This window comes from Mustela erminea, chromosome 18 (assembly GCF_009829155.1).
Source record: "Mustela erminea isolate mMusErm1 chromosome 18, mMusErm1.Pri, whole genome shotgun sequence".
NCBI classification, from domain to species: Eukaryota; Metazoa; Chordata; class Mammalia; order Carnivora; family Mustelidae; genus Mustela; species Mustela erminea.
Window position 1 is genome coordinate 8222887 of NC_045631.1, and position 72089 is coordinate 8294975.

General features: G+C 40.9%; 1 long non-coding RNA gene across 3 annotated transcripts; it reads left to right on the forward strand.

Annotated features, from left to right (window-relative positions):
- Positions 1 to 7625: 7625 nt before the first annotated feature.
- On the forward strand, positions 7626 to 36939 carry LOC116577976. Of its 3 annotated transcripts, none has more exons than XR_004280684.1 (3): positions 7626 to 7751; positions 36030 to 36342; positions 36771 to 36939. It is a non-coding gene; the product is annotated as an uncharacterized LOC116577976 (long non-coding RNA). The 3 variants fall into 3 exon arrangements; XR_004280683.1 differs by lacking the exon at positions 7626 to 7751 and adding an exon at positions 9155 to 9385; XR_004280685.1 differs by lacking the exon at positions 7626 to 7751 and adding an exon at positions 31903 to 31991.
- Positions 36940 to 72089: the final 35150 nt, after the last annotated feature.

Sequence of the window (72089 nt, forward strand, 5' to 3'; positions counted from 1 at the left end):
TATAAGAAAACCCAAAAGAATACACACATTTGAGTGCACACACACGCTATTTAAAATAACATACAACACAGCAGCTAAATCCTGTAGTTAAAACTCCAGGGCCTAATAAATAAATTTAGCAAAGTTTCAGGATACAAGATCAGGCACAAAAATGAATTTTGTTACAATATTGTAGAATGAGCAACATGAAAAAGAAATGTTGTTCAAAAAATAGAAAACAATCGTATTTACAATAACATGTAAAAGAATAAAATTTCTATGAATAAATTCACCCAAAGACTTATACACTGAGAACTACAAATGATGCTGAAAGAAATTTAAGAAGACCCAAATAAGTAGCAAAACATTTGTTTTCACAGATTGGAAGAGTGATTATTCTTAAAATGGCAATGTTATTCAAAACAATCTAAAGATTTAATCCAGTCTCTATCAAAATTATAGTGTTTTTTCTTTGTGTGAATGGAAAAGCCAATCCCCAAATTCATATGTAATTACAAAGGGCTCTGACCAGCTGAGCAATCTTGAAAATAAAAGAACAAAATTGGAAAACTCAACCCTTGTTGATTTTCAACTTAATACAAAGATACAGCAATTAAAACAATGTGGTAATGGAATAAGGATAGACATAGAGAGCAAAGGAATAAAATGAAGAGCCCAGAAATACACCCATACATTTATAGCCAATGAACTTTCAACAAAGATGCCAAGACAGAGCAACAGAAGAAAAAACAGATACACTGGACTTTATCAAAATTAAAAACTTCTGTGCATCAGAGGATTTTATTAAGAAAGTGAAAAGGTGGGCGCCTGGGTGGCTCAGTGGGTTGGGCCTCTGCCTTTGGCTCAGGTCATGATCTCAGGGTCCTGGGATCGAGCCCCGCATCGGGCTCCCTGCTCAGTGGGGAGCCTGCTTCCCTTTCCTCTCTCTCTGCTTGCCTCTCTGCCTACTTGTGATCTCTTGTCTGTCAAATAAATAAATAAAATCTTAAAAAAAAAAAAGAAAGTGAAAAGGCAACCTACAGAATGAGAGAAATATTTACAAATCAACTGTCTGAAAAGAGTGTCCAGAATATATAAGGAATTTACAACTCAACAACAAACAGACCAACAATTAAAAACTGGGCAAATGACTTGAATAGGCATTTATCTGAAGAGGAGATACAAATGGGCATCAAACACATGAAAAGATGCTATTCTGTCACTGGGGAGATGCAAATCAAAACCACCATGGGGTACCATTGCATCCACTACAATCCCTATAACAAGAAAAAAAGATGAAAAAATAACAGGTGTTGGTGAAGATATAGAAAAATATGAATTTTCCTACAGTTCTGGTGGGATGGTGAAATGGCTCAACCACTATGGAAAACAGTTTGGCAGTTCCTCAAAACATAGAACATGGAATTCCCATATGACCCAGCAATTCCTCTCCTAGGTATATACTCCAAAGAACTAAAAATAGGTATATAAACAAATACTTGTACAGAAACGTTCATAGCAACCCTCTGATGGTGGAAAATAATGAGCAAAAGGTAGAAACAATCCTAATGCCCACTCACAGGTGAATAGATACAAAATTCTAGAATATTCAGCCATAAAGAACAAATGAAATACTGACCTATTCTACACCATGGATTAATCTCAAAAATGTTATCCTAAATGGAAGAAGCCAGACACAAAAGGTCACATATTATGTGGATTCCTTTATATGAAATATCCAAAATAGATAAATCTACAGAAATATAAACTAGAGTGGTGATTGCTAGGATCTTGGGACAGGAGTAAGGGGAGGGATGGGGGCAGTGGGGATTTTGTTTGGAGGTGATAAGAAGATTTTGGAACTAGATAGGGGTTGTGGTTGCACAATATTGCAAAGGTACTGTATGTCAATGAATTATCCTCTTTAAAATAGTGAAATTTGTGTTATGTGAGTTTCCCCTTGATTAAACAAACAAATGCCCTGTATTAGTCAGGGAGTCTTTAATATATAATTCATATCTTCTAAGGATTCTCCAAGATATCACAAGACTTCACCATTGTTGCATATTTTCAAAGATGATTCCTAGCATCACCGGAGTGTAGGGCCTCCTGTATGATGGGAGATTCAAGCAAATCCACCAAGACTCACGTACGAATGCTAATGAGGTAAAAGCGTGTATTGAGCTAATTTTTTTTCCCCTCACCAAGACATGTGGAAAAACACAAATGTACCCTCCAAGTTCTTTATCTACTTGTCTTGTACCCAGGGGAATGTTCTCAATTACAGTGGGTTTAGAGAGATAAAACTAGTAACAGAAAGAAAAATAAGAGGCTGGCTCAGACTCTTTTTGGAAGTCAGTCAGTTCATCCCAAAGTCTTAGGCAATGTCCAACCCCGATGGGTGAGTGACAGAGAAGAATTTGATCACTTAAAAATGAGGAAATGCAAGAAATATATATATATTTTTTTTCCACAGCCCGTGATGATGTCATTCTTCCTTGAAACACTGCCTCCTCAGATCAAAGATAAACAAACAACATGGAGGCAGGGGGAGGGGGAGAGGCAGTGAAGAAAAGGCACTCTGGAAAGCCACAAGTATCCTTTTTCCCTCTTTCTGGGGGCCAGAGCCTTCCATTTGGAATAGAAATGTTTTTAAAACTTTTGATAATTGCTAATGTAAAGAAGAGAAAAGAGCTTTCTTCACAGCAGGGCTGCTTATCTGCAGACCTATCCGTGCCTTCAGATGGGGATGGCAGGGCCCCAATTCTCAGGATTTCAGAAAAGAATGTGTTAAAACGGGGAAGGGGGGGTTGTGTGGATGAGAGGAAGCTGAAATGAGCTCCGCTGGTTTAACATGCAAATGCCCCCCACTTTCTTTTAGGTGGAGGATCAAGTTTTGGCTATTTCCATCTTCTTTTCCATCCCAGTTTAGTTTCAAGAGGACTGGAGATGTGACAAGGGCTTTGTGTGGGGAATTCAGGGGAATGAAAGGGCCAAGGAGACCCAGTTGAGGGAACAAACTTTTGGGGGTCAGTGGGGTCAGCTTAGAATAAATGTGTGGCATTGTTGTTATTAAGGACATGGTCTCAGCGGGGTGTCCTGAGCCGGGCACACAACTCGAAGGCCTGTTTATTCAACACTGAAATACCTAGGACGGGTCTTGGGGAGAAAAGGAAAAACTTCAGCAGCAAAGGCCTGCACCTTTCAGTATCAGAACATTCTCCAGAGACACAAAGACCTGCTTTTTTCTAAGCGCAGAGACGCAAGTGCCTGTGCATAACCCAAAATTAATTGATTAATTAACCAATGCATTAAAAGAAGGGCTCCTCCTAGCATTTTCTTTCTTTCTTTCTTTCTTTTTTTTGTCTCTCTCTCTCTCTCACTTTTTTTTCCCCTCCACACATGGACAATCCAGGTCATTGAAAGCCCAAGATAGAAACAGTTTCTTAACAGTGTTTGAAAACAGCCTTTGTTTCCATGGAAGTGGCACAGGCCCTCTATGGTTTCCTTCCAGAAAACATTTACCTACCTCAGAGGGTTTTTTTTTTTCCCTTTTTTTTTCTTTTTTTTTTTTTTTTTTTTGTGAGGATTAAATGAGAGAAAGTGCTTAACACTGTCTGAGCACATAGTTAGAGCTAAATAAATATTAGTTGTTGTGAGTGTATACTGCTCTTATGTTGCTCAGTCACAAGGAGGTCAGGGAGAAAGATGGGCGGATACAAGCAGAGGCTGCCCCCGCCTAGCTGGAAATCCCATTAGAGAGGAAGGGGGTGGGGTTGAATGAGATCACTGGTGAGAAGATTAAACCTCTAGGCAACTGAGAGGTAAGAGAAGGGGCATTTCCAACACCAGAGTAGGAGAGTGGCTCCAAAGATTAAAATCAGGAACAAATTTACCTATAGGCTCTCCTGTTGTGAATTTTTTAAAAAGCCATATGAAGTTGCCCAGATCTGTCTTGAGGGCGACAAGACTAAGGTACATGAAATATTGAAGAACGTTGAGTGCTGAATTATGTCTTACAGACCGTCAGAATGTTCGAGTGTCAGAGGAAAGGGTGGACAAGGCTAATGCATGAAAACAAGTAAAAGACAAATAAAGACATGGTATCAATAGGAACTTAATGACAGGATAAATTAGCTTGGATGCTGTGTCAGGAAGTAGCCCCTGAGAGGAGGAGGCTTTTGACGTAGGCAATCAGGTGGGCAGGGAGGAGTAGGTGATGTTGAGGTAGAATTATGACATTGACTACGAGTTCCAGCAAACAAGGTTTCAGGAAGTTGAGTTGGGGGTAGGGTCTATAAAGGTTTAGCATGTGAGGAGTGTGCAGACATGAAGATTATCTAAACACTTATGGCCATAATTCATGTACAATGTGTTTGTGATGGTGTTGGTGGTGGCACAAAGCATGTGTACTTGCATTTATGGACTGGAGGGATTAAAGTTGCATTGGAGAGGGGATAAACCTAATGAAATTTCAAGAAAAAAAACACACAAGAAGGACAAGATGGCTGACTGGGAGATAAAGAAAAAGGGAAAGTCAAGATAACTCATTATTCTGTCATAGGAAACTAGAGAGTAGTGGCATCATTGGTGGAAAGGCAGAATTGGGGGAAAGTTCCTGTGTTGAGGGTGAAGACAATTTTGATTTAATACATGTGGAATTAGATCCCTCTGTTGGATAGATGGTAGTGTGCAGAAGGAGAATCTGTTATATGGAAGGAGGGAAAAATTAAGGTTTGGGAAATGGGAGTAAAATGAATTATTGGTACAACTAGGAGGAACAGTAGAGCTTCCTAATGAGACTTCTTGGAGAAGGTAAAATAAAGAGGAGGAAGCTAAAACACGTTTCTCTTCCTGTAACCTTAAGAGTGAGAATGCCCAAGACCAGGTTTGAAGGGCAAACACTTGATCTGGAAGGTTCTGCCAAGTGCCCCACTATGCATGCACTGTGGGCTACCCTCTCAACATGGCTCCCTCATGGTGATGACCAGAGAGCCACATGAAAATGTGCTAATGGGTAATAGAAGCAATAACAATCCAGTTTGTTTCACTCTGGGGAGAGATTTTCAGGGGATTAAGGAGAATTTTGTATACTAAAAAGGAGATTATGAGAATTTGAGTTCTGTGTATAGAAGGGGATAAATTAGTTCTGCTTGGTCAGATATATGATGGGCTGTTATTGACCTGTTATATTTCCTGTGGGATTTGGTTATGGTCTCTTAAATAGTAAACTCCTATACTTTTTTGCATCTATATTGCTTCATTTGATGTCATCACTAAATGAAAGATAATCCCCAGAAGGAGGTGAACAAGTTGACCCAAGGGGCCATGCTATGAATAGCAACAAGTACTACAAGGTTGCCTGAGTCAGAGACTAGGTTGGATGCCCCCAGAGGGTAGAATCTGAGTCTGAGCTATCATTAGATCTAGAGAGCCTAGCACAAGGCAGGGCATAGAGAAGGTGCTCAATAAGTGAGAGAATGGAGGTTTAAAACTGAGACATTGGCCCCCAGATGAGCAATATAAAAGGGGAAACATGTCACTAGGCTGCTGTTTCTAGGGCAACATGCACAGTTGCCCTGAGGGATGCTTTTAGGGTGTCCGTATGGCTAAATCAGAATGCAGATCACTTTCATAGACAGATCACTTTCAGTGCATAAGTAAATTGTGCAGTGGACCATTTTTCCCTTGGCAGGTGGGGATTGAGGTAGGGTGGGAGAGTGTGGTGGTATAAGACAGTGAGCTAGAATGCGATGTTGGGGATGTCCATTAGAGCCACCTCTGTCCAGTATGCTTGTCAAACAAACAGCTTACTGGTATCCATGAATCAATAAATCCCGTTATCACCTGTGATGCTTACCTTCAACTCCTCCCCTGCAATTCCCTTGCCTAGCCATCAATTGGTTTAGTTGTTAGACAAACATTAATTGTGCTCTGTGTGTCCCCAATGTGGAGTCAGTGGTGCAAATACAACTAATATGCAGAACTTCACCTCCTGAGAGGTACAAACAAACAGGAGGGCAGCAGGGTTAAGTGTTCTGACTTAAAGAATCATCGGATGCTAGAGGAGACCACAGAACAGGGAGCTAGGCCAGTCACCCCTTCTCACACCTTTCCTGTCATCATTTTTATCTCTGTATCTTGCAAGCATGTTGCTGTAGAGGTTGTGGTGACATCTCTTCTTCTGTCAACATGATCGGAGAGCCAGGGAGTGACAGATCTGGCATGTGTCCCCTTCAGAGGAAAGGTGAAGGCAAAAGACTGTGGAATGAAAAAACCCTTGCTCCGAACAATCTCTCTTTGCTGAAAACCCAGGAAGAAAAGCAGTATGACAGTTTGCAGGGTAACCTTCTGCTAACAATACAGCTGCTGGGGCTCAGCCAAGTCCCAGCATGGCTGCCTGGCCAAGGCCATGATGAATGATATCACTGCAAGCAAAATGAGACATCAACTGAATAAGCCTGAGCTTTTAACAAAAGCCTTGACTAAGCAGTAAACTGACCAGAAGGATGACCAACTGTGGAATGTCCCAAATATCTCTGACATTAAGTGTGAACAGTGAAGGAAAAAGGAACACCAATCCAGGGTGGTAAGCAGAAGCAGAATCTGATGAGAGAAAAATGGTACCATTGTTTGGAGATGCTGAAGGTCATTTCCTTCAATGTATTTGGAAAGTATGTAGCTGGAGGAATCTCATTTTTGGATGCAGAAACTAATGCCCAGAGGTTAAGAAACTCAGTCTTGAGCACAGGAACTTGGTGGTGGAACCAGAATCCAGTGTATGTTCTGCTATGCCCCTCAATTTTCATAAAACTTGGCAAGGTCTTGTTTCCAGGCAATAGCAACCATATCCCAAGTATGGAAATTCCCCAGAGATGTAGGCAACTTTCAGCTTCTCCAGTCATCATTGGTTGCTGAGTTTCACCAAGGATTAGTGTCCTTTTGTTTTCAAGGAGTCATGAGTACCTTACTTTCTAAATTTTTTCATGTTGGAGAAAGACGGCTTACCACCTTTATTCTTGAATGACTTAGCTGGGTATAATATTGTTGGATCATACTGTCTTCTCTTAGATTTATAAGATTTTCTTACAGTGTTAAATGTTTGTGGAGAAATCTGAGGTTAATATAATAACAATCTGCTTTACAGATGGCCTATTTTTTCCTAGACATGTTTTCTCTTAGATGGTTTTTTCCTTCTTGCGCAATATATCTAGTGTTGATTGCATTGCCAATTTTTTCCTTGAAGTGATTTCTTCAACTGCAGATTCAATTATTTATGTCAATGAAATGTCCATTTGTGTCGGTATCACATTTTCCATGCCATTACTTGGGTTCTTTATTTCAGAAACAGTAGCTCTCCCTTTTAACTCATGTAAGTAGGATAGGTTTTTCATAGTTTTCAAGTGTTTTCCCAGATATCCAGGAGATCACTCAAGGCAAGTCAGTAATAAGAACTCTCTAGAACCTTGCACAAAGTGCTGGGGATGATAAACTCTGCCAAGGGAGAGTCCATGAGGCAGACTTCTACTCCATATAAGGGAGCAATAAGCATTATTTAACAATGGAAGAGACTGCTTTATGAAGTACTAAACTCCTCATCCCTGGAAATACTCAAGAACAGACCAGTTGACCATCTGTTCATGATCTTAAAGTGGGAAGCTGAAGTAAATGATCACATTAATCTCTCATAGCTCTTTGGCCTTATGAAGAATAGAGCCAAGTGGAGTCCTGGCCATCAGAGTCTTTGGTAAAGGGTAGACTATAGGACTGTGGTAAGTTATCCATCCACATCTCTGTCCAAGGCTGCTCCACCATGGAATCTTTTGTTCTGAATCTGTGTCTGGTGATTGATACCAGCAACAAGTCAAGGAACAGAAGGGCCAGGGCTGGTGTGATAGCAGAAGCGATTTTTTTTTAGTTACTTCTGCTGAGGAGAGAGTGTTCTAACTAATCAAAAAAAATTAGACAGTGGAAGTTCTGAAATGTTTTTCTTTATATCTTATTCTCCAACAAGACTTCTAAACTGTAATTTTCCCTAAAAGCACAAAACAGTAGTGAGTTTCTCTACTATTCTATTACCAGTGGACAGCATTAGGCTTAATGCCCAGTCTAAACACCTAATATTCACTAAATAGATAAACAAATTAAAGAAGTAGTAAACTTGAACTCATAAGTTGAGTCCTCTCACCATGAAATCTGTACTGCAAGCAATTTAACCAGCATGCAGACTTGAATCTGGATAACTCATATATTTTTATTTGGCAGAATAAGTGATATAGCACTAGTAACCCCTTCAGATTCTTTGGCTTCACAGAAGTCCCTAAAGAGGCAGTGCTTGTAGAAAGGGACAATCTTGTGGCCCATGGCAGGGCTGCATGGCAGAAGAAGAGACAATATTAGAGTGCATGAACTCCAAATTTGAATTGTGACTGTACTATTAGGGTAGCATTGGATCATATCCCAAACTTCTCTGAGGCCTAGTGTCCTTACCTGCAAAATGGCAAAGCAACACTTCATAGGACTGTTGGTAGAATTAGGTAAAACCAGACCAACCAAGGATGGTCCATAGCACAGAATAGGTTATTGGTGATCTTGGCATATCCATTTCTGTTCCCTCTCTTTACCCAGAGCCTCCAGCTCCAATCTTCAAGGGCAGTGATCTTGATAGCTGGATGGGTATGTGCAATAGAATTTCTTCCTGTTTTCCCTCCTGAACTGCTCCCTGGTACCTAAATGAGCCACACCCATTAGACCACAAGTACCACATATAAAGCAGAGAGATTGCCCACTCTTCCAAATGATACAACATTAAGTTTTAAGAGAAATGAAGGGGATTTATTAAACTTGCCCTCCCAAAGGAGCTCATTTAGATCCTGATTGCACTGGCTTTAATGAGTGGGCAGACCTCATTACACAACTTGGGGTCCCAAGACCTTCCACAGTCCCATGAGACTAATCAATTACATTGCCTTTGCTCTTCCCCTTAGAGCCAGTTTCCAGATTCCAGCATCTCTGGAGTTTAATACCCTCAACACATCACCCATAACCTGTGATGCACTTGTTACAAATTTGCCCCATAAAGAGCTTTGTGACAGAATCAACCTTTGTGAGGAAATCATTAAGTCATGAGGGAGGGTCAGCCAAGGCAAGTGATTGGTGCTCACTGTCCCTGGTGTAGAGGAGGTCCTGGCATGGAAGATGAGGCTTGTCTAGTTCATGGCTATCCAGACCTTTGGGTTGGCACCAACTATAACCTAAAGTTTGTTAAACCTCCAAAAACCATGAAGATATTTAATCCTGTTTGAACAGAAAGAGGATGCTCTCTTACAGGCTGAAGGAGAGGTACCTGCCCACAACTCTGACTGGCTGTAGTTTCTCTGGAGTTTCTCTGGAGTGCCTGTCACAGGTCAGAGACTGCCCAAAGGATCGGGGGTAAAAATGTGAGTGAGTCAGACAAGGTCTCTGTGTTCATGGAACATATATTCTAGTAAGAAGAGTGGGCAAGGAGACAAAAAAAATAAATCTAAAACTGAGAACACTGCAAGGGGGTTAAGGGTAATACAAATAATTGACACAAATGATGGGATAGAGAGTGATGGAGTGACCGCTTAGATCCACATGGTCCAGGATGACTTCCTGGAGGCAGAGTGATATTTGGAGGAGAAAGTCCTCACCCTGTGACGATCAGAGGGATATGAGTTGCAGGCAAAGGGAATAACCCATGTGAAGTCCTTATGGTCCTACCCAAGGGCTAAAAAGTCAAGGAAGAAAGTGTCAGCAGATCATGTACGATTGGTGAACCTTGGGAAGAGGTGTGACTTTCTGGTTTAAAATCTCCTCTCCTAGAGGTGGCCTGGGTTAGAGAAATGTGAGAAATGATAACCCAGAAGGAGAACAAAGGCATACATGAGAAAGACACACCTACCCTAGAGCCAGTCTGGATCCCAGTTCTAAATTGAATCCAAGTATATGCCCTTGAGCCCTACCCCACCTTCTGAGAAAACCTCATAAGTTAATCTTGGTGTTCCAGAGGCTCCTACCTACTTGATGTTCTGGTTTCATTAAGGCACTGGTCACAGGTGATTTGCTGATCAGAAGCACTACACTGGGGGAGTTTGTGGGTATGGTCAGCAGCTGGATTTTGATACCCGTTCTTCTCTTGACTAATTAGTACACCTTGGCCAAGTCTTTGCCTCTTCAGGTATTGATCTTCTAATCAGTATACTGACCCACGTGTGCTAAATGATCCCCAGGGTCCCTGCTAACAGTAGAAGGGTTGTATGATTCTGTGACATTTGGCACAAGCTCAGGTAGACATGTTAAAGAAAATTAAAAACGTTTGATGTCCTCACGTCCAAGGCCTTATAAATAAAGGAGAAAGCCACATGCCGGTGACTGGATCATTAGAGTGGAACCAGGTAGAAACCATGCCAGGTTTAACAACATCCTGCATAGAATTCATTCCGATCCTCAGTGTGCCGGGAAAGCCTTGTTTTCCTCTCTAATAGGGCCCCTCAGATCCCCACCAAACCCTCTAAGCCTTGCAGGGAGACATTCTCATTTCCATAGCACAAGACAATTGTGAAATAATTGGCAGCTCAGTGTAAGAGGTATAATAAAATGCCTGAGCCCATTAGGCAAGTTTCTGAGATTATTGCTGATGGTTAGGCGCCCTCTACTGGTGGACTTGACAGCGACCCACCAAAAGCAGAGGTTTCTTTTATTCTGGGACGCCTGCTGCTTAGGGTGACCTAGAATGCAGGTGTTTGTCTTCAGGGATTTCCAAATGGAAAACAAGCTTAAACCAGGCCATACCTCATTCAAGAGAAATCCTTTCAAGCCTTTACAAATCCTGAAGGTTGTCTTAGAAACTTGGTAATCGAAGTGAACACAGAACAGCCTGGGTTGAGGCTGGAAAATACTGAATTTAGAAGCTTTTCAGAGGGAAGGAAAATACCTATTAAAAATGTAGTTTATGGGCATTAAAGAACATTTTTTAAAGTTATGGACTGTAGGACTGACTAGAAGAAAAGAAGGTTGGTGTTTCCATGACAGAGCTGGAAAACATTTTAGTGCCCCCCAGGAATGACTAGGTGATTAAGGGGAAGAAGCCAACCACCTGTTTTGTGACGTTGAACTGAGCCTGGGATGTGGTTTTGGGTGGGGGATAAGGGTATAGGATTTTACCAGACCTGGCTTTGAATCCTAGCTGCCACTTGTTGGAGAAGTGACTTAAGACCCCTGCTTTTCCTTTATATGACACTCTCCTAAATCTTTCAACACAATACATGAGAGCCACAGTGCTCACTCAGTAAGGACGTAGAAGAAATGTAAAACTACTACAGAGGGGCTTAGCTATTACTTATTCATTCCCTTATTTGTATCTATCAAGGAGTCTCTCATCAGGGCCCTGCACTGAGTATTAAGGACAGGAATTAGACCCTAAGGGAGCAAAAAGTCCAGGAAGAAAGATAAGATGCATGGACACATAACTGTGGTAAGGAAGAAAGGTGTCAGTGATGTGAGAGATACATATATGATCAATGAGATTTCTCAAAAAGTAAATTAGTTCCAGTTCAGAGGAATGAGGAAAGGGTTTTCTTACAGTATTATATCATTTCTAGGATTTCTGAGCTTGTTCAAGTACCACCCATCCTTGACCACATGGAAAAATAAGATTCAGAGTGTTTTTAATAATTCTGATGGAGAGCTTGGGAAATGTGTGTGTGTGTGTGTGTGCGTGCACTATTGTGATAATTATTTCACAATAAATGTAAATCAAACCATCATATTATATACCTTAAATTTATACAGTGATCTGGGATGTCTGGGTGACTCAGTTGGTTAAGCGTCTGCCTTCAGCTCAGGTCATGATCCCAGGTTCTTGGGATCGAGTCCCGCATCAGGCTCTCTGCTCAGCAAGGAGTCTGCTTCTCCCTCTGCCTGCCGCTTCCCTTGTTTATGAGCAATGAAAAAATAAGGCAAATTTTCCCCTGTGAACTCACAGGGGAAAAAAAGTCATTGTATAAGAAAGGAGATATATTCACAGTACACTATGTGACTCTGCAATAAATAATACATTGTTATAATTATGTAAATTCAAACTAATGAATTAACCAAACACTCTGATTGAACAGTATCTGGGGCAGAAAAAGGCAAAATATGTATGTAAATGCATAAGAGAATTGAAGGTGTAATTTCAGTCCTCAAAAAAGTTACTAGATAATGTCAACAATTATGATATTAAGAAATATAATGGTACAAATGTAATGTTTAGTGATATAGAGGTGTAGACTAGAGGAATCAGGTAAAAGTTGAAAGGGAGAGAAAAAGAGAGAGAAGCGAGAAACAACAAAATGTCTTGCAAAGACAGTGAAGAAAGAGCTACAGTGATGTTGAAGTCCCTGGTTCTGCTTATTTCTGAGGACCAACTTCATCTTTGCCTTTCAAGTAATTTGGTTGTACATCTTACCTCAGGTGGAAAATCTCCTACAACCTTTGTAGTTTTTTCACAGCAACTTTGATATTTTTTTCCTTTCCTGTAAAGGACAGGGCGCCTGGGTGGCTCAGTGGGTTAAGCCACTGCCTTCGGCTCAGGTCATGATCTCAGGGTCCTGGGATCGAGTCCCGCATGGGGCTCTCTGCTCGGCAGGGAGCCTGCTTCCTCCTCTCTCTCTCTGCCTGCCTCTCTGCCTACTTGTGATCTCTCTCTGTCAAGTAAATAAATAAAATCTTTAAAAAAAAAAAAAAAAAGGACAGTGACTGCTCTCCTTGTCTAAAATGTCATTTTAGCATCCATCCCTGGACAGTCTCAGGGATTCCCAGGAACCCACTGGGATGGTCCAGGGGGTGAAATGCAGTCTTTCCTGGGATTAGCAAGCAATCTCATGCTTGAGTCTGGGAGGTATCCTTGAATTGTAAGTCAGGTGAAGACGAGATGAGAAAAGGCTTAGTGTGAGAAGGAGACCCAGCAAAGGCTCCCAAAAGTAGGGAGAGAGAGGCCATCAGCAGACCCAAATCACTGCAAACTACAAGACTGGATGGCTGTGTGGATAAGGTTCTTCAAGATTACAGTTGTCCCCTTCTCTCCGTTTCTCCTCCTGTCTTCCTGAAACCTACTTGAGGGTTGAATCTCTGCAAGCACGGGACGTAAAGTGGAAGGGATGGTGGCTCCTCTGCAATGTGTGCTGAGAGGAAGAGCCTAATTGAGAAAATGATGGGAGGGGGACACAGATGGAATAAGCCCAGTGTGGAGTGGCTGCAGATTCTATTCCTTCATGAGGCTCAATCATCAAGATAGAGATGAAGGGAAGAGATGTCAGATTGCAGAATAGAGAGGTGCTAGATGAAAACCTGCTGGAAATTATACGTTGGGGATTAAAAAAAAAAAAAAGGAAGGAGACATAATTGATGCTGCAAAAGAAATTAAATCCATGCAGAGGAGGTAGAGGGAAAGGTCCAAAAGGAAGTGATGAGAGAAGAAATGACAGGTATGGAAGAGCACAAGTAAAGACCACAAGGAGAAAAGGCCAGAATCCATGACACATAAGGAATTATCAAAGGAAAAATACAGATCAATCTTCAGTTCTCTAAATTAAAAAAGAAATCTGTATACACATTGCCAAGTGCCCATGCAGGCCTAACTGAACCAGTGTAACTATGTTCATTGAATTCTAGAGCAAGGTTTGTTTGTTTGCTTTTAAAATAAGCCCCACACTCAGCGTGGAGCCCAACATGGGTCTTGAACTCACAACTTGGGAGACTGAGACCTGAATTGAGATCGCGAGTTGACTGCTCAACCAACTGAGCCACCCAGGTGCTCAAATTATAGAATAATTATTTAAGTTAAAAGAGTCAATGCCCTTTGAAAGCACTCCAGCAAAAGAAAAGGTTATATATGAAAGGAAAAAAAAAAAAGACAAAACAGGCTGGACCCTCAGTTCCCATCTGCAGTGTTAATGTCATAATTTATTTATTTAATAGCAATCATTAAATTATTACATAAATTATAATTTAAATCATTAAATTAAAATTTATTAATTAATTAAATAAATTATGGAGAAACCTCTGTAGAGTTTTGAGCAAAAACTATGGAGATACAAGTTGTCTTTTATAAACGGAGGCAATAAAAAAAAATTTTAATTAAATAAGAGCTTGAAAAAGATCAATAGACAACAATTCTTTGAAGATTATATCCAGCTAACTGGAGGATACTAAAAAATCACAATCTCAACAATGGTAGACTCGTCTCAACAAATGTGATGGGGTTCAGCACGAAAACTGGGGAAACGTGGCTCCTATTTACCAAGTTCTCTTCAAGGATGAATGTAAGTCTTGTTGTAAAAATGAATCCAAAATCAAAACATCTGTTCCTTTAAGCTTAATGTAAAATTCATGATTTCATGAAAAAAAAAAAAGTCTGAGCTTAAAATATCAGCTAATATTCATAAAGACTGGGAAATGTTAAGGAGAAGGGAGGGTGGGAGTCTATGCTCAAAAGATTATTTCCTTCTTGACTCTCAGAGTCAGTTCATGTCAAGGAAAAGAAGGCTTTTGAAATATTAAAAGATAAACATCAAAGAAAGTAAAAGCAAAGAAAACGTGGTCCATAGAGCAAACAGGAGTAGCAAATGCAAGAGCAAAAAACAATATTGAAAACGTTCAAAACTATATGTCTGTACATGAAATGTACTTTATGCTGACAAATGGGGATGTTGTACCCCTCTTAAAAAGTCAGACTCCCAAGGTGTTTTCCGCAAATCTAGACAGTTACTGTCTGTAAAAGACCGCACAAAACAGAGGTAGACAGAATTTACAAAGTAAGCTACTGGACAAAAATGCCCTGGCCACGTTCAAACAAAAGGAGAAGGGGGACAAGCCTAAACATCAGACAGAAACATCGGAGGGAGCAAAAGTTCACTTCTTTGGATGAATGGTATGAACATTTATGAGAGTAATTTAACAGCAAGCCAAATATAATAACACCTCTTTAAAAAATGGGTTAACAACACCTCTAAAAATATGTTAACATAGTTCTCTCTTCACAACAGATCAAACAAGCAGAAATTAAGTGCATAAGCAGAAATAATAATATTTACTCAATAAGGTACCATGAAATAGCCCCTGGCTGGGTCAGTCAGAAGAGAAAGCATGCTGCTCCTAATCTCTGGGTTGTGAGTTTGAGTGTAGAGATTATTTAAATAAATAAGATACCACTGATGACTTTCACAACTAAAACTTAATATCCAGCTTTTGTTAGAATATAGTTGTGGGTTTTTTTTTTTTAATTTAGCATTTTAGGTCACAAAGACATCTCAAATGCAAAAAAAAAAACAAAACAAAAAACAAAAAAAAACATAGACTTTCCTCCTATCTCCTTTTCTCACCAGAATAAAATGAAACTAAAAATGAGTGTTCCAAGTATTGAGTCACAGAAATAGAAATTTGTAAAGTATCCTTCCTAATAACTTATGGATAAAAATAGATCCCACAATTACAAAATTATTAATATAAAGGGACTACTACATATTACCACTCAGATTTTTTTAATTCCATATTTAAAATGCATTGATTCTGATGCATGTGTCTTCTGTAGAGGAAAAAATTGGTAGGAAGTATTTCAGCGTGTTAAGAGTAAGTAAATTTAGGTATTATTCTGTGTATGCAAATTTACTCGTATGCATTAATTGCTTTTCTGCATGGAATAGGAACTTGGTAGAAGTCAAGCTTTATATTTTTGAAGTTGAAAAACTATTGTGGGGGGGAATTTGTAAACTCTCATATGGTGCTTAGGGTAGAATATAGAAGTTATCTTCAGAGAAGACACACCCCTCTAGCAGTAAAGACTGGAAGCAAATATGTAACCAGTTCTCCCAGGGTATGTGAACTCATCTGAATACAAATGCTTCATATTAGGTAATGGTAAATGTTCTGTTAAAAAAGTAAACTATGTATATCTTTTTAAGGGACAAGCATAACCTAGGATGGGAGAATTCTTTTTCCTTAAGTTGGATTTAAGCTGCTCTGGGCCTAAAATGTGCTGTGTGTTCTTGAGAGATCAATGTGTGATCTTATCCTGACTTTTGTTGGAAAGCCGGACTGTGGCTGGAAAAATAGGCTTCTTTGCTAAAGCAAGCTGTCTCAACCTCTGCACTATTGATATTTGGGGCAAGATAATCCTTAATTGGGAGCATGTGGTGGTGATATCCTTTGCACTATGGGATATTTGGCAGCACCGTTGGCTTCTACCCACTAGATGCCGGTAGCATCCTTCCTCCCCCGCTCACTTGTGTCACCCAGAGATGTATTTAGACTTTACCAAATGTCCAGGGCAAACATCATCTCTGGTTGAGGATCAGTGTGCTGGACGATAGACTGGCAGGAACTGAACTGAATGAGATGCCGGATGAATGACGCCCTTGTAAGATTGACTGTGCCACACTTCATGAGAACACTGTTGAAGAGTGGGGTTGAATTCCTTGGGCTCTGGAAACCAGACCACATCCTGTGGATGAGGAAGGACATTTTCCCTGAAGCCAGTTGAAGTGTGGTTAACAGTCTCAGCCTGAGGTGGTTATGTTCCCAAGCGCCAAAGGTAGTAGTTCCCTTTCCAAATGCTGAGGGAGGCTTGAGAGTCAGGGTTACTAATGGAGGAAAGTGGTTCCCATCAAAGCTGCAATCACATTAGGGTCAGCTGCTGTAACTCCATGGGAGCACAAGAAGGAAGACGGGACTGTCACAGTTGTCAACTATTGGCCACAAGTACTTGCAGCAGCTGAGGGATGGGTTCATGGAGCAGTAGAAGGATCCTGGACCAGGCACCAAGCAACTACTAAGTTCACACATTTTATTACTCAGTGCTATGTGTTTCTGACTCTTACATTCTCTCCATCTGCATAGAGTTTCTCCCAAATTCCAATGGGTCATGACTTCTTGGAAAACTTATAAGAACAGTGTGAATTTGTACCCGCTGTTGTACTTTATCTCAAAGACTCACCTGATCTTATCGTCCCGGAATAACTAGACATGACCAGTGGTCACCTCCCTGATTGTCTTATTTAACAGCAATTTTACCTCCTCAGAATGATCAGATCACAATCCCTCCCGATGTACATGGTAACTACTTCCTTTGGCAGATGGTCTCTTAGCACAAGAAACCCAAAGTGACCAGATGGCACCTGTAGCTTTTTTTTTTTTTTGGCACCTGGAGACTCTTTACTTTGTCCTTCGATGCAAACACAAGCTTTCTAGGAACCAAGACCTTGAGATTTGCAGACTCAAGAGCAGAAAGCACAAATTCCTCAAGAGGGTTGCTGGGAATGATTAGTTACAAGAGATGCAGCTACTTCTATTGCTTGGTGCCTGGACTCATGCATTCTGTTGAAGATCTAGCACCAGAGGAAGTGTCCCATCCTTGAAAAGAGTCATCTCAAAGCCGATGCCTCAGTGATACTTTCAAGAAGCCATTCATTCTACTGTTCAACCAGGCTGGCAGTTTCTGGGTGATGCAGTATGTGGTAAGACCAGTAGATCTTATGTTCATGTGCCCACTGCCAGTCTTCCTTTGCCAGCCCTTGGACTGAGGAAATCCTATACAATATTGCAGGTCTCAGGATCAAGACCTTCGTAGGCTTTTGGAGTAATGGCGCTGGCTGCAGGGAGGAGAGGCAAGCTACTATTGAGAATACATGTCAGTCCTGGTTAAGATGAATTGTTAATCCAGAGTAGCAGGGACCTTGTGTAACTGAACAGCCATTAGTAGCTAGCTGGTCTTATCCATGGGATAGTGCCATAGAGGTACTCAGCTTTGGTCTTTTCTTACTGACAGTTGGATATTCATTAGTAAAATCCAACGTGGTGAGAGGGAGCCTTTGTTGGCGGGCCCGTGTCTAGTCTCCATTTCTACTATCATGGCATCCCCATTCATAAGCTCATTGTCTAAATAACGGAGTGGCCAAGGACAGTGGTTCCTTGTCATGAACTGGCTAAGTCAACATACCAGTTGGGTTCTTAGTGCCTGTTCTTCAGTGGATGTTCTGTGGTGGGAATGAGATGCAATACAAAGTCATCACACTTGGTTCTCACTCATACATATCTATCCATATGCTTCTTCTCTGGATCTCTCTGTCTCTTTTCCAGCCTTGCTTCTTCTAGGCCATTGTCCAACCAGCTGAACCACTTGCCATTGACCGTGAGTCCACATTCTAACTTCAGACCAATGATTTCTTAACACAGAGTGGATGGTCATGAGTACCACCTGAAGCTCTTCCCAATGGGAAGATTTCTTCTTGATTCTGGTTTCTTGGGGTCCACCGCTAACTGGAACTATCACACAGAATTGCATTTTCAGTTCACACACACCTACTGAACTGACTCCAGGTGTATATTAAGCAGGAATTTTTCTCCTTTCTCAGTTGGACATTGGGAATGATCCATGATGCCAAAGGTATGAGCAGAGGGAGAAGTATTGGTATAATAGTGGAAAGGGACATGGAGGTCTAGTGTCTGAGTCACTTGTGTTCTCTGGAGCTGTCCCCGCTCAATCCAGAATATATTACTTCTATCTTGCAGTGGCATTCTCAGTCTCATGACTTGGTATGCCTGATGGTACCTCATTATGTGCAGTTCTGGCTCCATGGCCATTTGATGTCCCATGGTTAGATTTTCCACCTCTATCAGGGAGCATTAGCAGATCCGCTTGTTTGTGTTTTGAATGGTGCATACTTTTCTGCTGCAGATGGCATAGCATTATTCAGGAACCCAAGACTTTATTGGAAACCCTGTAAGTACAGTACTGGGACTTGTTAGAGACTTCACAAAACATCCTAAGTGGCAGGGCTGTTCATGCTGTACCCTGAATCTGCTTCAGAGATCTTTTTCTCTGGATCTACTAAAACTATCAGCCTTTAGCATTATCAAATAATGGGTCAGAGCAGTATTATCTAGTGTATAATCTGCTGCATCTAAAACCTGAAGAGGCCAACTGAATCCTGTGCTTCTTTCTTAGTAGTAGGAAGTGGACAGAGAAATAACATGCTCTTGATTTTGGAAGGGATGAATCATTTGCCCCAGAACACAAGGCCCCTAAATATTTAACTGATGTATCATGCCTCTATATCTTTGTAGGGTTTATCTCCCTCCACCTAGAGTGCATGTCTTACCATGTCTTGCTCATGCAGTCCAGCTTACATGATGTCAGCAATATGGGCTAATATGGTGTTCTACAGAATGTCCAGATGGCTGAGATCCTTTCAACACTATAGTGACAGAGAGAAAGAGAATTAACATATCTCTGGGGCAAGACCATGAATGTATACTGCTATTCATCCCATATGAATGCAAATTGCTTCTGTCCTATTTGATGGGTATTGAAAAGAATGCATTTGTCAGATCAATAGCTTCATGCCACTTACCAGAGTCTCTAATAAAGATACCACTTCCAGCACAGCAGCTGCAATTGGCTGTACTATGTGGTTAAGTTTGCAATAGTACACTGTTATTTTCCATGATCCAACTGGTTTTTGCAGGATCACTACCCCTCCATCCTTGAAATCTTTGAGGGTGACAAAAATCTGCCATTTCCCCAAAGATATGGTAATTGTTTTACATTTACTGTCTTGTCTAGGGTGGAGGTAGTTTCAGGAGTTTCTATTTGGCTTTTTTACTATGATAGCTCTTTATTATATAAGTTAAGTTTATTAGTCAAGGAACCAGTGTAAGGATTTTGCCAACATCTTAATATGTCAATTTCCATTATATATTCAAGACCTGGGAGAATGCCCACTGGGTGTATCTGCAACCAGTGGGCACTGTGAGATGGACCTAGATCAGTATTCCACTTAGTACATAATTCCCTTAGCCCCTTTTTCCATCGGGGCCAGCATGATGCTTTGGGTCCCTGGGTGGCAGTGTCAGTTTGAATCTGGTTTCCCACAACATGCAAATGGTATGTGTGTTCCCTTTTCCCAGTGTGCTTTTGCCTGGATTAATAGTCAATGTTTTCTTTAGGAAAGAACCGGAGAATCAATGCCATATAAATCTATCATGATGTTGGATAGTCTTTGCTTATGTGGATCTGACCCCCTCTTCTGTCATAGTTTTGGAGACTGAGAACTGGCTCAGTTCTGAAAACTGGGAAAGAGAACTTTCCTTTGGAGTAACTGAGAGAGGTCTTCTGTTCCTCCATGCCTGATGTATTTTGAATGTATCTGTGATACAATACTCTAATCTTGCCCAACTCTCTTGCCTTTAGGAATACCATGGTCTGTGAACAATCTTCTAGGTTGACATTCTGATCTTGCTACCTTTTTGGTGACCATGCCCACAGTGCTTCTGATGATTGGTAGTTGATTCCTGATCTCCACTAGTCTGGGATCTTATCATCTCTACTGATCCTAGGAAGCCCAGGTCTCAAATAGCACCTCCTGCTGTTCGCTCCAGAGGACTGCCACCCCTGAGCTCCTCAACAATCCAGGTGCCCTCACACTAGTGCTTTCCTTATCACTTCAGTAAATGGCATGGCCTCCAGGCCCTCCTGAGCAGCACAGCCAGAGTCAGTAAGTGTATTTTCTGATCTTATATGGTAGAGACATTCTTGCATTCCCACTTCGTTGAGTCTTTGATCCCTTCCTCTACAGTCTACTGTTTATTTTAACGCAGACTGTTTTATTTAACGTAGGTCATCCCTATTCTCTTGGCTAATGTTTAAGCTAAAGAAAATTGACTTCATAGTCTCTGGAACAACCTATTCAGTATTTAAGTGAGAGGGGGGTTGCTGTTGAGTCTCATTCCAGCATGTCAAGATCTAGGAAAAGAGTGGATGTGGATATGGTATAGCAGGAAAATCACTAGACAGGAATTCAGGGGGCCTGGGCTCTAGGTTTCAACTTAGTGGCCTTGAGGCCATATGGTACACTGAATATATTGGGGCAGTGGGGGAAGAAACTTGAAGTCAGAAATACCTGAGATAGAATCAGAGCCCTGTCCCTTTTCAGCTGCCTGATTTTGGAAAAGCATTGAGGTCTTCTCTGCTTTTCAGCTGCCTGATTTTGGAAAAGCACTGAGGTTTTCTCTGCTTCCAACTCTGCTTCAAAATGAAGATGTAATAATTTTCAATCTTGACGGCGTGTTAGAATCACCAAGGTTTGGGTTTTTTGTTTTGTTTGTTTGTTTTTAGAAACGCCTATTTTATGCTTGACCGATTGAATTAGAATTTCCAGGATGAGGCCTGACATCATCATCTTTTTAATTCCCAGCCGCATCTCTGTTATTCTGGGCAGGAGATCCAGATACACAGGAATGCTTGAAAACCACTGTTAGATAATCTGAAAACCACTGTTAGATAATCTGTAAATGCTGACACTGATACACTTTAATGGGGCAGATAATCGAGGATATCTATCTGGGGCTTTGAAAGGTGTACTGTGGGCTTCATCTCAAAATAAGGACAAGAAGAGTCTACTCTCTGAATTTGTCTTATGTTGTCAATGAAATGATTGCCATTTTGAGCCAGTAGCTGAGTGAAAGAGAGAAGTCCTTATAGCTAGCTGGCTGGAGAACAGGACTACTTTGTCCTGGGCTGAAGGCTGGTGGGGCTGGTAGCCTTTTCTTACCATCTTAGCCATGTGGTACTTTATAGAAAGTTGCCCTGTTAACATCAAAGCTAAAGATCTCACCTGAATTCACATTTCAGAATGAAGACCAATGATTACTTATTCCCCAAGGTACTAGAATTTCAATTTTTTTTTGATTCTCTGATACTAATTTTCCTCAAAACTACTATCTGTCTTTGTCTGCAGCCCTTAAAACAAACTAGAGACATATGCTGTTTTCACAGCATTCTGACTTCCCACCATTTCTGTGTTTGACCATTTTCTCAGTGAACAGTGAATCTTCATTTCTGCCGAAGAAGATTGGGATCAGGGGACCTCCCCCATTGGTCCCCTGTGGAATCAGCGCTGCCCAGGGTTAACTGAAGAGATCGGGGTTTTAAGCTAACAATACAATGTGTCATGACCATTTAAGGCAAAGTACAGCTAATAACAGCAGAGTTAGAAGAATCGACCAATGCATTTTCTGGGAATCTCTAATTTGTGAGTCAACTATGTAAGTTATCAAGTCTACCTTCATTAAAAAAAAATCTCAAATTATCCTCTTTTGTTTTTATTAAGGTCAAAAATATTTAGGTTTAAAACCATCCTTAGGGGTATGGTTTGTGTGAAATCTCTACAGTGGTTCTATAGTTCCAATATTTTTGTTTGGACCGATTGAATTGTGGAAACATCTTGGTCTTGCATACAGGTAGTTAACCTGTAAGAACTTAGCTTCTCCCTGAGCAAAATGTTGCTAAAAAGGGCCAGAAGGCAGGCAAAGTCCTTCAGGAAGATAAAGCATGAGCAGAACAGAAAGTTAAAAATAGCCCAATTTAGTTATTATTTAACACTTTGCACTTGCATGCATCAGGTTGAAAGTTTAAGATCCATCAATGGCCAGGAAAACCAACAATATTTCTTTAATATTTTAGAACTTGAAACCACTTAGTAAGGGAAAGGCCTCCTGTTATGAAATGTGTTGACTCATGGAAGAAAAGGCCAAATTTCCAGTGTTAGGGAAACCAGCCACCTACTTGATGTTAACAGAGACACAAGTTAAAACCACCAGGCTAGAACACAGTTGTGAAGCTTACAGTAGCATTGACTCTCCCTTCTTTCCTTTCCTGGTCTTATTTTCAGTCCAGCTGAAGATTGTTCCCTAATGATCCCTGGATCTCACTTCTGGGGCCCTGATCACTGCTGATTTGGGGGAGCCAGAGGAGGAGGAGTCCTCACCTTCTGGCTGCCCTGAGCTCTCTCATAGTCAGTCTCTCCTAGTTCCGACACCAGCCCTACTGCCTCCTGCTAACCAGAAACAACAGGCCCAAACGGAGTCACTTATGTTAAATCCCACCAAGACTTATTACCTAACCTAACTGCAGTTTCAGCCTCTTCCAGAAGTGGAATTCAAACCATTCAATCTGGAATTCTCTGGTTAGCACTAGTGAGCTGACCTGTATGATAGGACCTCTTGTCTTCCCCCAGGGGGAAGGTGACCTTGCCCGAAACAATCCTTTCCTTTCCTTTTGATAATAACGTCTTTGTCCCACCTGTTAATACCTATAAAAGTGTTCCATTTTGCATCAAACACCATCTTTTTGTCAGATGGAATGCTGCCCAATATGGATCATTGAATCAAGTCAATTAACTATTTAAATTTACTCAGTTGACATTTTGTTCTGTAACACTCCCAAACTTCCACCTAACAACAAATTCCAGGCCTATGTGTACTTAGATCCTTGGCTGGATCTGATTTACTTAGCTCTTGACTCCTCCCAAATGGTAGACTCCAAGCCAGAAATACCAAGATTTAAAGAACACCTCTCCATTATACATTCTGCCTCATTCTCTCTTCCCCCAGTATGCTGATTTTGGAGGGTTTGGCAGTTGTAGTATAATAAAAGAAATGTATATAGTTGGTCTTTGCCCATGGTTCCTTGGCACAGACCTCCTAAAAGTCTTGGAATTTCCTGAGTGATAAGAGAGTCCTTTGTTATTTGTACCAAGCCCCAGTGACCATACCTAAGTTTAAGCTAGCAGAGTAAAGGTGGGTCCCTAGGTAGCTTTGGAATGGGGACCAGTCACTGGAGAAATAATCACACCATTAGAGGATTAGAATGATCAGTCCAGGACTACCTTGGGAAAGGGGAAGAGGGCTAGAATTAACATGTTCATCCCTATGGTCAGTGATTTAATCTGTTGTGCCTATGTTATGAAACCTCCACAAAAAACTCAGAACAAGTTTGGGAGGAACTTCTGGGTTGATGAACACATCGATGTGGTAAGAGAGTGGCAGGTTCAGAAAAGGCCTGGAAGTTCTTCACCACCTCTCTCCCTGTAACCTACTCCAAAAGCATCTCCCATCTGGCTGTCCCTGAGTTATATCCTTTCTAATAAGCTGGTGATCATAAGCAAAGCATTTTTCTGAGTCTGAGTCATTCTAGTAAATTGTCAAACCTTAGTAAGGATCCTGGAAACCCCAGATTTGTAGTCAGTTCAGTAGAAGTGAAGGTGGCCTAGGGACCTCTTTGTGGCTGACATTTAAAGTGGGGACAGGGTTGTGGGACTGAGCCCTTAATCTCTGGTGTCTGGAATCAGTGTCAGAATTGAATTAAATTGTAGGATATTTGGTTGGTATCAGAGAATTGGAGAATTGGTAGCAGAACAATGGATTTGAATTGGGGGAAAACAAAAACATACACACACACCAGCTGAGAAAGAATTTTTGTCTTTGACTAAGAAATATGAAGGTTGGGAAGGTTACCCGCAGTCCCTGCCTTTTGGATTCTGTGCCACTGAGAAGAAACAGGGTTGTCAGCGAACAACATGAACTATTTTGGATGTCTAAGGAAAAGCACACTTAAAATGTGTTGCTTGACCAAATCACTGCCTTGGAATATCTACTTTGTGGGAAACCAATGTGAGTACCAAGTAACTGCCACTGTGCCCACATTCTTGGCTTTGATACAAAGAAAAATTATGCCTTGGAACAATGTCTGGCATGTTCAGGCTGAGGTTAACTGGGGCTTGGTTATGCCTTGAGGACCCTGTTGCTGCTTTGATGCTATGATTCATTCATTGATCTTAGTCAGTTCAACTATTTATATGCCAGTGTCAAAGTCTCACCCAGCATAACCACAAGAGGCTGCTGGCCTTCATCCACGAAGCAGACGTTGGAGGATCAAGCAAGACTTGCTGGTGCTTTTCACAGGAAAGAAAGATACAGGGACAGATGGAAGATTTACTGGTATGACCCATATGTCAGATGGGCCTCCTTATCCCTCAGAGAGAGGGTGCAGTCCGCTTGCAATGCCTGGTCTATGAATGCCTCTGATACTTCCCAGTTCTCCTAATTCCCAGGGACATACATACTCAGGGTCCTGTCAGCTTCTCTCCTGACATGTTCTCTGTTTTGATCTGCATCTCCACACCCAGAACGTAGCTTCAGCTTCTTAATGAGAGGGAGAGAAAGAAAGAGAGAGACAGATGGAGGAGAAAAGGAAGAAGAGGACGAAGAAGACAGTGGAGAAGGAGGAAGGAAAGAGAGGGAGGGAGAGAAGAGAGGGGAGAAGCCAGAAGAGCAAACAAATGTATATCTCCGTTTAGTATTTCACTGCTGGCATGGTGGTCATGGGAAGATGTTACATTATTGGCTTTATTTCTCTCTCATCTGTTGGTCTTCCCTCTCCCATCCCCCACTACTGCTGCCTCTTCTCCATCCTTCTCCCCTTTCGGAGACTATCCACCCTACCATGATGCAATCTCAAAGAAACATCAAGGGGGAAAAAAAATTAAAAATAGACACACACAGGTATAGATATCATTCTACAATTTATCTTTTTTAAACGTATTTGCTTATTTTTAGAAAACAATTTTCTAAACAAAACAAAAAGAAGGACAACCCATGACTTTTTCTGTAATGCTTACCTAGAAGAGGAGGGTTAAGATAAGAGTTATGTGACTACATCTTGTTTTTCATGTTTACATGACTAAAGGACAAAACTAAATAAGAAGCTTTTCTTAGATATCCAAAGTAAAATAAAATGAAACTCACTGTGAATACATTGGTAATGTATTATACTCAGGAAGAAACCGTTTATGTGATTTTATGTCATATGATGTCATATGGACTAAGGACTAAACAGGGAAAAGTAACTTCTTAGGAATCATACAACTGGTGGTAGAGTTTGTATAGTCATGCAGAGACTGCTATAGCTTGGAATACATGAGAGGTATAACTGTGTTGGGTGTCCATTAGAGTTGGGAACATCCATGTGGTTGAAAGGATACGCATGTGTAAGATCAACAAAATTTAAGTAAAACCTTATAGTTTTGAATTTAAATCGGAGGTATGGTTCTGAACTCATGACATATTGTAGCTTAAGGAATACATATTTTCTAGCTCTGTCCACTGAAAAGGGCTAGGAACAATACCAACCCCTTAGCAATTGGCACCCAGACTGAGGTCTCTAAACACTATTCCCCATAGAGGATCCTTAGAGAAATGGCTGACTTCAGGACTAAGGCAGGAAAAATACAAGATGAGTCTGAAATGGTTGTTTCAGAAAGCAAGAAACCTATCCAAGACTCTTGAGACTGTGTTATAAAGACTCAGTCTAGGGGCACCTGAGTGGCTCGGTTAAGTGTCTGCCTTCGGCTCAGATCTTGATCCCACTCAAGCCATGTGTCCAGCTCTCTGCTCAGCGAGGAGCCTGCTTCTCTCTCTCCTACTGCACCCGCTTGTGCTGTCTCTCAAAAAAAAAAAAAAAAATTGTTGGGGCGCCTGGCTGGCTCAGTGGGTTAAGCCGCTGCCTTCGGCTCAGGTCATGATCCCAGGGTCCTGGGATCGAGCCCCACATCGGGCTTTCTGCTCAGCTGGGAGCCTGCTTCCTCTTCTCTCTCTCTGCCTGCCTCTCTGCCTACTTGTGATCTTTCTCTGTCAAATAAATAAATAAAATCTTTAAAAAAAAAATTGTTAAAAAAAAAAAAAAAGACTCAGTCTGTGGTCTAGGCTCCCACTGGCTAAAGAAGAGGCAGCTTTATCATCAAAAAGGGTAATAATAACTGGGATGATTTGAAGCACATCAAATATATTTTAGTTTGAGCTTAACAATTCTCAAAAATAAATAAATAAATAAAACAACCTTCCTGAACACCTTTAAAAGGATGCTAGAAGACAACTTCATACTTTTTTAAAACAAGTTTAAAAAAAGGAAAGAATAATTTCCTACACAATCTTCCATAACCAAGAGTTGACAAAGGGAGTTTTTAATAGGAACTCTGTAGGTAATAAGTGAGAAGTGAATGACAAATTTGAATATCACCATTTTTCATACCCTAATAGTTTAATGGCTCTAAACCAGGGGTCAGGCAAACATAGTCTATAAAGAACAAGCAAGTAATTATTTTAAGCGTTTTAGGCTTTGTAGGACATATGGTCTCTGTCACAACTGCTCATCTCTGTTATTACAGTACAAAAGCAGCAAAAGACAATATATAAGTCAATGGGTGTGGCTATATTCCAATAAAACTTGCAAATAAAGTCAGGAGATTGGATTTTCCCCTTGTGTTTCCCATACTTGATGTAGATAATGACCACCAATGGCTGCTAGCATCATGAAAAGAGGGAGAGGATGATGTTATGTACCTCTTGATGGAATTGTACATGACCACCCATGAGGTAGACTTGTGGTGGGGGGTTGGGGGGAATCAAGCCTGAATCTGACCATGTCTCCACATCTGACTACTAAATCTCAGGAAATTTAGGAGATACCATCCAACATCACCAGGATGCAGGCAGAAAAATACAAAGTTTTGGAAGTTCTGTAGGACAAAGGACCTAGTATCCTCAACACATAACTGCAAGAAAAAGAAAAGATATGGAAGGATAATTTATAGAGTAGAAGAGCACTGAGAGATGTTAACAGCCAATTAAAATATAAATAAAAAGAACTGTACTCTAAACTCCAAATTCTTGCTTAATGCTTATATGGAACAATGTAACCAGTATTGCTCTATTCCTGGTCTTGAATTCCCAAGCCCATCAAGGGTCCTCTCAGTAAGACTCCATCTTCTATGGAAGACAATCCCCTGTGTATCTGCTTATATTTCGTTTCTCTAGAAAATAATTCTCCCTGAGACAGTGAAGAGGTAATCCCAAGTAAGGAAGGGTCAAACCCTAAACCTGTTTCTTCAGTAACTTTCCAATTTGTTTTACTTAAAGCAAAGTTTTCTATTAGGATGTATCCAAAAAAAAAAAAAAAAAGGATTTACAGTTAGAGAAAATGTACATAATTTAACAATCTCTCACTATTTTGTGTACAGCATTTGAAAAATTGCCTACTTGACTATTACTTTCTCTTTGGTTTTATTTTCTCATAAAATAATCATTGCTGTGTAGAATGCACAATCATTTTTATGTAGGATGCACAATTCCGAGGGCTATTAACTTGTTGGGGAAAAAATGGTTGCTAATATACACATTTTTTCTTGTTTAGATTTATTTCCCACCAGAGAACCATAAAGTATCCCAATTAACTATGAATCTTAGTCTGTGGTAAATGGGAATATCCACAGCCTTCTTCAAGCTGGAAACATATTTCAGTCCTCTGCAAGCTAGAACTAAATTACTGTGTCAGTAATGAAAATAAATTTGCTAATTAGTTCACTTAATCAAATCTGACTGAACTCTGTTCCTAGCAGCATACACCTGAGAGCCTTAAGACATCTGTTTCTGAGAGCTTATCACCTACAGGCGACTTCTTCCTTTTTTTGTCTGAGAATAATTATTCAGCTTCCTCCTTAAGCCTTCGAAGGGAGTCTCTATGCAGTTAATAGTGATATGTTATGGTACGAGAAACCAAAAACAATCACTTGAGGCCCCAATCACTTGAAGCTGGGTGCTAGACTGGGCGTAGCAAGTAGGTGACATGAACTTATAGGCTTCCTCCTTGATCTATGAAAAATAGAACCAGAAAACATTGTTTAGCTCTGAACAAAATGTGAGCTGAACTCTCTCCCCGCATTCCCTAGCCTGTGACAGATGGCAGCAATTCCATCAGTCTCCAAGTTTAGTATGATATGCATCCCTTTTCTCTAATTGCACACTCACCAAATCAAGCTTTTGCTAATTAATTGGGCTTCCAATATGTCTACTGCTACCATTACCCAGTGTATCTGTTCTTCATCTGGTGCCTAACCCTCACATGTGCAATGGCTTCCAATTTTTTGCCTTGCTTGTTCCCATATTCGGAAGCAAAATTATGACCTTGGGTAGAAGTATTGAAGAGAAGCCATGCATTCAAAATCAGTTGCCTCAGTATGGAGTCTTTGGTGTTGGCGGTGCTCTCCTGGGTCTCTTGCTAAGATGCCCCTCTTCTGGTCCATAATTTAACCTGAGCTTGTTATTTTGTGTTTTCCAGAACTCCCGTCTGACTTCCTGCCTCTCTCTTCCCCAGTCTCTTAGCTTGCTTTACTGACCCGTGATGTCTGGACTCTATGAAACACTGAATGCTTACTTTCTAATGCACCCGTTTCTCTTTTTTTAACTCTCTATCATAGAACTTAATACTTTTACCTGCCTGGTGCTTTGGTCCTTACCTGACCTTGCTTAACTTCATCAGTCTGTCTGGACATGACATTTACCTGTCATTATCAGTCTGTGGTCAAGTACTTGGTACTAAGAGGAGATGACTAGACTCAGTTTCTGCCCCAATAATTCCTTCTTTTGAATTGCTTTGTATTTATTCAACCCGTTTTTCTCCTTTATGTGGACTATGTATGACTAGTTCCTGAAGTCATTTGAACTTTCAGCACCTGCTTCTTTCTAGCTCCCCATTCTACCAACGCACGAATGCAGACATGTTGGTCAGAAGGAAGGTCCAATTAGCCCTGTTTGGAGAAAGAACACCAGACTGGGACTGTGAAGACATCCCCTTGAAGTATTAGTTGTCCTGCCTACAGTAAGTTGCTCAGGTGTAGAATGGAAGAATAGGATTCTTCTGAAAGCAGTCCCTCCCCTGACTCTTTTGTCCCCTAATGTGTTGTAATATCACAGTTCCTAGGTCAGTGGGCTAATTGGCAAAATAAGAATTTGTTGGACCAGGAGTCAGGATCTCTGAGTTCCAGTTTCTGCTTTGCAACTAGTTCACACACTGTAGCCTTGGAGAAATGCTCTGCCTCTTCAAATCATAAAGAAAATGAGGGGGCTGTGTTGGATGATCTTCAAAGACCCTTCCAGCCCTTTTCTTCAGTGATTCCATTTTTCTGCATATGAAGGGGAACACATTTTGCTAGTGAGGACCATTACGTCTGAAGAGAATTACTCTTCCATGACCCTGGTCTGGAATTTATTCTGCTTACAGATTTTGAAATGCTTCAGCTGGATTTATGCTCTTTTTTTTTTTTTTTTCTGGCATAAGACTTTCTATGAAAAGCAATTGCCTGCAGGGTCTAACACAATCTATTCAGCATGTCTCAGAAAGCTCTGGAATTCAGGATTCTCCACAAAGTTCCTTCTTGGACTGGGAGCCATAGATTCTCCACAAAGTTCGTTCTTGGACTGGGAGCCATAATGACCCAACAGAAGGATGGTGGCAGCAAATGGGTGTCCTCTAGAGTGACCACCACAGGAAGCTCAGAGTGAGCAAACTAGCAGTTGACTCAATGAGCTGTTTCCAGAAAGACCAGGCTGTGAGGTGTTAACAGCCAGGAGACAACTGACCACCACACCTGCTATGGATAGCCATCTCAGCCTCCCCACAAAGAATCTTAATCTGTCTCTCCCATCAAAATGACTGGTTCTAAGGAAACTCAGTATAGTTTTTAAAATCCTGTTACAACAACATGATGTATAAGAAGTATGTCTTACCATGGCCTAGGAACCCTGATTCCATAGTGAAAATAATAAAAGAAAATAGAATTCCCCATCATATGGGAAGAGAGGCTGGATTAGAGGCGTATTATGAGGACAAAAACAATGATCACCCAGGTTATGGTGTCACAGTCACTGATGCACTCACACACAGGCCTCCAGCTCTGTTGTCATAAAAGGATGCTGATCCCCACACTACTCTGTATTTTGGAAGGAGAAAGGGCCAAAATCTCCTCTCTCTGGGCCTCTAAAGTAATGGGCCATGCCATTCCTCCCCAAGTACAAATGCTGCATGGAGAAACTCAAGCGATCCAGGAAATAAAATAACATTTAAATAAAACTCAAGGAATACAATTGCATGAGTGTGTGTGTGTGTGTGTGTGTGTGTGTGTGTGTGTGTGTGTTTATGTATCTGTATGGGTCTGTAGTGTGCATGTAACCCTTTTTGGGTAGGTTTTTCCAAGGGAAAATGATGCGGGTAAAAGCGCTTTAATTTCTCGCTAAGCCATATGTCCATTGCCTATGAATGCACAGTTGGGCAGGCTGCTTCAAATATCCTGGGTAAAGGAGAAAGTCTTGTGTTCATGGAGATTGTGGCCATAAGTAGCCATATTGCCACAGCTTGACTGGAGCAGAGTCTGAGAATGAGAGAGGGAAAGAAAAGAGAAGAGAAAACAGTAGAGATGGATTCTGAATTTCCAGCTGTGACTGCTAAGTTTTGGGAGCACAAACACCTGTCCTCCCACGGGATTTAGGGTAATGTAGCCTCAGTAATACAGAGTTGTATGAGTGGATCTGGAGCCCTGACAAGGAGAGAACAAGGCTTCATGGGCAGGAGCAAACCTCTAAAAGCTCCCCCAGAGAAATACTTAGGGATGAGAGGAGGGACTTGCCAAAGAGTCCAGGTAGAAGAATAAACTTTGGGCAGGTGGGGCAGTTTCTAGGATCTGGAGTTACTGCAGGTGGGACCTCCTTGTGCTGTCCAGGTGACATTCTACTGAGCAAATCCAAGCTCTGTGCTTTCTTCGGTGACTATTTACTGAACACATGCAACGTGCCAGAGGCTGTTCTAGGCTCTGGGATAAAGAAATGAACAGCAAGAACAATGCTCCCAAGAACCTTGCTCTCAAGGACATTGGACTCCATTGGGAACTGAGACAAATTAGCGAAAGACACAATGAATGTACAAGATTATTTCAAACATCTGCATGTACTATAAAGACATCAACATGCAGTAATGTGATGGAGAAAGACAGGGAGGGAAGGGGGTTGCTATGCTCAGCGATGACACCACTTACCAGATGCACACCCTGAATGAGGCCATGTCCCCATCTGTAATATCACGGTAATAAATAATATCTATCTCCAAAGATGGATATAAAAGATTCACTGAGATAATACCTGGGCACAGCACGATGACTGACCAAGCGTCTATAACCCCTTGTCACTGCAGCTCCAGGCATGCCTGAGGGTGATGACATTAGTGATGCAAAGCCAGGATTGCCCATCTGAATCCTGCTCAGACTCCTGACCCACAAAAAACACTAAAGGTAATAAAATAACCAGTATTGTTTTAAGCCACCAAGTCTTAGAGTAATTTGTTTTGTGGAAATAGATAACTAGCACCAAATCTTTTATATAGAAACAGAGAGAGGGCACGCGGGTGGCTCAGTCAGTTAGGCATCTGCCCTCAGCTCAGGTCATGATGCCAGAGTCCTGGGATCAAATCCCACACTGGGCTCCCTGCTTGGCATAGAGTCTGCTTCTCCCTCTGCCTCTGCCCCTCCCCCTGCTTGTGCTCTCTCCCTCTCAAATAAAGAAATAAAATCAAGAAAGAAAGAAAGAAGAAAAAGAAAAAAAAGAAAGAAAAAAAAGAAGAAAGAAAGAGACACTTTCTTTCATTATTTTCCCCTGGAAGACAAAAACTCTTCTAGAAAGGTTTGTTGCCAGCAGAATTTATTCTCAAATACAGTGTATTCACAGGAAATTTCAGCTTCAGTAAAGCCAACAGATTCGGAGACAGCTATCATTTAAAAGATAGTTTGTTACAGTTTCTAAGATGAAGGGACACACCATGCAGGGAGGGACATGTGGAGAACTACCAAGGTCAGTCAAGAGCCAGATGGAGGAATAAGGGAGAGCTGTGGGCAAGAGCCTTTGTTGTGGTTTTTGTTGGAAGGAACAGGCAAGACAGGGTGAGCAGATTTAAGATTGGCTAACTTGAATAGTTTCAATGGCTTCTGGGTTACAGGGGTTGTCCCTAGTTGTCCGGTGCCTGGCCCTGGGGTGATTAGGGTAGAAGAGCAGCCTGAGTATAAGAGCCCCATAAAGGGGATAGTGTGTAGGCTCTGGATTGGTTGATCTGCATTTGGCAAGTGGGAAAATTGTTTGCTACCTCTAACCATTGACTAGCCCTGGGAGGGGCAGTCCTTCCAGGGTCCCTATGTCCAAACATCAGAACACAGAAAATAAAAGACATGACTAACACAGAGCCTTGTCTGAGTATCACATTCATGAGCTCCTGTGTGGCCAGGGTGTGGTTTCATGATCCCATTGTGGAGTCTAGGACTTGAGAGGGAAATCTGCTAAGGGAAGAAGGGGTCTTTGATTCCCAGAAAGATGGTACAAAAAGAAGCCCTCTACCCTCTTCTCATTTTGAGCAGTGTCGTATGAGGACTCCACGATTGGAGCTGCCATTTTAGCTTGTGACCACAAGAAGATGACCAAGAGAGTCATGAGAAAAACAACCTGCCATGTCCTCAAAGAACCCCCATCAACCCTGGAGGCCTACTGTTTAGGCAACATTACTTCTGGTATATGGTGACTTTGCAGCCAAAGTCCAGCTGACATACAAGCACTAGGACTTGCTTCCAATTCCCAGACTCCTCCTCTAACCACCCTGCTTAGGAGAAAGAGAAGGTTAGTTGCTTTGCCACAATAGTAAAACGTTACTTGAGACCTTATGGTGGAGAATTGCCAATTTGCAAAGCATGATGTAGAGCTTGGTTAAGTGGGGGTTCACTTAGTGGGGAAAAGAGAGACAGATGGGGAACAAAAGTGAGTTCTGGAAGCCCTGAAGACAAGAGTCCACTTCAATATGCCGCCTAAGGCAGGGGCCGCCTGGTGCTCACTGTGCTGGGACATATGGAAGCTGTGAGGAGGTGTTTCATGTGGTCCGTGGATGCATTTTACGCAGCTTAGTGGAAACATATAGGATTCATGTGGGCATGTTTCTGATGGTCCCAGCAGCATCCGCCAGAGTAATGGGGAGGAGTCAGAGTAACATGAAATAAGAACAAAAAGAAGGAAGATGATTAATGTGTCGTTTTAATTGGTGAAATAAGGATGTGGGATGTATGATTTCAGTCTACTGGAAAGAGGTAGGATACACATTGTCTCAAGCCCCTAGATTTTGCTGAATGTGTTTTTAAACGGAGCATCTCCAATCACATGGATTTATTGAAAACTGAAAACTGGTGTTTCATGTTAGGTGAAATACTGTTATCTTGAGGCTGCAATTTGCTGGGCAGTAGAAAAAAATTTCACAGAAGGAAAAGGAGAAATAAGAGCAGAATTGGTAAAAACTCTGGGCTAGTAGGATACCATGAGGAGATGAACAGGCGTATTAAAATCTTTAAATTTATTTGAGAAAAAATTGATTTATGAATTAGCAGACATCTAGCAGACAGAAAGGAACCACGAGGAGTTAAACCAAATGAAAGATTTTGTAGGCACAAGGGAGCAGAAGCGAGAAAAATATACTGGCAAAAACAGAAGACAGATTATTGGAAGGTCTCTTTCCCTCAGAGGATGACAGGGACCTATCAGGCAGATGGTCCCATTAGTGATTCCTGATTGACTGTTTTAAGGTTCCATTCTGAGAGAACCAAGCCTATGATAAAGTCTTGGTTTGGTGATGTGAGACTTAGCATAAGCGACTCCATTTTGGGTCTGTTGTTTTATGTCTAGGCTATTATCAGAGTTCTTCCTCGACCAAATCTTCTGTGTATCTTAAGTGGAGAGGGTTGGAGTGATGGGATGTATATTCTCCATGCTGGAGGATGACCTTGTTATTCACACTGCTAAAGCAGTTTTAGTTATTTCACTCATTTCTGAGTCTGCCCGTCTCTCTCCTTCTCCTCACATTTGCTTTTCCATCCTTCATTCTACACACTCACCGTTACTATGTGCCAGACACAGGCACTGGGAATATAGAGTACATAAAGCAGGCCTTATTCCAACATAAGACTATGCTTTTTGTCCCAAATGACCAGTGGTTTCCTGCTGCTATGCAGACAAACACAAACACAAAGACTATTATAATCTCGATTTCCAGTTCTAAATGCTTTGGTAGTAGTCATGCAGCAATCCAACTCTCCACCCCCGCCCCCCAGATCCCTACCCCTATTTCTTTTTGGTAGACCCCATGTTTTCAGTTTCATGTTTTCTTGTCCTAGGACAAGGGGAGCTCAGATAAGACAGTAACTCCTATGTATCCTGTACTCATAGAACAAATATAATTGAGATAGGACTTTGCATTTAAGACCCCTCATCCTGCTATGCGTTTTGTTTCCCTGCATCCATTTTGGCACATAACCTAGGAACTGGGTAGGATAAATGCCTCATCAAGAATATGTCATAGACCTCCCACTGGAGAAGTAAAGAAAGTGCTTGGTAAGGGTAGGGGCAAGGACTGTAGTTGGAGGGAGGCCAAGAGGTAAAATGCCAGTGCTGCTTCTCTCCTTCCCTCCTGAGATATAACCTGAAGGGAAAGGCAGGAAATGTGGAAGAAACACTCTGATAAGCAGTATGAGTGTTTGGGTTTAAGGTAGACCCAGGAGACAGCTGTAGGACCCCATATGTAACTAGGTTTACTGCCTACTGCCACGTCCAACAGAGTGCAACCATGACAGTCACAAAGAGGAGGGTAAGTATGGGGTACAGAAGAGAGAGGACCGAGGTAGTACTCACCTAGTCTCTTCAAGCCCATTTACTAGTTATCCAGAAGCTCCTTTATGGAGCTTAAGGGGGGCAGAATAAACCACCCCAAAACACCCCTGTTTGGCACTGGGATAATTTTAAGCTGATTACTTCTAAGACCCATTAGGCACAGGAGAAACTCTGAAAGCAGAGTAGAATTGACACATTTATAATGGAAATTTACATTTATAAGGGAAATTTCCATTTGCCAGAGTGTTTCCCTCTCTGTCCCAGGAAGAGAAAGAAGACTTTAAAATCATAAGAAGCTTCTATCAGAGGAAAAGTCACAACTAAAATCTGCATAACAGCTTCTCCCTCCTTTACACTGTTTTTCTGGTCATCTCCCATGACTGGCCTCCCCACCTGCACCCCCTCCAATTTTTTTTTTTGGTCTTTAGCTGAAGATGGTATTTAAGGAATGGACTGGGCCATTTTGGAGACTTACTCAGTTTTCTTGGGTATCTCCAATGTATGTAGAGGTATACATGTTGTTAAACTTCCTTTTTTTCCTCTCTCTCTTTTGTTAATCTGTCTTTTCTTTTGAGGGACTTCAGTCACAAAAAACATAAGGGTAAAGGAAAAATTACTTTTCTTCCCCTATTTTTCAGTCACAGAACATGGTCATGGAAACCAGAAGACCCAGAAGATGGCACAAGGGCAAAGACAACAATGAATAGAGAGCCAGCAAGCCTGCCATGAGGCTATCTTGGCTTGGGGTAAGGTGACCCAGCTGAAGAAGCTGAGGGATGGAGAGACAAGTGTCTGGGAAACAATACGACTGTTGGCCACAAGAGAACCAAGGTGGGACCAAGTCAATCATGCCCAAAAGATGTGGGCTCTGAGAATAATTCAGAGGAAACTAAAATGTCATTAAGTAATAAGTTTAAGTCTTGGCCCTTCAGCAGAATGGAGCTGGTGGAGGTAAGATTTTTTTTTTTTCTTGTCCGAGTAGAATGTGTTCAGTTTCAGCTCTGTTCTGTATATAACCAACTTACTAAGACAAGGTCACTCCAAGATGGTCCCCTAACCAGCTCCTGGGTAATACAGATACTGCTAGGGCCATACTTGGAAAGCCACTGTCATGGAGAGTTTTAGCCATGCCTCTCTCTAAGAGATAAGCAGGTCTGTCCACATGCACCTGAAAGCAAGGCAGACTTTCCCATCATCACCTGTGATTTATCTGTAGATTATCTCTCTTGTTAATGTGAGCTCAACCATGCAGTTGAGGTATTAATGACCCTTGAAAATTTCAGTCTCGTTGTATTGCAGCCCAGAATCTGTGGCTGAAAATGGTGAGAATGACAAATTACCCCGTTCCTAAATTCTCACATTTGTTCTGTATTCCCTAGGTCATACCAGTGTTGGAAAAATAAAGAAGTCAGCCCTATGCCTGATCCATAAATATACAGAATGCAAAGCCATATGATCTCCTGAAGTTCATTTGCTCACTGACATTAGGTCAATATTGTTCCCTCTGTGGAGAGGCTCAGAAATGTAGGCGGTTGCACCAGGGTCGAGTAAAAGAAGTGATTCATCTTATGTACTTTCTTTTTTGTCCTGAGACTCAATTTCCAACATGGTGGGACATGTCCCAAACTAACAAACAGTTCTCAGACGCCAGCCGAGTGTCCAAGAATTCAACTCAATTCTGATTCCCTTTACTGGAACAGCATCAGATTCCACAGGTTAAGGGCTCAGTCTCACAAGACTGCCCTCACCCTATCTTTCAGACACCAGCCTCACACCACACTGTTACCTGTGCTCCCAACTGCCTACAGGTCAGAGGTTCCAATGGTCCCTTCCTCAGTTGTTGTTTTCTTTTTTAAGATTTTATTTATTTTAGAGAAAAAACACAAGCAGGGGAGTGGAGGGGGGAGGGGGCGGAGGGAGAGGGAGAAGCAGGCACCCTTTTGAGCAGAGAGCCCAGTGAGGGCTAATCCTAGGACCCTGAGATCATGACCTGAGCCAACAGCAGATGTTTAATGGACTGAGCCACCCGGTGCCTTCCTCTTCCTCAGTATTGATGAATTTGCTAGAACAGCTCAAAAAACTCAAAGAAACATTTTACTTACTAGATTATGGGTTCATTATAAAAGAATATAATTCAAGAACAACCATTTGGAATAGATATACAGGTCAGGGTTTGGGGAAAGCATGGAGTTTTCATGCTGTCTCTGAGTTTGCCACTGTCCCCAAATATCTATTTGTTCACCAACCCAAAAGCTCTTGGGAACCCTATCTTTCTTGTTTTTTTTTTTATGGAGGCTTTAGTACAGAGTCATGATTGGTTAAATCATTGGCCATTGGCAGTTGTATTAACCTCTGGCTTCTCTCCATCCCTAGGAGGTCAGGGGAGTTGAACTGAAACTTCCAACCTTCTAATTACCTCATTGATTCTCCTGGCAACTGGACTCCACCCTTAGGTGGGGTCCAAGAGCCACCTCATTAACATAACAAGAGATACCTTTGTCTCTTTCTTCACTTAGGAAATTCCCAGGGTTTTAGGAGCCAGGAACTTTGGACAAAGACCTGTATGTATGTCAAGTATATTTTAGTCATCTGAAGACCCAATATTTATTTCTTTTAAATCACAATATCACAATACCACAAAGAAATTATATTCTCTAAGGTCACTGAAGATCTAGGATGTTCCTTTTTGGGGTTTTTTTGGGGGGGGTTGGGGGGGGAGGAGTATGAGTCCTGGCTCCTGTGCCCAGGTAGACAAGGAATAAAGAAAGCAAAGGCAGTGATCCAGAGCAAGGAAGGTCTAATGGGGTCGGAGGGGCTGGTTCTGGCAGTGAGGGGGTTCTGAATGGAGTGGGAGGGCTGCAGCTGTCTACCTGGTCAACATTTTTGTTCTACAAGGAAGCCCTAAAACCACAGAATTTAGACGTGGTGAGCAATCAGCTGCAAGATGGGTGAAAAGAGGCTCTAAGGCACCCATGTTGATTACACTCTCGGGGACTCTCATCCATGTTGATTACACTCTCAGGGACACCCAGAATAAAGCCCACCCCTCAGACTCTGGGTGTCGAGTGCCAAAGCATTGTGCTGGGAGGCAGGGGGACAGTAGAGTTACATCTAGATCCCACATTCAAAATGTAAAGTTTTACAGGTGAGATACACATGACACCAGGTGAGATAGGCACAAGGCAAGGTTTATTAAAGGCACCCTCGTGCGAGGTTCTGCGACTTAGGAGAGGAGAGTCAGGAAAGTCGCGAGTGGGAAGGGGTTGAGTGAGTTTTTAATTGGGCCAGGGCAGGGCGGGGGCTCATAACCATATTTGGTAAGGTTAGAGGTTGGGGGTTGGAAAGTCCCAAAGTGGCTGGTTTCCCTTTCTCGCATAGCGTTTACTCAAGGTGACGTGTCCTTGACAGATGTCCTTCTGGCGGGAAAGTCCTGGGTAGGGGAAGATGGCGGACTGGCGGCCATTTCATTGTTCCTCCTGCATTCCCAGAGCCGCCCACCTAACACAAAGCATGGTTGGGGGTGCAATAGTGTCAGCCACAGTAACAGGGACCTTGTGAGTGATGCAGAATCTCGGGTCTCACCCCAGGCTACATACATGTCAACATCTGCATTTTAACAAAATCCCCAAGTAATTAGTATGCTCATAAGAGTTTGAGAAGCACTGCTCTAGCACTTTGGTTCCCATCCCTGAGCTGCAGTTTAAAAAAAAAAAAAAGCGTATGTCTAAGAGTGAAACTCAGGTATGGTGCTAATGATTTTTAAATGCCCCATGATTTTAGTGTGCAGCCACGAGTGATCAGTGGTTCACAAACATTAGAAAGCACCAGGTTCACTTATTAAGGCATAGACCATGGGGGCCCACTGCAGAGTTTCTGATTCAAAAGGTCTGGGGTGGGGCCTCGGAATTTGCATTTCTAACAAGTTCTAGGGGATGCTGAAGATGCTAGCCCAGGGATCACACTTTGAGTACCATTGATCTTAAGAGAGATAACAAACATCATATGTGGTTCCCAAAGGTCCCAAGCTGGCAGTAACACCGTCACCTGGAAACATATTACAAATACAAGTGATCAGGCACCACAACTGATCTACTGGATCAACATTCTGGGGGTGGCGCCAGCAATCAGTTTCAGCAATCAGTCAGGTGTTTCTGTTGCAGCTAAGTTTGGTAACCACTGGTCTGGGTGTTTACTTCCAAACTGCCACATCCTCAGCCACTGGAAATAGATGGAAAAATATGTTTCTCTACCTTTTCCCTACATGTTTTTATCTATGGAAAAATGTCTCTTTTTTGTACGTGATTTGCTTAATGACAGAGAAACTTGAGCTCAGTGTTTATATAGATAATATACCCATTTATACACAAATATACATACATATACCTATACATATATATATATATATCAAATATATATCAACTTAAAATTTCACAATGGGCCTCATCAATTCTGGCAGGTGAACAGAGCAGATACGAGCTTCATTTTACAGGTGTACCTCTGAGAAATTAAGTAGAACAGATAATGCCAGTTCCTTAATAATCCATTTTTCCATTCTCCCTGCCTATCAGAAACCCCGTATAGTTCAGGAATTAACTTTCTCCTTAATTTAGGAAAACTGATGAACTGGTTCTAATTATTCTTAGCCAGTGGTTCTTGACATTGGCAATCTGAATTTTTTTTTTTTTTAATATGGCTGATTCCACCTTCACGGGTTGATTTGATTGGTCTGAGATCTGCTCTCTGCATGGTATTAGAAGTTACCCAGGTGACCAAGGATTTGTACCACTGGTTTAAGCCAATCATCCAATCATAACAATCTCATCCATTCCATCAGGTTTAAGCCAATCATAACAATCTCATTCATTCTGCCAGTGATTGGTTTAATGGAGGATTGTGATGACCATCTAACCAATTAGTTATGCTGAGGAGCTGGTGGGAAAAAAAGTTTTCTTGTTCTCAAAGCAGAGGAGACAGTTGTACTATTTCTGGTTTTTGTTAGATCTAAATGTGATGTGATGGCTGGAGTCACTACAGCCATATTGCTACCATCCAGACTATAAACCCAACACTTGGAGAAGATCAACACCAAGGAAACTACAGAGAAACCTAGAGCCAGTATTCTTGAACCTGCTTGTTGTACATAACTTGTAGTGTGTGAGATTATACATCTATTGTTTAACTGGGATTAGTTATTACTGCCTGTCAAAGGTATCCTAGCAAAATACTAAGTGTCAAAGCTAAGGTCATACACTTAAGATAAATGTGGATTCAAGCCTTCTGATACTGGCTCCAGGGTTCTTTCCACAAAATTATACTGTTTCTATTGTCAAAAATTCAGAAATAACAGAAGTAAAACCAATGAATCACCAATTAATGTGCACTCACCAAAAAGACAGTTTGCAAATTGGGAGCATTCAAAACATGGAATAAAGCTCAGGAGTATATTGTGATAAAGCAGCTTATATAGTGAGGAAGCAGTGATCATTCTTCACAGTGATTAGCTATACCATTAGAATTTTCTTAAATGATAGGGAATTGGTCTGTAGTTACCTTTTATCAGTCTTGGGACACAGGTTAAGTTTTGCTTATGATTTCCAGAAGCATAAGCAAGAAATGACGCAGGTCAAGTTAGCCTTGCAAAATAAGCTAAATTAAGTTTTGCTTGTATGACTAAACTGGTTTTGTCTGCTCAGGGAAATATCAAGGCTGGTCTCCACTTGTTTTTTTGTTTGTTTGTTTGTTTGTTTTTTGTTTTATTTTAACACTATATATAGAATGCAGGATCTCAACTGTAAAACTGCCTAGGAGCCCACTCTAGGTTTCCATCTAGGAAAGGGAGTTACTACTGTTTCATCTTAAGAACTTAAGAACTGAATAGTCTGGGGGCACCTGGGTGGCTCAGTGGGTTAAGCATCTGCCTTTGGCTTGGGTTGTGATCTCAGAGTCCTGGAATCAAGCCCTGTGTCAGGCTCCCTGCTCAAAGGGGAGTCTGCTTCTCCCTCTCCCTCTGCCTCTCCCCTTGCACTTGCTTGGTCTCTCTTGTGTCTGTTTTCTCTCTCAAATAAATCAATAAAATCTTAAAAAGAAAAGAAAAGAATTGTCTTACTCTTATGAAAATATGATGGCTAATATTAGATGTCAAGTTGACTGGGCTAAAGGATGTCCAGATAGCTGGTAAACATTATTTCTGGGTGTATTTTGAGGAGGCTTCCAGAGGAGGCTAACATTTGAATCAGCAGACTGAGTAAATGCACTTGGCATTTTCCAATCCATTGAGGGTCTGGATAGAAGAAAAGGGCAGAATAAGGGCAGTTTGCTGTGTGCGTGGGTTGGGACATCCATGTTCTTCTACCCTCCATCAGTGATGTTGCTGGTACTCAGACCTTCAGACTCAGACTGAATTATGCCACCGACTCTCCTGGTTCTCTGGCTTGTAGATGGCAGGTTGTGGGAATTTTCTGCTTCCAAAATCATGTGAGCCAATTTCTGTAAAAAGTTCTTCTCTTCTGTGTGTCTGTATATATCCTCTTGCTTCTTTTTCTCTGGAGAACACAGGTTAGTAGAAAAAAAATGTTTTGAGTTGGTTCATTAGCAACTTCCCCACCAAACACATTAAACCAGGGGAGGGTTGGTGGATTAGTATGGAGAATCACACAGTTCATTTGTCTAGACCTATAATTGGGCGGGTCTCTATTTAAACTGAAGAATAACTGAGTCACTTAATAGAATCAATGAGGAGAGAAGACTTTTGGGAATTAGATGATAAAGATGTGCATAGTTTTCTGGATACACAGAAAGGATGGTTTAGTCTGGAAGGATCAAGTAATTAGAAAAGTCTGTGTTAATTTCAGGCTTCCTTAGAAACACCAGGGGGTGAAGTGCCTCAGTGGGTAGAGTCAGTAGAAAATGAACACATTGGTAGAGAGAATGAGTGATATGGAGAAATGTAATTGATATTACCTAAGGGCAAACAAAAAGAGGAAAGTTTCATACATGAGGCAATTTGTCAGAAGGTGAAGCCAACTGTGATTTTCTCTCTCATTTGAATAAACTATTGTGTCCCTGAAGGCATAAGTTGAGGTGGGATTCATTTTAAAGATGATATACTGATTGCTTAAAAATATGCAAAGCATTCACCTCTACACTGGGTCTGTCAGTTGGGGTCTATCGCTGAAATAAAATAAAAATAGGTTGTGTTTATACAATGGGAAGAATGAACCATTTGGACAATGGCTTTGATTTTGTATTCTGTTTTAACTGAGAGTATGATTAAGTATAATGAAAATGGAGCAAAAAATTGTCAATCAGTTAATCTGGTCTAATCAATTGGAATAACCAAAATAGTAATTAGCTATTAAGTGTACTTACCACCTTACTATCCAATCAGATCAATATTAATTCAGTTCATTCCTTGGGACGCTACAAATAAATATATGGGCTCCGTATCTGTCTCTGCACTCCACTTTTTTTTTCACTCCATAAGGGAACATAAGTCAAACAAAACCCATAGATCTGTAGAATATATAGAAGGCATATTTGGTAAAGATGTTCACCTCATTTACCAGGATATGTTATCAAGTATCCAACCATAATTGCTATCATTAGCCCATGCAATTAATTTCAAGATGAGGATCATCCATTGGGCTAAGAAATAATTTATCTAATGAGTCCTTTCTTGTGAGAAGGAGAAAAGCAGTCCCTAGTATCTGGGAGTAGGGAGATAGTCTTGGGTTTGATGCTAGGAACCTCCCTGACAATAAGAAATAGCCCAATTTATTGATCTACTGGTATGTTTCTTAGCTTAAGGTTACTGGTTAGACAGAACATAAGTGAAAAATTCATCCAAAATGGCAAATATTTGTGAGAGAATATTTGCTTCAGTGTCAGGTTAAGGAGGAGTGGCTGTCCTTACTCGCTCTTTCCGATTTTTAGTCAGTTTTATGGTAGTCTTTACTTCTGACCATTTTTCATGGTCTTTCCCCAGTGGAATTCTTGTATGGCTGTTCACAAATGTGCTACAAGTCAACCAAAATGGTTGATTTGCAGATCTATTCTACTGTTGACTCATCAAACATCCACCTGAACTAATTCCTTAATCACAGCATCTTCAAGGGTCCTTAAAGATCACCTCATCCAATGATGTCATTCTACTCAAGACAGACTGGAAAGAAAGTCATAGGCCAAATGTACTGGCTGAAGTTATCCAAATAGTTAACAATAGATCAGGGTCTGCAACCCAGTTCTCCTGGCTCCTAATTCCGTGCTCTTTCCATGGTCAATCAGCTGGTCCAATATATTAAGTGATGAAGAAGTGTTTTTATTAATAGGAACAATTCTATTGGTCAGAATTACTTGATATATGACATATAACAAAATTTCAGAGTCACATGTTGTGAGTTTTCATTAATATTCTAAACATATTATTTATTTATATGTTCTGCAAACTTTCTGATTGCCTCCTCTATTTTTTTTTTCATTTCCTCCTAAACTTTTGACCTCCTGCATCCTCATTCAATAAATATTAAAGACATAACGGTCCAGAAGGGGGCTCAGATGTGTACGTAAGCAATGATGCTAAATGAAAAATTTAAGAAGTTAGCTAGTATCTTTAAATGGCACGTAATAAGCAGCATGATTGTTGGGGGCAGGTGGGAAAGGAAAGGTTACGTCTAGCTCTTAAAGAAGACGGCTTCACAGTTTCACATCTCTGCAGTGAGAGGTGACAGTTCAGCTGGAGAAAAGAGCATGAGGAGAGGCAGACTGACCCAAACCCGAGTGTTGGCTGTTGGTCTATAAACAGGAAATGGTAGAGCAATGAGTCTCCACCACCTGCACACTCTGACCCTCTCCCCTTCCCTTTGCTATTTACCTCTGTGAACTTTGGAGGTATTTAGTTTCACCAAATACTTCTAGTCGACAGATGGCCCTTTCTTAAACTTCTGGAAATAGTTGAAATGCTTCTCTCAAAATTGTTATGAATTTTAACTTACAGAAAGTGTCAACACACTTGAGTGATTCAATTATAGAAACACCGAGAATGGAATGACTGGATACTGGTGAACTTCAAACTCAAGAGAGGAAACAAGAAAGAAATGCTTATTCACCTCACTTAGAACCACTGATAGGCTATCCCTCCCCTGGAGGGGATGGGGGTGAGGGGGGAACTTGAGAACTAGAGGTGCCCTGGTCTCTCTGTCCAGTTGCCTCCTTTTCCCAGAATGCCACCTGAATGGTACCATTGACAAGGGCCTTGAGAAGGGGCTTCCTCTCTGAATGAGGTACCTCCCTTCCTCCGTAGAGCTAAGTCACCCAGGGAAGAGCCTGAGTTATAGATGTAGGAAAGCCCTCTGACCACCCTGGTTGTGCCATCATGTGGTTCTGGGATGTCTGTGCGACTTGCTTCTTCCAAGCCTACCTTTTTATCCAATTACATGTTGCTAGAATCTTCTCTAGTCCCACTGAGAGAGGAATAAGACTATGCATTGCCATCTTATTTTTCCTGGGCCCTTGTCACTGACTTGCTTTCTCCCCTAGGTCAGATGTACTGTAGGTCCCCATAATCCTTCCCAGTTGACTTTCATCTTCAGCAGGCTTCTTATCTTAGCCGCTCCTCTCTTCATTCTACTATTTTGTTGACATTTCCACAGTCCAATACCTTCTGCTATTTTGGCACGATTATCGATATAAAACAACTTTAATTTCCAGCTCTTAGTTTGCTTCTCAATTTTAGTGGACTCACTGGGAGTTCACCAAACAGTTTTCCTGCTTCAGAAGGGAACGTGAAGGGGAGTGTCTTGAATGGGATACAGAAATGTGCAGGGAAGCTCTATGCCGGCCTGGCCCAGCCATTGTGCCGGGCAATCATCCGTGAATGCTGTACAGTCATCAGAGACTCTTCAAATGAGCTTCTCCTTCTGATGGTTCCATCCACTTTTTCCAACTATCTTAGCCACTACCTGTGAGTCCTCTGGCTTTTCCAGTTTCTCCATCTTATTAAATTAGAAGGAATGTGTGATCTTTTACTGAGATCGTAGGCCTGTACCAAATATAAGGGGGAAAGAAAGATTTTTAAAACCCTTGGAGGGGCATCTGGGTAGCTCAGTCAGTTAAGCATCTGCCTTCAGATCAGGTCATGATCCCAGGATCCTGGGATCAATTCTCATATTGGGTTCCTTGCTGAGTGGGGAGCCTGCTTCTTCCTCTGCCTGCCATTCCTCCTGCTTGAGCTCTCTCCCCCGACAAATCAATTAAAATAAAACAAAACAAAACAAAAAACTCTTGGAGGTTCAGAAGTATAATAATATATAATATATAATAATATATAATAGCAATGACTGAAGAAAGGATTGGGATTATTTCTCGGAAACCATTTCTGAGTTAACATTTCCAATTTGCAGACATATATTGAGATTTTTATATTTAATTCTTTCTTTCCCTTATAAGCTAGTGTGCATAAAGCATCTAAAATAGTATGTGACGTATATTCACTGGGCAATAAATGTTAGCTAATATGGCATTCTGCACTGCTGTTTAGATGTGGAATCAGGGCCAGCAAGGCTTAGGAATGGCCCCTTTCTTCTGTTGATGTTAATCCTAGAAGAAATTAAACATGTGCCCAAGACACCTAAGTAGGGATGAGTAAATATCAAAGAGAGGGCCGTGTTTGTTGGTTATTTTGGGGGATTGTTATGCTCAGGAAGCAATGTGGAGAGGGATCCTCTTCCCTGGGTTAGCAGTGATCCCTGTCTGTAGTACGAAAGGAAGCACAATTTAGCTTTATGACCCTCAATCGCCAATGATGAGGACACTGGGACAAAGGCCAGAAATTCTACTACCAGAGCATAAAGAACCGTTCCTGTCCATGTCCATCTTGTGAACTCCTCCTGGCCAGTGGCCGTCTAACCATAAGAGAGGACCCCTGGAATCCCATTTCTCACTCAACACTTCTGAGTGTGGGAAGGTGCCTCATTGCATAAGTCAGTATGTTAATGTCAGTGAGATTATTTGCACCCACATTTTACAGAGGAATTGATCACTGGGTTGCATTTTTCTAATTTAGAAGTCTGTCATCCCCACTGCTCCATCTTCTCCTGCTCTCAGTGGGTAAAAAGATGCATGTGGATGTGCATCTCACAGGCAGATGAGTTCTGCTTAGCAAGCAGAGGCCATTCGGAAACACTGGGCCAGACATTGAAATTTGGTTAAAAATAATAATAGGCTTGTCTGGGTGGCTCAGTCGGCTGAGCCTCTACCTTCACCTTGTGTCATGATCTCGGAGTCCTGGGATCAAGTTCTGAGTCGGGCTCCCTGCTCAATGGGGAGTCTGCTTTTCCCTCTCCCGACCCTCTCCCCAGCTCATGCTCTCTCTCTCAAATAAATAAATACAATCTTTAAAACTACGACTACTAAAAATAATCATAAATCACTGATAATACACTAGATGTTTAATATCATACTGTTTTCTATTTTATGGCTATAAAGATGGAGTACTATGCACTAAAAAGGTAGTGGTACAAGTTGACTTCATTTATCTGCTCTGGTGCAGAATTGCTCTGTACAGTCCCAGGGTCCCCAGGTGCCAACAGGATTCTTCCCCAGGTAGACCAGTTGTCCCAGGCTAGAGTACACATGTCTCCAGAAAAATGAGAACTTCCTGTAAGTCTTGAGTGTTATAGGAGATCCTACAGGAGGCAAGGGAGTTTCTTCTTCCATTCACACCTAAGGAATCTCCAGGAAGAGGGCTCAGACAGCCTGCATTCTCTGAAATTCTAGTGACAGCAAATTAAACATAATCAGAGAGAAAGGATTGCCAGTCAACTCTCCTTTTGCCCAGCTATTTTGGTATTTTGCCACAGTCAAGTTCTGAAATGCTGCATTTCCAGCCATGGCCCAGAGCATTTTTAGCTCGGTTTCACAATCTCTATTTAAAAAAAAAGAAGAAAGAAAAAGAAAGGAAAAAAAAAGAAGAAAGAAAAAGGAAGAGAAAAATAAAACCCTACTATTATGCTCCTGCCCCCTCTTCCCTTTGGACTCAAGACATCCCCCCCTCCTTCCTTGGCTGCTGCTGCACTGAGATAAGACTGTGGTATTTTCCCCTGTCACCCACCAATCATACATTATCATAAGAAAGTGCCAGGCATCCATCAGCCCACAGCCCCTGATTTATGCTCAAAGTTCGGATTATCTGTTCTGCTCCAAATCCCTTCAAACAGCCAACCTGATCAAAGAGAATCACATCCACCAGATAAAATTCGAATATAGCTCCATGCAATAGAATGTCAGGCAGGATTTTTTTTTTTTTTTTTTAATCTCCAAACTGCTTCAGCCTCCTCATTTTGTCAGGAATTGTTCTTTATCCACAGCCCAGGACCCACTGAGCAACCTTATTGTCATTCTTGCATCTTTCCTGCTGGGTTCTGTGTGGGGAGCCATTTATGGAGTTTGCTCCTGGGGAAGGCGTCTTTGTCCACCAGCAGATCTCTGCATGCAGCATGTGGTGATAAAGTCTCCCTCAGCCCAGGGCCAGGTAGATGAGAAACATTACAGTACATGGATTAGTCTTACTTAACCACCAGTTGCTAACTTTGCCACTGGGTAACCAAGAGAAAGCCAAGATTGAAAAGTAGTGTCTTTGGGGTTGGGGGTCATTTCAGTGATGAAATTAAAGTGAATACCCTTTAAATCCAACAATTCACTTCATTCACTCAGCAAATATTTATTGAATGTCTTATGGGCAAGGGTCTGGTGAATGAAAGAAGTATATCATTGAGGAGCTTAATATCTAAGAAAGTAAGATCTAACCAGGGAATTAAATAAAAACAGAGATTTCTGGTCCAAGAGTGGAATCTGAGCCCAGTAAATTCAGCTACCCCCAAATTCCTGGGGAGTAGACCAAAGAATCTAGCACAGACTTCAGGATAAAATGCACATTGCTACTGGAAACTAAAGAAGGATTGTATCCAGTGCCAGAAACTTTGTGAGATTCCTGGAAAATATAAAGCAGGTAAGGGCAAATGGAGGTGAGGGGTTATTAACATGCAAGTCACCACTCTTGAAGGGAAAACGTATTAAGAGAGTAAGGAGAAGGGGAAACCCCACTATTTTGAATCAGCAGGGACTGAAGGCAAACATAAACCACAGAGAAATTGCCTGGAGGCAGAGAGGAATGCAGAACCATCTAGACACCTCTGACAACACACAGAGATCAGAAATATGTGTGGGCCTGGGATCTCACCTGAGTAATCTTGGCTATCCTAGACCCAGCGGTGTATTAAGAAAAGAAGGGACAGTTGGTGAGTTTGAGTCCCTCCTTTTCAACAGGCTCCCACTAATAAGGAAGAGGTGACATTTTCTGCTATGACTATTTCCAGCTGCAACTTCCTCTTTTCTGACCTTTAAGTCCACATAGAATCTGACAAAGCAGACCTGGGGAAAATCCACTTCTTTCTGCCTCTATTTCTCTAGGCATGGCGCATTTGAAGGGCAACCCGGACAGAGAGTCCATTTTCCAATGCCAGAGAGTTACTTCGATGGCTGGAGAAAAATGACCAGAAGACAGGTAGTATGCAGTAGTATTTCAAAAACCCCATAGTGTAAAGACTCAGAATCCAGCATTTCCTTTGAAATAGATTTCCTGGAAGAAACCAAGTACAACTTTACAATTAAAAAAAAAAAAAATTTACTGGGGCTCCCGAGTGGCTCAGTCAGTTGGGTGTCCTCCTCTTGATTTTGGCTCAGATCATGGTCTTGGGATTGTGTGATCAAGTCCCATATGGATCTTTACAGTCAACATGCAGTCTACTTGTCCCTCTCTCTTTCTTCTCCTGTCTCCCCGCTAAAATAAATAAATAAAATCTTGGGGTGCCTTGGTGACTCAGTTGGTTAACTGTCTGCCTTTGGCTCAGGTCATGATCCTGGAGTCCCAGGATCAGGCCCCATGTTGGGCTCCCTCCTCAGAGGCAAGTCTGCTTCTCCCCCTCTCTCTAACCCTCCCCCAGCTTGTGCTCTTTCTCTCTCACTCACTCATTCACTCTCTGTTTCTTAAGTAAAAAAAAATAAATCTTAAAAAAAAAAACTTATCTTTAAAAATGTATATTTCCAATAGGGTTTTTAGAGAAATTATACATCTGAAATAAAAGTAAGCATACATCTTATCTTAACTCAATTCATGTAATTATGTATCTCATCATAATGGAGATCATAGAGTGTTACTTTATCCTTGACACTGACACAGATAAGTTCCACTTTTTTTTGTTCTTTGCTCTTAATGATTACCAATACAAGAATAAAAACACTATCTAATGATGTGTTGTCTTCAGGCTGCTAAATTCTAAGATGCTGCATTCTGAATCATGAGTATGATTAGAATAGCAAAGTCAGCGTATTTGACTCCGTCTTCCCCCCGATTTTCACTATTGTTGAGCAAGCCCATGACGTGAGGAAAATTGTACATTGCCACTACAGCATAAGGAATATCTCTCCCATTAGCTGGAATTTCAGTGTTTCTGCAGGAAAAAACTAAGGTGACAGATCATGGAGTGGAAAGGCCAAACCAACCACTCTTCAAGAGAAGAGGAAGGGAAGCCCATTGAGAAAGTGAGGATCCGTTTCCCACCAGTAACACCCACTGATCTCAAATCGAGGGCTGATGAGCACTGTTTGACGCTCTAGCCCATGAACCCATGGGATGATGAGGTAGGATAGACACAGACCAGAGCTAGACCATAGGCTGATCACTGGGCAGTGGGTCCCAGTGGAGGGGTTCTCAATCCTTGCCAAAGAGGACTTTGTCCCAGCTGGTTTGGAGCTGCCAGTGGGACAGGTTGCCTCCAGACAAAGAATTGTGTAGAGTGTCACACAACTTGTGAGGGAACCTGTCTCTGCCACCCAGAATGAAAAAAAGCCCCCACTCTAAAAACCAACAGCCAAGGAAATATCACTAGACATGACAAGGAAAGACAACTGGAAGTTCTGCCTGAAGTTTTGGAGTCAATAAGCCCAACCTTTCCTCCCCGTCCCTGATGAAATAGTTCTATAAGAAATGAACAAAAAACTGCCTTAATAATCCTATTATTTGGGAATAATTTTAGGTTTGCAGGAAAGTTGTAAAGATAACACAGAGTCCCTGAATACCCTTCACCTGGTTTCCCTAATGTTAGCCCCTTATATTATCATGGCACATTCGTCAAAATGAAGAAATCAACATGAGTAAATTGTTAGTTACTGAACTACATACATTATTTGTTTTTTTTTACCAGTTTTTCAACTCAAGACCCTTTTTTGTTCCAAAATCCAATGCAGGACAGAACATTACATTCAGTCATTGGATCTCCTTATTTCCCTCTGGCCAATGAGAGTTTCTGTCTTCTCTTCTAAAACCTTGATGTTTTTGAAGAATACTTGGTATTTTATAGAATAACTCTCATTTTAAGCTTTTGTGTTTTTCTTTCTTTTTTTTTTTTTTAAGATTTTATCCATTTGACAGACAGAGATCACAAGTAGGCAAAGAGGCAGGCAGAGAGAGAGAAGGAAGCACACTCCCTGTGGAGCAGAGCTGATGCGGGGCTTGATCCCAGGACCCTGGGATCACGACCAGAGCCAGAGGCAGAGGCTTTAACCCAATGAATCACCCAGGCGCCCCGCTTTTGTGTTTTTCTTATGATTTGACTGGGGTTATGGGTTTGGGGGAAAATAGCCCAGAGGCAGAGTTCACTTCTCATCAGGATACCCTATCAGGGATACGTATTAACAACATGGCTTCCCAACTGGTGGTATTAACCTTGATCATCTGGTTGAAGTAGCTGTCACCAGGTTTCCCCACTGTAAAGCTACTAGTTTTTCTTTTCCATATTTTGTTCTTTGGGGATGAATCTCCAAGTCCAACTGATACTTTAGGGGTGGGGATAATGAAACTCCGTCTTCTGTAGTAAGTGTAGCTACATATGTTTTCTGGGATTTTTCTTTCTTTTTTTAAAAAGATTCTATTTATTTATTTGACAGACAGAGATCACAAGTAGGCAGAGAGGGAGGCAGAGAGGGAGGGAAGCAGGCTCCCTGCTGAGCAGAGAGCCCGATGCGGGGCTCGATCCCAGGACCCTGGGATCATGATCTAAGCCAAAGGCAGAGGCTTTAACCCACTGAGCCACCCAGGTGCCCCTGGGATTTTTCTTTAAATAAGATTTAGCTCTCTCCTCTCCTATTTCTTTATGTATTCACTTATTTATATCAGTGTGGACTCATGCATATTTAGACTTTGGGTTATAATTCAATACTATTTCATCTATTGGTTGCTTAAATTACTTCAGCATTAGACACTTGGGGCTCTTTCAAAGGGTTGGCTTCTGTGTCCTGTTTGCATGCCTCCATCTCTCAACACTTTCTTGCTGTCTTCCACTATAAGATATTCCAGCCCCAACAATGAATTTTCCTGTGTGAGCCCAAGAAAAATCCACTTCTCAAGGATTCCCTTGGCCCTCTCATTAGAGAACGGTGTTTAGAAACCAAGATCGATGCAATATGTGTGCTTGTTGTCACATGTTGCACACCAATCATACCCACTCATATTTCAGTATGCCATAGTTTCTTTTTTTTTTTTTAAAGATTTATTTATTTATTTATATGACAGACAGAGATCACAAGTAGGCAGAGAGGCAGGCAGAGAGAGGAGGAAGCAGGCTCCCTGCTGAGCAGAGAGCCCGATGTGGGGCTCGATCCCAGGGCCCTGGGATCATGACCTGAGCTGAAGGCAGAGGCTTTAACCCGCTGAGCCACCCAGGCACCCCTGCCATAGTTTCTAGGTCCTCTCTGTGGCCAGAGCTAGGAGATAGTTACACATATACAAACACGAGCATTCACACATGTCTATGTTTATTTCTGTTTCTATTCTGTGTGTGTGTGTATTAAGCTAATGAGTTTGTACTGATGTCTTCTGTTCTAATCCAGTGTCATACGGCTCATTCTAGCCTTTTCTCCTTGCTGATTTGCAATTTTTCCTCTCCAATGGTGAGACACCTGGTTTTCACATTCCACCAGCCATTTACTTATTTGCTTAAGCCCAGTGTGTAAGTAAACAATTTCAGAATTGCTAACCTGTGTCTCCATGAGAAACTTCACCAACTTGAAGTTGTATAGCCAGTGCCTTATTGTATAAACAATAAAAAAAGGAAACAGCGTTTATATGCAGTGCCTTTTGTCTTTAGCCTTATATTCTCCAGTCATAACATTGTTTCCAAAGTAACTTAGTCCAGCTCCTTGTTTTCCTCCATCTCCTTAGTGAAATTCTGTCTTATGTATGTAATATAGTTGGATTCATTGGCCACAGTCTTTTTGTCCTGGGCCTCTTGAAAACTTCTCTATTTAAAAAAAAAATTTTTTTTTTGTTTTATACCTTGAAGTTCACTTTTATGATGTTCCATGGGTTTTGGAAAATGCGGAGAATTACGTATTCCCCAGCCCAAAACCATACAGAACAGTACAATGGCGCTAATGTTCCTTTATGCATCACCTTTGTAGTTCCCCAGTCCCTGGGCACCAATGACTCTGTTTTCCCTTTTTATAGTTTTGCCTTTTGTAAAATATTAGATAAATGGGATCATATAGTATGTAGACTTTGAGATCTCATTCCTTTCGCTTAGCAAAATGCATTTAAGACTTATCCATGCTGGGTGCCTGGGTGGCTCAGTGGGTTAAGCCTCTGCCTTTGGTTCAGGTCATGATCCCAGGGTCCTGGGATCAAGTCCCACATTGGGCTCCCTGCTCAGCAGGGAGCCTGATTTCCCTTCTCTCTCTGCCTGTCTCTCTGCCTACTTGTGATTTCTCTCTCTGTCAAATAAATAAATAAAATCTTTAAAAAAAAAAAAAAAGCCTTACCCATGTTGTTGTGTGAATTGATCACTAGTCCTTTTTATTGCTGACTAGTATCCTGTTGTATGTATGTACCACAGTTTATTGACTGATCTTTAGGAAAATTATGTTGGTTATTTCTAGTTTTTATTGATTATCAATAGAGCTGTTATAAATATTTGTATGCCAGTTTTTGTATAAACAAAAGCATTAAAAAATTCACTTAGGTAAATATCTAAGGATGGTATCACTGGGTTGTAGGGTAACTCTATATTGAACTTATAAAGAACTGTCAAACCCTCTCCCAAGTGTCCTATATCATTTTGCAAAAGAGCCCTTTGTTTTTACTTTCTCCCCACAACAAAATGCAATGGTGGTAAAGCAGAATCAGGCCATCATGAATAAATGAATAATCAGAAAACAGAATAAAGTATAAAAACTCAAATTAGTAAGCTAAGCTATCAAGTCATGAAATCTCTCTATAGATGAGATGTATAGATGAAGTGTAGATGAAGGATACCAAAGACAAATATTATGAGACAAAATTATCAGCATAATGAATAGGTTGAGTTACTTTAACAAATACTCCTATATAAAAAAGTGTTTCCCAAAGGTAAGAGCAGACAACAAGCTACACAAATAATCATAATGTTTCTTAACTGAATTAGAGAACAGAAGACCAGGAGAATTCATTAATTGATTCAAGAACTATTTTCCAAAAGTACTTAAGCAATAGAAATACTTATTTTAACCAAACCAGGAAATAAAGAAGATACAAATACAAAAAGCAAAAATTAAACTAAGCAAAATTAAATTGAAATAAATAGGAAAATACAAATTCACAAAACTAGGAAACAAATACAGAGAAAATTCAATAAAATAGTAAATAGTTAATACAACTCTACTGATATATTTAAAAATATAAATGAAATAGGTAATTTTATAGTAAAATATAATCTTTAAAAAATTTCTCAAAATGAAATAAAAGTTATAAATATAGCTATAACCATGAGAGAAAATATAAAATGAATTAAAGTGCTCCCTTTCAGAACAACACCAACTCAAAGGGATTCATGAGTAAATCTTTTTTCAAAACTTCGGGCACCGTGTAAGACTTATGCTATTTAAAGTATGCTAGAAAAGGAGCCTCTTGGTTCTTTTTATATCAACTATAGCTCTGATTCAACAATTCATCAAAGCAAAGAAAGAGAAGCTTTTCCTCAATTTCACTTGTGAATATAAATATAAACATACTAAATTAAACAAATGGATTCCAGCAGTGTACTAATAGAAATATACATCCCCCAGCAAACAGCTAACACAAGGATTATAATGATATTAGAAGTTGCGATAATGGAATCATCCCACTATTATAAGCAAAGAATATTCCATCTCACAGAGGCTGAAGTGTACGTGATAAAATGCAAAATCCTTTTGCAGTAGAACAAGACTCAAGTCTTAGTAAACTTGATGTAATTGAGAATGTTTTCTCAATTGAAACACTATACCAGGATAAAGATCATACCTGCAGGTGAAACATTGAATATATTTCCACTAAATCAAGAAATAAGATGCACCTGCTACTTCTATTTTATTACTTTGGAAGTGATAAAAAAATATATATATAGTAAGACAAGAAAGGAAATAAAATTTAGAGTAAAAAAAATCACATTATCTGTTAATGTTCATTCTGAAACATACATAGTTAAATATTCCACTTAAGAGAAGGTCTACCTCAGTGTCTCAAATGTTTTGAGCAATAGCTGTATCATTTATTATTACCTCAAGGGTTCAGTAATTTGAGAGAAATTCGTAAATGTACATAAGACAGAGAAGACTAGGAAAAATATATTCAAGTCAAGTACAGTTGCATACATTCACCAAATCTGTCACTCAAAAATTTGTTAAATAGAAGCTAATTCCCACATCCTTAAGGCTGTCATTCAAATGTCACCTTATCAGAGAGTCCTGCCCTGATTACCACATCTAAAACAGCATCCCTCTCCCTCACTAGCACTTTCTAGACCCTTGTCCAGCTTTATTACTTTCTGCATAATAAGCAGCATTATCACACAAAAATACATTTCTATTTCTCTGATTGCACTGTCCAACAAATTCTATTCCACTACCACTTCAAAACACACTAGAAGCTAAGCTTTGTAGGGATAGTAACTGAGCCCTGCAGACATCTAAAAGAAGAAGGTCACACATTCTTGAAGGAAACTGCACGTGAACATCCCTGAAATGAGATAACATCCACAGCAACTGAGAAACATTCTAGGGAGGAGTGTGCCTAGAATAGAGTGAGCCAGAGAGAGATCTGTGGGACCTGATGTCACAGAGGTAGTCAGCAGCAAATGTACATAGGAGCTGGTAACTGATGGTTAGAGACTTAGAACTTACTCTAAATAAGATGGGAGCCATCCCCCTTATTTTTTCTAAGCATAGGAGTGGTTTCTAGGGAGCACTAACTTTCTGTCTTCTGTGCAGGGAGTAGGCTATAAGGAGAGGAGAAATTTATAATATTATTGAAATAGTTCAAGTGAGACTCATGTGGTGACAGTGGAATTGGTGAGAAGTGGTCAGATCTGCAATATACTCTTAAAACAGAGCCAACAGAATTTGCTAATGGGTTGGATTCAGAGTATTAAAAAGAAAGATGTCAAGGATGACTAAGGTTTTATGTCTGAATAACTGAAAGAATGGTTCTGCCATTTATACTGAGAGCCTAAAACTACAAAAAGATCAAGTTGTGTTCATTTGCTTTTAATTTTTTTTGAGGAGAGGTAAGCAGAAATCAAGGATGTGGTTGTAGGCATATTAAGTTCGAGATGTCAATGGTACATCCATATAGAGATGTTCAAGAGACCATTGGACACACCAAGTTCAAGTTGAAGGAAGTGGTTAAGATTGGGATATAAATTATTAGCCCACTGAATATAAAACCGTGGGAGTGGATAAAATCACCCAACATGAGTGAGACTGGAGAAGATGTCCAAGGACAAAGCCCTGGAGAACTGCCTCATTTGATGGGGGAAGAGGAGGTGACATTAAAAAAAAAAAAAAAAAAAAAGACTGAAAAGGAGTGAATCCAGGAGCCTATGATGCCCTAGAAGCCAAGTGAAAGAAGTGTCTCAGAGAAGGGAGTAATTCACTGCATTGATTGCTCCCATTACATTTAATAAGATGAAGTCAGGGAAATGACCATTGAGCTTAGCAACATAAAGGTCAGTGGTGACAAAAGAAATTTCAGTGGAGTGGTCTGATTGAAGTGGATTGAGGAGGATGAAGGAGTGACTGTGAATGCAGCAACTACAGAAACTTCCTAGAGCAGTTCCACTGTAGGGGCTTGTAGAGAAACCAGATGGTGAATGGAAGGAAAAGGAAGAGGAACCGTTGCAAAAGCCATGCTCTTAGCTAAGCAAGAGAACCTGAGATTCAGTAGATGAATGGAGGGAAATAACTTTCATCAGAAAACAGTTCATCCTTAACAACAGAAAAGATGGTAGAGTGTATAAGTAGAGATGAAGTAGGTGGGTATCTTTGGTTGCTTCTATTCTCTGAGATAAAGGAGGAGACAATAGAGATATGAGAAGGGTAGAGTGAAACATTCCTGTTGGAAACTGGGGGCTAGAATTGACTACAGAAATGTAGGGTCATCTACCCAGTGGACATTATGGTCATACATTATGGTTATGTAAAATGAAATGAGTCAGCATTGTTCTCATCTCTAACCTTGTGAGTTTGCAAAGGGACAGTCTCCACATCATGTCAAAACCAAGGAAAGTGAGGTGAATTGGTTTGTCCAAGTCCCATGTGTGTATGGTGGTAGAAATTGGGTTTTCTAACTCCTATTTAGCTGTGTTTTGCATAAACATCTAAAACCATAAGAATGCTGTCTATATATTCCTTTTATTTTGTTTTATTTCTTTTACTGTTTTAACACTACCCAATTTTCTTATCCAGGGAATAGAGTGTAGACTGACCACTCAGAGTAATTATACTCTCTGCATTATTACCATGATTTTCAACTTTCTATGGGGTTACTTTACACAGGGCAACTGTAATATATAGCACAAGCAGAAAGAGCCTAAGAACTATTTATAGCATTACTCTAAATTCCAAGTTCCAAATCACTGGCTTTGAAATAAACTGTTGGCATTAAATCCATGGATAAGAGATCTCTATATATGGAAATTCAGTGAAACCAAAGTGCCCACTACATCAGGATTCTGGCTCCTTCCCAGTATATCATCTTTATCTGTTCCAGCTAGAATGTCTCTTTCCACATCCGCGAATAGTCCAGACTAGTCTGGGACCCATATATCTAAAGGCTCTACCTGAGGCTGTGTAAGATTCCTCTGTATGGATCTTTCAGGGTTAAAAAAGAAAAAATCTACTTATTAACTGGTGCTGAACAATCAGTATTACCTAAAAATAACTGGGTATAAATGCATGAAAATTCTCTTTTTCATTTCAAAGGAATTTCTCATATATTTTTTCCCCTATGGCTTAAATGCAAAAAAAAAAAAAAAAAAAAAAAGAAGAAGATAATTGCCCATCTGTATATGAACTTGTTGCATCATAAACAATGCCAGGTTAGGTTATGGTTTCTGATGAAGATGATGATGATGCTCCTAAGCCCAAGCCTGGGCATCAAGATAAACCAAAGTCTCAGAATAAAAATATGCAGAATAACTCACAGGCTTTAGGGTAAAATGTACAGGGTAAAAGAACACTTATGGACAACAGTGTGCATGTCTTACCTCCTTGACTTAGCATCCTTTGAGCACCACGTAGCCTACTAATTTAACCTGCTAAACTGAATATGGGCAATAAACCAGCTTCCAGAAAGTTCTGTCAACAAACAGTGTGCCCTCAGTAATGTCCTTTTCATAACTTCGGTTTTGTTTTGTTCTCCTTTTCATAACTTTCAGTTACTATAATTTGTATGTCAGATTTCTTTTTCTCCCTACCCAGCATCAGTGGAAACAGAGTCAGAGGCCAGATATTTAAGAAGCAGAGCTAGGGCGACTGAAAGTGAGTTTAGCTGAAGGTCACGGCTGGTGGGACTCTGACTGAGGAGACGGTGCTCCTCAACTCATGAAGAGGTTTTCGCTTTATGTACTCTGGGTTGTCTCTGCAGTGGTGCCCATGAGTGGCTTCCAGAATTTCTTTTTGGCATCAAGAGCTCTTTAAAATTACATTTTATGGAGAACTTCAATATATAAAATAGAAAAAAAATAGTATTAACTATTATTAAATACTAAAAAATTACCATTAACTATTTGTAAGGTCAAAATCATACCACTTAGGAAAGAATGAGGCAATTTTTTTTTTATAAAAGGATGTATTTCAAATCAGAAGGCCAATGCTGAAGGTCATACATCAGCTTTAGCAAACAATTCATCTCTGTATTTTAGGTAGTTGTACAGGATAATCCAAAAGTACATGGATAAATCATTGTAAATGATAGGTTTGTTTATTGATTTTTGAAATCTTGGGCAACAATCTCAAGACAGTTTTCTTTTTTTTTTTTTAATTTTTTATTTTTTATAAACATATATTTTTATCCCCGGGGTACAGGTCTGTGAATCACCAGGTTTACACACTTCACAGCACTCACCAAAGCACATACCCTCCCCAATGTCCATAATCCCACCCCTCTTCTCCCAACCCCCCTCCCCCCAGCAACCCTCAGTTTGTTTTGTGAGATTAAGAGTCACTTATGGTTTGTCTCCCTCCCAATCCCATCTTGTTTCATTGATTCTTCTCCTACCCACTTAAGCCCCCATGTTGCATCACCACTTCCTCATATCAGGGAGAGCATATTCGAGACAGTTTTCAATGGAACTGTGCAGAAGGTTGAATGAGGAACAGTGGAAAGTTGAATCATTAACAATATCTAGAAGTCGCTCATAGTCATTATGGAAGGAAAGAATGAAAGAAAGAAAGACAGACAGACAGACAGGAAGGAAGGAAGGAAGGAAGGAAGAAAGAAAGGAAGGAAGAAAGAAAGAAAGAAAGTTTTTGTGTAAGTACTGGGTGCTTGTCATCTTTCTTTCTTTCTTTCTTTCTTTCTGATGACAAGCACCCAGTACTTACACAAAAACATCGATGGTACAATACTGTCATCACAGGATCTGTTATCATGCATCTGAATGTAGTGGAAGGATTATCACATGTAGTGGGGGTGTGGGAATGCACTACTTTTTCCATCTTACCAGAGCAGGCATTTGGGCTTCATTCGTTTTTTATAGTTGAATTCCAAGACAGAAGGTGCCTTGCGAAACATACATCTACGAGTATGTTCCCAGATAAACAGAGAGATGGCAGGAAGTACCTCATGCAAATGCAAAGTAATGAGGAGACGTAAAAGCATATTAATATACTGCTCTCCATTTTGTTGGATTTGGCATAACATCGTTTTGAACTGGTGAATGGCTTTTTTAATCATTAAAAATGATTCTAAATCATCAAAAAAATAAACCCACATCATACATTTGCAAAAGAGGTTCCATAAAACACAACTGGAAGAGCCTCTGGCAGGAAGCTTTTGGAAATTGAATGAAAAAATGTCAAGGCCGCAATTATCACACATGCTGTCAGTTGGGGGCCAAAGGCACTGTCTGGCCTTTGAGTAATGCAGATTTCTTGACCTCTTACCATTTTGTGCACTGCCTGAGCTGTGCATCTGTGAATGAGAGCTAACCTAAGGGGCACTGGGAAACAGATTTGAGGAGAAATTCCTCAGAACTGCCACCTCTGAAATTTTCCAACTCACAGGAAAAATTCTTGGGCAAGACCCACAGAGAATATTTCATCAAGCAGTGAAGTAAATTTGGGGCACCTAGGTGGCTCAGCCAGTTAAGTGTCCAACTTTTGGTTTCAGTTCAGGTCCTGCTCTCATGGGTCATGGGATCAAGCCTTGCCTCAGGCTCCGCATTTAGCATAGAGTCAGGTTAGGATTCTCTCTCTCTCCCTGTGCCCCTCTCCCTGCTCCCACAATATCTCTTGCTTTCTTTCTCTCAAAAGTAAATAAATAAATCTTAAAAAAAAAATTGAAGTGGATTTTTTAAAAGATGTGATTTTAATAAGGATATGGCCTTAAGTGCTTTTGATTGAGTGATATGGTTTGGAGTCACAAAACATTGGAACAGTCAGAGTGAGAATCTCAGTTCTGACTCCTAATCTAACACAATTATTTTGGGGTAGATGAGACTGTTGGAGTTTCTATCATTGGGTTAAGTCAAACACCCTTCTGCTTCAGTTTGGGTCCCCCAAAGCAAAGCCTGAGATGAGGTAGTTTATGTGGGAGGTGATTTCAGGAAGCAAGAATGAGAAAGCAGGAAGGGTCACAGAGGGAAGAAGAGAAAACTCAGACAGGGCAGACACGGGGAAACTAATTCCACCAGAACCTTCTGGGATGCATACAAAGTACAGACAGGGAATAGAAACTTTATCCACCAGTGCCTGCCCCTCATACATGGAGGATTGCCTCAAGGGATGTTTGCTTAGGTGTGTTGTGGCTGCACCCTCCCAGACCCATCAGATTCCAATGCACCAGGGACGGCTCCAGGGAACGCCCCTCCTCAGTGTACTGGGGAGTGGCAAAACCAAGCTTGCTAGAATTCTGAGCACTGTAGCTTGGCTGGAATGAATGGTGGGCCAAGGAGTCCTACCTGGGGCACAAGATAATTATTGTCTGTTTTCCCACCCAGTTCTATATGTGTTCTAGAGAATCCCATGAGACGATCGTCTGGAATCCCCCACCATAGTCAGTTATCACTCACCAAGCCTGTTGAGTTTTTGGTAGTTCCTGAAAGGGGCACTCATTCACTCATTCACTCATGTATCAATTCATTTATTCCTTAGTTATGTTTTGTACGTCTGCTACGTGTCTGGTACTGTTCTAGGTGCAGTTAACAAAAGAGAAAAATCCCCATATCAGGGAGGAAGACAGAAAAAGAAATAAACTTGTGAAATATATAGTTTGTCATAAGTACCAAGGAGAAAAATAAAGCAGAGAGAAGCTTGTGGGGGGCAGCGGGGGAGGGTAAGGGGGTGCCAGAAGGGTGCTCAGGAAGGCTGGAAGATGAACAGAAGAGACCTGGTAATTCATCAAGCTCAAATCTGTGTAACGTAGCAAACTGCCCTCATCTGGCTACCTTTCAGAGAACCAATGAGCAAGTTTGTAGAGAAGTATAACTATTCCTGTGTTGTCTCACTTAGAGATATTAGCTTATATCCAGGCAGATTCTGCCCACAGGAATTAACACAATCCTCAGGGTGACTCCGAGGTGCAGATTCTCCAAGGAGAGTCAAGAGATACAACCCATCCCTACTGCTTCAGCTACCTGAGATTTTCCTGCATTTTTCAGATTGAGGATTTCACCTTTGTGTATGGTATTCAGGTATCAAAGGCCATCCTGCAAAAATAAAGATCTCACGTATTAATCAATTACTGGTAAACAGAACATTTGCTCTGGGCTCAGGTCACTGGTATCAGGAAAGTCACAGTTTAGCTGCAGTTTTCGTTGTGACCAACACTCGCCAAATAGCAGTAAGTGAAACCAAGGAGAGCACAGGGTTGTGCTGGTCTAGATGGTGCCAATTAAAAGTAAGTGGTTAAAAAACTTGAAGAATGGCAGATTATATAACCAAGATTTCTCAAAACAGCTGGATTGTGAAAAGGATCTTAAAGAATAGGTAAATTTTAGCAGAAGGGGTTGATGACGGCATCGTTATATGGGACACGGTTGGAGGACAGGAAGGATGGCTGCCTGTAACCCAGGTGGTCCACTGGGGGAAGTTCTATAAATTGGGTGGGATTATGTTAGGTGTTGAGAAAGTCTCCAACCTTTGTTCACCCCACGCAGTTGAGCATGCACCAGTCACTGCCAGGACATGGGGACCCATACAACAAAGGAGTAGGGGCTGAGACAGGTGGTCTCAGGAGACAGGAGCAGAAAGAAATGGCATATGTCATGGTGGGAGAGTGCAGGAAGTCTTACTGGGTCACACTGGTTGTGAAACTGGGGTAACTGTGAAGTTCAAAGCACAGTAGCGTAAACAGAAAAAAAGATATGATTTTCTATGAGAAAGAAGTCAACTAAATTTGGTAGTTGATAGGGATAGGGATTGAAGGAGGAAGACACACTGTCCCTGAGTTTTTGTTGTTGTTTTGTTTTGTTTAAGCCTGGGAGAATACAGGAGCAATTAACAGAAAAATGAAAGCCATGGCAAGAGTGCATGCTTTCTGCAGTTGAGTGATTCTGTTTCAGAAAAATATATATATACACATACATACAAAAATGTCACTGTGAGTATCATATCCCTTTGAAGTTAGAGAGCCAGCATTTGTGCTAGACACTACAGTGAACACCTAAAGTAAATAATGAAACAGTGTCCCAAACACCAAAGGGCGAATAACAGTTGTCATGTCCATTCTGTGGATAAGGAAGTGTGAGATTAAGGAGGTAACTAACTGTCATTCAGCTCATTTGGCAAAGGAAGATGAGATCCCATGCTAAGTCCATTTGACTCGCAAGCCTGCATTCTCCAAGTGCTGCTATTGTCATAGATTAAAACAGAGTTATTTTCTGGTTATAAAAATAATTTAGTTTAGCTAGCAATTGTTAACATTAAATATTTGTAATTTTTCTCTTCATACAATAGTAGCACGTGTCACTTGTAACAATGTTCAAATATCAAAGATGTGAATGTGAGGAGTTCCTGAGTGGTTCAGTCAGTTAAGCATCTGGCTCTTGGTTCTGGCTCAGGTCATGGTCTCAGTCAGGGTCTTGAGATCAAGCTCTGCATCAGTTTGTGCCCTGGGCGTGGAGTCTGCTTAAGATTCTCTCACCCTCTGCCTCTCCCTCCCTCTGCTCATACTCTCTCTTTATCTCTGTCTCTAAACAAAACAAAACAAAACAAAGATGTAAATGTGAAAGACTCTGATAATTTCAATCCTCCCCCCCATATAGTCAATAGTACTTATACATATTAGTATAAGTTGAATTCTCTATTAATTCTGGTTTTTAAATAAGTCTTACTACTTTGCTACACCTTGTCTCTTTATATAAAAAGTCATCTATTTAGGTCTGTGAGATGAGTCATTTATCACACTCATGGTATAACCTTAGGTGTGTGTGAAATGACTTAAGTTCTTTATGAAAGAAAAGAATATTTTTTCCAGTTCTTCTTTCTTGGATAATCTAATTCTATGGGTTTAACCTATTTCTCTCAATTTCCATATGTTCAGATTTCCGGCCAACAAATCAGCTTTATAACTTCTGATGTTGCATGCTCTGCAGAGATGGGCATTTCTTTCTTCATATCTAATCTTCATGATCTTTTTCATTTATAAAAGTATAGCAGCCTATATCCTTAGACTTCCAACCTTAGAAAAATTGATTCAGATTCAAATTACCACATTTGAGGACTGCTTTGAGATGCATAATAGGAATGTCAGTAGGGAGATAAGGAGTTGCTTTCTCAAAGGGAAACACACTCTGATAAATGAATAGGGCAAAACATGGGTTGAGTAGAAAAGATTAGTGTGCTTTATTGACCCATACTTTGTCCCATTCCCTGCCTTAAGCACTGAGATGCAGCAGGGAACACAATAAACAATCCCATGAAGGGGACGCTTAATGTTTATGGGGAGAAAAGTAAACATGTGAACAAGCATGAAAATTACAGATTGTGATAATGTAATGAAGTAAACAATCAGCTGAGAAAGATAGAGAGTGTCAGGGGAGTTTCTTTAGAACAAGCAATCAGAAATAGTTCCTTTGAGCGGATCTCTGAAGAATAAGAACCAGTCTGGTATTCCTACTGTCACCACTCTCTTTTTCAGTCTTCACCTTGATTGAACCTGATCTGATCTCCATGCCTACAACTATGCAGCTGACATTTGCTAGATAAAATCGTATCTTCAGAGTGCCTGGTCTCACTTCTAAATTCTTCAACAGAAATGTCCAATAGGCATGTAAAACCCCCTAGAAATCTTACTGAGCCCCCTAAAGAGTACTTTTTTACTCAACTAGTCAAAATCCCAGCAGAGAGTAGGGTTCAAAACAGATGGCTCGAAGGATTTTTTTAAATAAAAGGATCTCTGTGTGGCTCAGTTGGTTAAGAATCTGCCTTTGACCCAGGTCATGATCCCAAGGTCCTGGGATTGAGCGCCACATTGGACTCCCTACTCAGTGATGAGCCTGCTTCTCTTCTCCCTCTGCCTGCTGTTCCCCCTGCTTGTGCTCTCTTTCTCTGTCAAGTAACTAAATAAAATCTTAAAAAAAAAAAAAAGAAAAGAAAAATGCCAAGAGATGTCCTTAATATCCTCAGTGACTATCCTTAATATTCAGTATATTCAGAATATCCTTAATACTCAGTGAATGTCCTTAATATCCTCGCTGAGTGAATTTCACTCAGTGAATGAGTGAAAGTGGGGAGCTGTTACCTTCTAAAATCTGAAGGGACAAGAGGAGAAGGAAGCAGAATTTCTGAATCATGGAAGTGCCAGAGTCACGACAAGAGGCTGTCTTGCAGGAACATAAATTCTGGAAGGATGAGGAGGAAAACAGCTAGAGTTTTCTGTCTCCTGCCCTTAATCTCCTGCCAGTGCCTTCCACTGACAAACCCAACCAGGAGTCAGTGGACAGTGAAGTTAAGATGTCACAGTCAATGGAGGGGGAGCTTGTAGGCTGCAGAGTAGTGCAGAAAATAAAGACTATGCCACTCTCCCAGATGCTGATTTCATGCCTTCCCTTTTACCTCAAAAGCCCATATCTGTTGTAGAGTCTCTTTGGAAATTAGTTCAGCAGTTTCCTACAAATTTGAACATAAACTTACCACATGACCCACTGATCCCATTCTCAAGTATTTACCCCAGAAAGATGAAAAGGCACACAAAACCTGTGCATGAATATTTAGAGTGTTTTTCTTTAGAATCCCCTGGAAATAACCAGAAATAGCTCAAATCCATACAATGGCATTCCACTCAGCAGTTAAAAAAATGAGTCACTAATAGATGTAAAACGTATAAAACATAGATGAATTTCAGATGTGTTGTTAAATGCAAACCCCCCCCCCAGTCTTTTTTATGGCTGAGTAATATTCCCTTGTACATATGTATCACATCTTTTTTTTTTTTTAAAGATTTTGTTTATTTATTTGACAGACAGACATTACATGTAGGCAGAGAGGCAGGCAGAGAGAGAGGAGGAAGCAGGCTCCCCGCTGAGCAGAGAGCCCAACGTGGGGCTCGATCCCAGGACCCTGAGATCATGACCCGAGCCAAAGGCAGAGGCTTAACCCACTGAGCCACCCAGGCGCCCCTATGTATCACATCTTCTTTATCTATTCATCTATCAATAGACATTTGGGCTGATTCCATAACCTGGCTATTGTAAATAATGCTGCTATAGACAAAGGGGTGCATGTGTTCCTTTGAATTAGTATTCTCGTATTCTTTGGGTAAATACTCAGTAGTGCAATTACTGGGTCATATAGTCATTCTGTTTTTCATTTTTTTTTTAATTTTTTATTTTTTATAAACATATGTATTTATCCCCAGGGGTACAGGTCTGTGAATCACCAGGTTTACACACTTCACAGCACTCACCAAAGCACATACCCTCCCCAGTGTCCATAATCGCACCCCCTTCTCCCAAACCCCCTCCCCCCAGCAACCCTCAGTTTGTTTTGTGAGATTAAGAGTCACTTATGGTTTGTCTCCCTCCCAATCCCATCTTGTTTCATTTATTCTTCTCCTACCCACTTAAGCCCCCATGTTGCATCACCACTTCCTCATATCAGGGAGATCATATGATAGTTGTCTTTCTCTGCTTGACTTATTTTGCTAAGCATGACACGCTCTAGTTCCATCCATGTTGTCGCAAATGGCAAGATTTCATTTCTTTTGATGGCTGCATAGTATTCCATTGTGTATATATACCACATCTTCTTGATCCATTCATCTGTTGATGGACATCTAGGTTCTTTCCATAGTTTGGCTATTGTGGACATTGCTGCTATAAACATTCGGGTGCACGTGCCCCTTTGGATCACTACGTTTGTATCTTTAGGGTAAATACCCAATAGTGCAATTGCTGGGTCATAGGGCAGTTCTATTTTCAACATTTTGAGGAACCTCCATGCTGTTTTCCAGAGTGGCTGCACCAGCTTGCATTCCCACCAACAGTGTAGGAGGGTTCCCCTTTCTCCGCATCCTCGCCAGCATCTGTCATTTCCTGACTTGTTGATTTTAGCCATTCTGACTGGTGTGAGGTGATATCTCATTGTGGTTTTGATTTGTATTTCCCTGATGCCGAGTGATATGGAGCACTTTTTCATGTGTCTGTTGGCCATCTGGATGTCTTCTTTGCAGAAATGTCTGTTCATGTCCTCTGCCCATTTCTTGATTGGATTATTTGTTCTTTGGGTGTTGAGTTTGCTAAGTTCTTTATAGATTCTGGACACTAGTCCTTTATCTGATATGTCGTTTGCAAATATCTTCTCCCAGTCTGTCAGTTGTCTTTTGATTTTGTTCACTGTTTCCTTTGCTGTGCAAAAGCTTTTGATCTTGATGAAATCCCAATAGTTCATTTTTGCCCTTGCTTCCCTTGCCTTTGGCGTTGTTCCTAGGAAGATGTTGCTGCGGCTGAGGTCGAAGAGGTTGCTGCCTGTGTTCTCCTCAAGGATTTTGATGGATTCCTTTCGCACATTGAGATCCTTTATCCATTTTGAGTCTATTTTTGTGTGTGGTGTAAGGAAATGGTCCAATTTCATTTTTCTGCATGTGGCTGTCCAATTTTCCCAGCACCATTTATTGAAGAGGCTGTCTTTTTTCCATTGGACATTCTTTCCTGCTTTGTCGAAGATTAGTTGACTGTAGAGTTGAGGGTCTATTTCTGGGCTCTCTATTCTGTTCCATTGATCTATGTGTCTGTTTTTGTGCCAGTACCATGCTGTCTTGATGATGACAGCTTTGTAATAGAGCTGGAAGTCCGGAATTGTGATGCCACCAACGTTGGCTTTCTTTTTCAATATCCCTTTGGCTATTCGAGGTCTTTTCTGGTTCCATATAAATTTTAGAATTATTTGTTCCATTTCTTTGAAAAAGATGGATGGTACTTTGATAGGAATTGCATTAAATGTGTAGATTGCTTTAGGTAGCATAGACATTTTCACAATATTTATTCTTCCAATCCAGGAGCATGGAACATTTTTCCATTTCTTTGTGTCTTCCTCAATTTCTTTCATGAGTACTTTATAGTTTTCTGAGTATAGATTCTGTGCCTCTTTGGTTAGGTTTATTCCTAGGTATCTTATGGTTTTGGGTGCGATTGTAAATGGGATTGACTCCTTAATTTCTCTTTCTTCTGTCTTGCTGTTGGTGTAGAGAAATGCAACTGATTTCTGTGCATTGATTTTATATCCTGACACTTTACTGAATTCCTGTATAAGTTCTAGCAGTTTTGGAGTGGAGTCTTTTGGGTTTTCCACATATAGTATCATATCATCTGCAAAGAGTGATAATTTGACTTCTTCTTTGCCGATTTGGATGCCTTTAATTTCCTTTTGTTGTCTGATTGCTGAGGCTAGGACCTCTAGTACTATGTTGAATAGCAGTGGTGATAATGGACATCCTTGCCGTGTTCCTGACCTTAGCGGAAAAGCTTTCAGTTTTTCTCCATTGAGAATGATATTTGTGGTGGGTTTTTCATAGATGGCTTTGATGATATTGAGGTATGTGCCCTCTATCCCTACACTTTGAAGAGTTTTGATCAGGAAGGGATGCTGTACTTTGTCAAATGCTTTTTCAGCATCTATTGAGAGGATCATATGGTTCTTGTTCTTTCTTTTATTGATGTGTTGTATCACATTGACTGATTTGCGGATGTTGAACCAACCTTGCAGCCCTGGAATAAATCCCACTTGGTCGTGGTGAATAATCCTTTTAATGTACTGTTGAATCCTATTGGCTAGTATTTTGTTGAGTATTTTCGCATCTGTGTTCATCAAGGATATTGGTCTATAGCTCTCTTTTTTGGTGGGATCCTTGTCTGGTTTTGGGATCAAGGTGATGCTGGCCTCATAAAATGAGTTTGGAAGTTTTCCTTCCATTTCTATTTTTTGGAACAGTTTCAGGAGAATAGGAATTAGTTCTTCTTTAAATGTTTGGTAGAATTCCCCCGGGAAGCTGTCTGGCCCTGGGCTTTTGTTTGTTTGGAGATTTTTAATGACTGTTTCAATCTCCTTACTGGTTATGGGTCTGTTCAGGCTTTCTATTTCTTCCTGGTTCAGTTGTGGTAGTTTATATGTTTCTAGGAATGCATCCATTTCTTCCAGATTGTCAAATTTATTGGTGTAGAGTTGCTCATAGTATGTTCTTATAATAGTTTGTATTTCTTTGGTGTTAGTTGTGATCTCTCCTCTTTCATTCATGATTTTATTTATTTGGGTCCTTTCTCTTTTCTTTTTGATAAGTCGGGCCAGGGGTTTGTCAATTTTATTAATTCTTTCAAAGAACCAGCTCCTAGTTTCGTTGATTTGTTCTATTGTTTTTTTGGTTTCTATTTCATTGATTTCTGCTCTGATCTTTATGATTTCTCTTCTCCTGCTGGGCTTAGGGTTTCTTTCCTGTTCTTTCTCCAGTTCCTTTAGGTGTAGGGTTAGGTTGTGTACCTGAGAGCCTTTCTTGAGAAAGGCTTGTACCGCTATATATTTTCCTCCCAGGACTGCCTTTGTTGTGTCCCACAGATTTTGAACCGTTGTATTTTCATTATCATTTGTTTCCATGATTTTTTTCAATTCTTCTTTAATTTCCCGGTTGACCCATTCATTCTTTAGAAGGATGCTGTTTAGTCTCCATGTATTTGGGTTCTTTCCAAACTTCCTTTTGTGGTTGAGTTCTAGCTTTAGAGCATTGTGGTCTGAAAATATGCAGGGAATGATCCCAATCTTTTGATACCGGTTGAGTCCTGATTTAGGACCGAGGATGTGATCTATTCTGGAGAATGTTCCATGTGCACTAGAGAAGAATGTGTATTCTGTTACTGTGGGATGAAATGTTCCTTATATATCTGTGATGTCCATCTGGTCCAGTGTGTCGTTTAAGGCCTTTATTTCCTTGCTGATCTTTTGCTTGGATGATCTGTCCATTTCAGTGAGGGGAGTGTTAAAGTCCCCTACTATTATTGTATTATTGTTGATGTGTTTCTTTGATTTTGTTATTAATTGGTTTATATAGTTGGCTGCTCCCACGTTGGGGGCATAGATATTTAAAATTGTTAGATCTTCTTGTTGGACAGACCCTTTGAGTATGATATAGTGTCCTTCCTCATCTCTTATTATAGTCTTTGGCTTAAAATCTAATTGATCTGATATAAGGATTGCCACTCCTGCTTTCTTCTGATGTCCATTAGCATGGTAAATTCTTTTCCACCCTCTCACTTTAAATCTGGAGGTGTCTTCGGGCTTAAAATGAGTTTCTTGGAGGCAACATATAGATGGGTTTTGTTTTTTTATCCATTCTGATAGCCTGTGTCTTTTGACAGGAGCATTTAGCCCATTAACATTCAGGGTAACTATTGAGAGATATGAATTTAGTGCCATTGTATTGCCTGTATGGTGACTGTTACTGTATATGGTCTCTATTCCTTTCTGATCTACCACTTGTAGGCTCTCTCTTTGCTTAGAGGACCCCTTTCAATATTTCCTGTAGAGCTGCTTTGGTGTTTGCAAATTCTTTCAGTTTTTGTTTGTCCTGGAAGCTTTTAATCTCTCCTTCTATTTTCAATGATAGCCTGGCTGGATATAGTATTCTTGGCTGCATGTTTTTCTCGTTTAGTGCTCTGAAAATATCATGCCAGCTCTTTCTGGCCTGCCAGGTCTCTGTGGATAAGTCAGCTGCCAATCTAATATTTTTACCATTGTATGTTACAGACTTCTTTTCCCGGGCTGCTTTCAGGATTTTCTCTTTGTCACTGAGACTTGTAAATTTTACTATTAGGTGACGGGGTGTGGGCCTATTCTTACTGATTTTGAGGGGCGTTCTCTGAACCTCCTGAATTTTGATGCTCGTTCCCTTTGCCATATTGGGGAAATTCTCCCCAATAATTCTCTCCAGTATACCTTCTGCTCCCCTCTCTCTTTCTTCTTCTTCTGGAATCCCAATTATTCTAATGTTGTTTCGTCTTATGGTGTCACTTATCTCTCGAATTCTCCCCTCGTGGTCCAGTAGCTGTTTGTCCCTCTTTTGCTCAGCTTCTTTATTCTCTGTCATTTGGTCTTCTATATCACTAATTCTTTCTTCTGCCTCACTTATCCTAGCAGTGAGAGCCTCCATTTTTGATTGCACCTCATTAATAGCTTTTTTGATTTCAACTTGGTTAGATTTTAGTTCTTTTATTTCTCCAGAAAGGGCTTTTATATCTCTCGAGAGGGTTTCTCTAATATCTTCCATGCCTTTTTCAAGCCCGGCTAGAACTTTGAGAATTGTCATTCTGAACTCTAGATCTGACATATTACCAATGTCTGTATTGATTAGGTCCCTAGCCTTTGGTACTGCCTCTTGTTCTTTTTTTTGTGTTGAATTTTTCCTTCTTGTCATTTTGTCCAGATAAGAGTATATGAAGGAGCAAGGAAGATACTAAAAGGGTGGCAACAACCCCAGGAAAATATGCTTTAACCAAATTAGAAGAGATCCCTAATTGTGACGGGGGAGAAAGGGGATAAAAAGAGGTTCAAAAAGGAAGAAAGAAAAAAAAAGAAAAAAGAAAAAAAAATTAAAAAAAATAAGAAAAATATAAAAAAGAAAATATATATATATTAGATAAACTGGTTAAAAAACGTTAAAAAAGAAAAAGGTAAAAGTTAAAAAAAAATTTTACCAGAAGGTGAGGAAAAAAACAAAAAATGAAAAAGAAAAAAATTAAATTAACTGCAAGACTAAAAAAAATCACAGGGAAAAAGCCATGAGTTCCGTGCTTGGCTTTCTCCTCCTCTGGAATTCTGCTGCTCTCCTTGGTATTGAAACCGCACTCCTTGGTAGGTGAACTTGGTCTCAGCTGGATTTCTTGTTGATCTTCTGGGGGAGGGGCCTGTTGTAGTGATTCTCAAGTGTCTTTGCCCCAGGCGGAATTACACCGCCCTTACCCGGGGCCGGGATGAGTAATCCGCTCGGGTTTGCTTTCAGGAGCTTTTGTTCCCTGAGCGCTTTCCCGTAGAGTTCCGGAGGACGGGAATACAAATGGCGGCCTCCTGGTCTCCGGCCCGGAGGAGCCGAGAGTCCGGGGCCCCACTCCTCAGTGCGCCCTCAGAGAACAACGCCCAGTTACTCCCGTCTGCCTGACCTCCGGCCGCTCCGAGCTCACCGAGCCTGCAACCGGTTCAAGGTAACCCCGACCTGCGAGCTTACTGTCGGCTCTGTCTCTGTAGCTGGCTTTCCCGTTCCAATACCCGCAAGCTCTGCGACACTCAGACACCCCCGATCCTTCTGTGACCCTGCGGGACCTGTGGCCACGCTGACCCCGCGTGGGCTTCACCCTGGTTTAGCCTCTGGAGCGATGTCCCTCAGCGGAACAGACTTTTAAAAGTCCTGATTTTGTGCTCCGTTGCTCCGCCGCTTGCTGGGAGCCGGCCCCTCCCCCCAGGGTCTATCCTCCCGTCGCTTTGGATTCACTTCTCCGCCGGCCCTACCTTTCAGAAAGTGGTTGTTTTTCTGTTTCCAGAATTGCTGCTCTTCTTCTCTTCGATCTGCCGATGGATTTTCAGGTGTTTGCAATCTTTAGATAAGCTATCTAGCTGATCTCTGGCTAGCTGAAGTAGTCTCAGCCTGCTACTTCTCC